Below are 72,089 nucleotides of genomic sequence, written 5' to 3'. Positions count from 1 at the left end.
CCTGGAGGTTTCTAATGGAATGACTCAGTGATCTCTCCTTGGTCCTGTGTTATTTAACAGTTTTATCAATAACTTGGAAAAAAGGCATAGAAAGCATGCTTATAAAATCTGCAGATGGTACAAGTTTGAGAGAGATAGCCAATGTACTGGATGACAGGGATACAGCATTATAGAATTGAAGTATCAAATTGATTCCAATCCAATCCAAAAACCATTTATTAAACACCTAGTATGTGCCAAGCACTGTACTAAGTCCTAGGGATACAATTATTAGAAAGACAGTCCCTGCCCTCAAGGAGCTTACAATCTAGAGGGAGAGACAACACACAAAAGGAGGAAGGGAGTGGGATGGAGAATGGGACACCAGGGTTAACTGCCAAGGGGGTATCTTCTTCCATAGAGTTGAAACCAGGCAGGGCAGCAGATGCAGAGTGGAGTGAACCCCTCTGAAGAGATTTCAATGACCATATAGTTCAAATCCTATATGGAAGGTATTCCCACTATTGACCTATTCAAATGGTTTAGCTGGTGGGGAAGTAGATACAGTGCTGGGTCTGGCATTAGGAAGATCTGACTCTGGGGCTCTGAAATAATTGTCAGAGATGGTTACTGAATCATCAGCAACTTGGAGAAGGAAAGAGTTGGTACAAGGCTGAAAAGAGATAGATATTGACCCAGGTTAAAAACCAAAAAATAAAGTGGGTAGAACCTTAAAAAAAGTGTTTAGCATAAAACTTGGCATAGAGTAGGTGCTATTCTCCTTCCCCCCCCCTTCTTTTTGCAATTTCCACCAAATAGCTCCTAGTTCTGCCTTTTAGGGGCAAACATAACAAGTCTAATTTCCCCTCCACACAATAGTCTTTCAAATATTTGAATACAGCTATTATTTGGCCTCTGAGTTTTTTCTTATTTGGGTTAAATATACACAATTCCTTCAAAAGATCCTCATTTGACACCATCTCAGAACCTTTCACCATCATCATTGCCTTTCCCCAGACTCTTTTCAAACTATCAATATCTTTCTTTTTAAAAAATTAAATTAATTTATTATTAACATTTTTCAAAAATTTGAGTTCCAAATTTTCACTTTTCCCTCCCCTCCCCTTTTCCCTGACATGGTAGGCAATCTGATATAGATTTTACATGTGTAATCATATAAAACATATTAATATTTTTCTGAAATTGTAATGTCAAGAACTGAATATGATATATCATATGAAGTCAGATGAGGGTAAAGTATGATGGCAGTTATCTCCATTGTCTTGGAAGCTATGCCTCTCTTTCCTTTAAAATAAAAAAAAACAAACTCTTACATTTTGAATCAGTACTGTGTGTGGGTTCCAAGGCAGAGGGACAGTAAGGGCTAGGTAACTGGAGTTAAATGACTTGTTCAGGGTCACGTAGCTAGGAAGTGTCTGAGACCATATTTGAAAGCAGGACCTCTTATCTCTAGGCCTGGCTCTCAGTCCACTGAGCCACCCAGCTGCCCCCAGCCATGCCTCTCAATATTGACTCAGTGCAGCCCAAGATCACATTATTTCTTTTGGCTGCCACATCTTACTAAAACCACAGATTGAAAATTTATCTCAGATCACTTCAACTACCCTCCCCATTCAGATCTTTTTGAGAATGACTGTGGTTTAGCCATGCTTTTCCTATCTTGTGCTTATCTGGATTGTTATAATAGAGTGAAAGCACGAGGTTCAAAGAGAAGAAGAAAGTGATTTATCTTGGTCACATATCTAGGAACTTCCAAAAGCAAGATTTTAATCCAAGTATCTCAATTCCAGGTCCGGCTACCTTTGTACTACACTATGATGTCTAATTAATTTCTATTGAGGAGTTTTATGTTTTTGAATTCACTTGAATTTTTTCTATAGAAAGCAACTTGGTGAGAAATCACTTTAATCAACAAATATTGAGCAAGTTAATAAACCGTGCAAGAGACAACATACTTATTGGACATGGTATCAGGAAAACATGAGTTCAAATCCCAAATTAGATAAGTAAATCATTTAATGTCTCTTAGTTTCAGCATTGTCTTTTGCAAAACCAACCAACAAACAAAAAATAACCCAAATCAAAAAACAACAATCCCTGTAGCTCTTACCTCACAGGATTATTTAAATGAGACAATTCAAGTATTATTGAAGATTATCTCCAATTCATATTGTGTATATCTAGTTTGTACATAGTGGTTGGCATTTTGCCTTTCTCATTGGCCTGGGAGCTCCCTGAGGGCAGGGACCATCTTTTGCTTTTCTTTGTATCCACAGTGTGTGGATACACACTGTGTGTACGCACAGAGTGTGGCACCCAGCAGATGCTTATCAATCATGCTTGTTGACAATTTGACTTGAAAAACATTGACATTAAATCTTGCAAGTAGCTGCCAACTCTTATTAATATTACTCTTCTAAAATCATTTTGTAATGCCTCAATGTGGCATGGAGGTGACCATGGATTTTTGAAGTTCTAATAGTGTGTGAATTGAATATCTAGGGGATCTCCTATCCAGATTAATCCTGGGAAAGACTCCCCAGTGGATGGACAGAGGAGTCACAGAGTCATATATCTGACTTGACAGCCCTGGGGCACCACGGAAGCCAGATGGCAAAGCATTGGTCAACGGAAGGGTCTTGGGGGAGAAGCTTAGGTTTGAAAAGCTAGTGCCAAAAGAGGAGTCAGCGTCTTTGCATCCATACTGGTCTCTGGTCTGGCTCTCTCTGGGCTTGCTCCTAGTGGCTTTTTATCTTGGCTCTTGATCTCTGACAAGTGGCAGTGCAGAGGGAAACACTGTAATAGGGGACTGGATTTTTATCTTAAATTAGAAAGACTGGAAACCTCGTTTCTCTTCTTTCTCTTTACTAATAAATACTCATAGATCTAATAAGAAGTCTCCAATATTATTTAATAATGCCAGTAGATTGCAAATTCCATCTTTGAATATGACTGCAGTCATAGTTCCTATATGCCATCCTAATGATAAAGAAGGTTGTAATCTTCATAACTCAAATGTATATGATACTTTAATGTTTACAAAATCCAATACTCATGACAACCCTTTGGGATAGTTATTTCAGGAATTATAGTCCCCATTTCGCAGTTGATAAAACTGAGTCCAGCAAGATCAAGTCATGGAATGAGTAGCTATCAGAGGCAAAGATTTGATTCCAGGTTCTCTGACTCCAGATTTGGAGCTCTGTTTCCTATGTTAGAGTGTCTCCTTCGATGACCAGATTTACCTTTTTACACTATTGCAATTCAGGATGTGTGTGCTAACACATAGGGGACATTGTGGGTTGTGACTTCTTGGTGGAGGGAGTATTTGCATTAATGAAATCATAGTTTTATTGAAGAAATGACTGTATTCCTATTTATCCAACTATCTCCTGCTACTCTGAAGAATTGATGGATATTCCACAAGTGTCGAGCAAGACCAGGAGGTATACTGGACACTGGAAAACTGGACTGATCTTTTATCCTTCTTGCAGCTGACTTAAAAAAACAACCTTGTCTTCTGTCTTAGAGTCAGTACTATGCATTGGTTCCAAGGCAGAAGAGCTGTAAAGGGCTAGGCAATGGGGGTTAAGTCACACCGCTAGGAAGTATTCACCTAGCTGTCCCTTTACAGCTGACTTTAAAGTCTCTGTCCACAGAAGGTGGGGCAGTACTGTATCTCTGACATTGGGATGCCTAATCAGAAACAGGGAAGTGCTCAGAAGGTGTGGTCAAGGCTATAGCCAACACATACCTTTCAACACTAGAATTACTGTTGCTCAAACTTTACTGTCCTGTGACTAATAAAGCAAACAGCTCTCTGCTTAGTCTAGTAAACAAGGGCTTTTTCCCCCTGGGGATGCCCATGGAAATGGGGCTGACAGACACACAGGAAAGTCTGTCTAGAAAATCAGATTCCCTTGGGTTTACAAAAAAAACAAAAAACAAACCACCACTACCACGAAAGCCTCAAGTGGCTTCTCTTTCTTACTCTTCCTTTTTCCAAAAGTTAGGAACTGCTGAATGTATGACAGATTCAGGATATCAAATAATCTAAACAGTAGAATGCTGGGACAAAACTAGTATGATAGAATTTACCAGGGAGAAATGCAAAGTCTTCTGCTTGAATTAGAAAAAAGTCAAATTCTCACATCAACATGTGAGGGGTAAGGTAGAATTAAATGGAAGTTGTGAAAAAGACCTGGGGGTTTTAATCTATTGGAAGTTTAAGGGGTCATCTAGGTGACTAGGTGGATTGACAGTCAAGCCTAGAGATGGAGTTGGGAGGTCCTGGGTTCAAATTAGGCTGCAGATACTTCCTAGCTGTATGACCCTGGGCAAGTCACTTAACCCCCCTTGCCTAGCCCTTACTGCTCTTCTGCCTTAGAACAAATACCCAGAATTAATTCTAAGACAGAAGGTAAGGGTTTAAAAAACAAAGGGAGTTTAATATACGTCCATCATGTGGCATGTCAGTAAAAAACAAAACAAAACTATATCAAGAGTGTTATACTGGACTACTACTGAGGTGTCAGCTCTGCTGTCCTGTTCTGGTCAGGCCACTTGAAGGGTTTTGGGTTGAGAGAGAGAGAGAGAGAGAGAGAGAGAGAGAGAGAGAGAGAGAGAGAGAGAGAGAGAGAGAGAGAGAGAGAGAGAGAGAGAGAGAGAGACAGAGAGAGAGAGAGAGAGAGAGAGAGAGAGAGAGAGAGAGAGAGAAAGAGACAGTAGACTGAAAGAGATGAAGAGACTCCTAGAGAGAGAATGGAAAGTATCTAGAGGGGTTTAACAAGGATTGGGAAGGGTCTCCAGATGGGCTGAAGGGTCTGGAGTTATTTAACATGGAGGAGAGAAGACATTTGAAAGGCTATCAATTGGAAGGTGAATTAGACTTTTTCTGCTTTGGAACCCAGATGGCAGAAACTGGAAACAATGGGTATTAGTTAGAAAGAGGAAGATTTCGGCTTGATGTGAGGAAAACCTTCCCAATAAGAGCTCTCTGAATAGGTAATGGGCTTCCTCAGGAAGTGGGGAGTTTCCCCTATCCTATTTAGAAATCTACACATAGACACTGTGGGCATGATTGAAGGATTTTATTTCTTCTACTGCTTGGATGGTGACATTACCTGCTTAATACTCTAGGTTTAAAGAGGAGATGCCAGAGCTTCAAAGGGCAGATCAAACAGATGGGAGAGGGAAGCAGGGGGTTGCCGTCAAGACAGAAGCGGGGTATGGAGTGGTATGGCTCTAACATAAGGCTTCCAGATGGCCCCTCAGTCCTTTGCCAAGGTGAGAGGCTTCAGCTGTTCTCCAGTCTTCCCCTAAGATTTCAACAGTCCCCCAGCCTGCCGTGAAAGGCTTTTGAAAACATCCCAAGGAAGAGACAAAATTGCATCATAAGCATTTACTGCTGGGGTCATGAGTTAGGAAGTGATTGTGTCCCTCTCATTATGCTGAGGAGTCAAGGAGGATGGAATTAGATTATAATTGTTTGGAGGTGGCAGAGATTGTAACCATGCAGAGAATGTTTTCACTACTTGATTCTTTTTCCTTTTTATACTGTTTCATATATTAAGTACATATAGTTTGCTTTCTTTATATTTCTCTTGTATGGGGTGGCAAATAAGGATTGAATGAATGGAACTTGAGCTATGAATCACATGATTGATGACCCAAAACAGCCACAACAAACCTGGGGGTAACAAAGAAGTGGTGGGCAAAGACTTCTCACCGCTCATTGGTGATGTTACTGATTGAATAACTGTTCTTGTACAGGTGAGATTAGATGTTCTCTCATCCCTGGTTTTGACTTGAGATTCTGTGATTCTAGGCAGCTAGGTGGGTCAGTGAATAGAATTTTGGGCCTGGAGTCAAGGAGCTCAGATATGACCTCAGATATTCCATAGCTATGTGACCCTGGGCAAGTCACTTGACCTTTCAGCCTCAGGTTCTCCATCTGTAAAATGAGGATGATAATAGCTCCTAACCTCCCCAGTTTGTTGTGAAGATGAGTTAATATTAAGTGCTTGCAAAACTTAAAGCAACATATAAATGCTATTGCTATTATTAAATCCCCATTTTACAGAGAAAACTGAGGCACAAAAAGATTAAAGTGACTTGTCCAAAGCCACACAGTTTATAATTTTTCTGATGTACAGACACAGATATTTCAAATTGAGTTCTGTTCTTCTGATTCTAAGACCAATGCTTTTTCTTCCATGCCACACTGTCTCCGAATTCATTTGTTGGGATAGGCAGCATGGACTTTGGGGGGGGGAAACTTAGGGTCCGATCTCATTAAGGGTTAAATAAATATGAACTAATATCATTATTAACCACCTAATAGCTTATTTATGATCTAGTAGAAAGAACATCTGCTTTGCAGTTAATAATACAGGCATATGTTATTTCTCCTCTTTAAAATGAGGGCTCTTTGGAAGAAGGGAATATTTGGCTTTTCTCTTTTTATCCCTGTCACTTGGCATAGTACATATGACTATCCTCATCTTGGTTTGATATATTGCAGTTCAGCATAAGGACTTAAACAAGAATTTTTGGGGAGTTTTGTGGAAGCTGAAGATGACACTCAAGGACCAAAAAGTCTAGAAACTCATGAAATGCATTCTTACTCTGAAATTTACAATAAAGTACTCTAAATCCCCCTGTAAAAGAAAAGGAAAAAAAATTAGATTTCTCTGGTACAAAGAGAGGGTAAAAAATTTGCTTAGATTTTCTAGATCATAAGGCCCATGCTCTTAACCCCAACAATGTGCATACAGTAAAAAGAAATTCTTTTTAAAAATTCATTCAGTCATCCATCCAACTGGGGTCAGAGGTGGTTGTTGTATGGTCATTCAGTCACCTCATAGACCAGTACTGTCCATGAGGTTTTCTTGGCAAAGAAACTAGAGTAGTTTGCTATTTCCTACTCCAGAAGACTATGGCAAATGGAAGTTAAGTAACTGCCTAGGATCACACAGATATTAAGTGTCTGAGGCTGGATCTGAACTCAGGTCTTCCTGACTCCAGGTCCAACACTCAATCCACTGAGCCATCAACCTGGGCTCAAATCCTGATCTTGTTACTTGCTACCTGATGGTCCTTTACTATCTTAACTTGAATTTCATGCTCTGTAAAATGAGGGAGTTGAACTAAATACTTACTTAAGGTCTCTTCTTAGCTCTAAATCTATGTTTCTAAAGGAACATGAGTTTTGAGTTCCAGACAACTGAAAAGATAGAGAAATTTCAGAACTTAGGTTCAAAGGAATAGGCAAGGGGATAATGAGTGATTCCCTAAACAAGTTACATAAAAACATGCTTTACTGGACCAGCTGAGTGGACCCGGTGGATAGAGAGCCAGGCTTGGAGATGGGAGGTTCAAATATGACCTCAGACACTTCCTACTGTGTGACCTTGGACAAGTCATTTAACCCCAACTGCTTAGCTCTTACTGCTCTTCTACCTTATAACATACTTAGTATTGATTCTAAAACAGAAGGAAAAGATTTAAAAGTTTTTACTTATTGACTACAATGAATGTTTTTTTTCATGGAGCACTGCTAATAATCTCTGCTTCTTGATTCTGGTTATATTTTTAGTCATATGCCCTATTTTGGCCAGTATGATAATGATAAAGTATAATGAAATTCCTTGGAAGGTTGATTCCTTAATTAGTTGTCCCTCTGCAAAATTTTTAGTATTTAGGGCCCACTAGCAATTTGATCCACAAGAATTTAATTGAAAGACTTGGCCTTAGACTGAAATTTTAAGCCAGTTTCTTTATTTTTCCCCCTCAATTACATGTAAACAAAAATTAACATTTATTAAAAAATTTTTTTAAACCCTTACCTTCCCTCTTGGAGTCAATACTGTGTATTGGTTCCAAGGCAGAAGAGTGGTAAGGGCTAAGCAATGGGGGTTAAGTGACTTGCCCAGGGTCACACAGCTGGGAAGTGTTTAAGTCCAGATTTGAACCTAGGACCTCCCATCTCTAGGCCTGGCTCTCAATCCACTGAGCTACCCAGCTACCCCCGTATTAAAAAATTTTTGAGTTCTGTAATAATTAAAATAGTTGGAGTAGTAAGCTGTAGTGAATAAAATAGTGGAAGACAATTTGTGGCCGCTAAAAGAGTGGATGAGTAAGTTGTGACCACAGGAAATATGTTTTCACTACAGTGTTTTGTTTTTAAATCAAATATAAGGTGGTTGCCAGGGAAATAGTCCCAATTATTCAAATATACCCAAGTCAGCTGGGTTTTATAGAGATTTTAATGAATACAAATGAGGAATTAAAGAAAAGGAGAGAAAGAGAGAAAAAGGGGAATAATGAGAAAAGGATAGGCCAGCCCAGGGCAGCCCTGGACAACCCAGGCCTAAGCCCTTAAGAGAAAGATCAGTCAGTTCTTAATCACTCACCACAAGATCTGTCCAAGCAAGGATTCTAGTGACACCAGGCCAGCATCATCTCAGCTGCCTCAACCAGCTCAATCCTCAATCTGAAAATACATCTGAATGAATCTGAGCTCCTATTTAAGGGGCATTTTCTCCTATGTCACCTCCCCTAAGTCCTTATATCTACCAATCATAGTAGACGTTTTTCAAAGGACAGACCATTCTTAGTTCATACCTGAGTAGACTAATCTTTTTGAGTAATTCACACCAGGAAAGCTCTGAGTAAGTTTATCACCTCTTTGTTCCTTGTAAATTCACAAGTTGCTTGACCTTTATAGGTACTTAGCACCCTTGTATTAGTCTTAAAATAGGCATGGCTTAAGAACTTTTTGTCCCACCATAAGTATGGGTTTAAGTACTTTTCATTGTTCAGAAAGGAGTTTATGACTTTATCTTCCCCTAAGGCATACTTAAGTATGGTGAAGTAGAGTTCTCACATGCCTGATCTAAGTTACTTTCACTGCCCAAATGGAGAATGGTCCCAATGGGGAATTTTTAAGTTTTGCAATCCTAACCCTATGAAGTAGGGTTTGAGAATTTTTAAGGTTCACAGTTCCAAATTCTTTCTCTCTCCCTTATTTGAGAAAGCAAGCAATTTGAAATTGATTATACATGAACAATCATGCAAAACATTTTCAAGTTAGCCAAGCTGTGAAAGAAAATGTAGACAAAAAACTCAACAAGAATAAAGATTTAAAAGTATGCTTCAATCTGCATCCAAACATCAACAGTTCTTCCTTTGGAGGTAGAGAGCATTTGGGGGGAATTATTTTATATTTATTATATATGTAACATAACATTATGGGTTATATATTTTCTATTTTGGATAAATATATTATTATATTTCAAGTTAATTTCTAACAAAGAAATACCATGTTTCCTTAATTATTTTTCTCAAGAGATTTGTAACATCTTTGCAAATTGAATCATACTTGGAAGTATCAATAGAATTAAACTCTTTGAACCTGCATGAAAAAAGTACTAGATTGGGAGTCAAAACACGAGTTCAAATCCTGTCTTAGCTAATTACTCTTGTGACATATATTCATCAGTTTGTTCACTAAAAAAGGTTACATTTGGTGACTTTTAAGTTTCTGTCCAACCTCCTTCCCCAAGGTTTAAATTTAAATGAAATAGTCCTAGAAATAGGAAACACTTGTTGAAAGTCATACAGGTAGAGAGGAGCCAGTCTAGAATTAAAACTCAGTTACTCACAGTCCAAATTCATTGTTTTTTTCTGCCCTGCCTACTAGTTAGTCAGTCAATAAACATTTGTTGAATACTATGTGCTAAGTCCTGTGCTAAGTACTAAGACTACAAATAAAAACAAAAAGCAAAACAATCCCTGCCCAGAAGGAGCTCACATTCTAAAGGGGGATGACAACATATTACATAAAAAAGGAAGCTGAGAAGTGTATATGGTTGGGGAAAAGTGAAGATGGGGGGAAGGAGATGGTAGGTTTTGGAGGAAGTCCAGATTTCAGCGTGTAGAGGAAGGAAATATGACTGGTCTAGGAATACCACATGATTCAGTTATAAGTCCTGTGAATAATCACTCTATAATTAGTTTTCTAGGTTTAGAGTCAAATGATTCATTCATTCACCTCAAAAACTATATCAGAAGTCTAGTTCTTTTCCCACTAAACTTTAAGATCATGGCATTCCCTTCCAGTTTGAGCATTATGAGATTCAGAGGCAAGAAATTATCCTAATATTTGGGGTTCATCGTCCTATAGGGAAAGACTGCTGAAACTGGATTCATAGGACTTGGGTTAAAATCCTAGGTTTTTCACACACTGCTGTCAGCCTCAGTTTTTTCATGACAGTAAAATAAAGGCAGCTAGATGGTGCTGGGTCTGGAATCAGGAAAACTCATCTTCCCAAGTTCACATCTGGCCTCAGACACTTAGTAGCTAGATGACCTTGGGCAATTCACTTTACCCTGTTTGTCCCAGTTTCCTCATACGTAAAAGTTGCTGAAGAAGGAAATGGCAAGCCACTCCAGTATCTTTGCCAAGAAAACCCCAAAGAAGGTCAAGGACAGTCAAACATCACTGAAAATGACTGAAGAACAACAATAAAATAAGCATTGGACTAGATGACCTGATAGCTCCAGTTGTAGATCTTTGATTGGTGGATGTGGGGAAAAAGTTCTTGGTAAAATGGCTGGTGTGAGCTTTGCATTGTCCCTTGGTGAAAAGCTGGGCTTCTGAGGACAAAATTTCAGAGACTTTTAATAATTATAATAATAATTATAAGGATATATGGTGCTTTGAGGTTTGCAAAGCATTTTAAATGTCATCTCATTTGGTCCTTACAACACTCTTATAAGGTGTTATTCAGTTATTTCTGATGTGTCTGTCTGTGAGTCCATTTAGGGTTTTCTTGGCAAAGATACTGAACTGATTTGCCATGCCCTTCTCCGGCTCATTTTACAAATGAGAAACTGAGGCAAAGAGGGTTAAGTGATTTGCCCAGGGTTACCCAGCTAGTAAGAGTCTGAGACCAGGAAGATGAGCATTCCTGATTCCAACTTTGAGTATATGCTAATATTTCTGCCTGAAGACCATAGGATGATAGCCTAAAAAAATTATTTAGTATTTTGTTTTGCCAAGAATTTTACATATATTGCCTCATTATATATAGTCCATGCTCTATCCATTATTATCCTCTTTGCAGATGTGGAACCTGAAGGAGATAAAGGTTGTGACATTTCCAAAGTCACTCAGATTGTAAGTGTCTGAGGCAAGATTTGAACTCGTGTCCGCCCGAGTACAGCTCCAACACTTTACCTCTCATGGCCTTAATGCCTAACTCGTGTATTATTCCACGGTACTTTTCTTTTGAGTCTTCATCTTCTTCTTCTTTTTTTTTTTTTAAGTAAAATTCTCATCGTCTGTGTTTGGATCAGATACATTTAAAAGCCAGAGGTTTCCAATCAGAAGCCTAACCCTACCAAGTATCCTCCTCCAACAAGCCTTCCCTGCTCCACAGCAGAAAGTGTTATCTCCCTCCTCAGATTCTCTAAGAGGAGTCTGTCATAGTTCTCCTATGCTCCCATTAAATGCTTCCCTTGTATCAACCTTCCCTCTCCCCCCCAACTTCTTTTTGGTACCTGTCTCATCTTCACTTTTTTATCTCCTTAAGAGAAGAGACCGCACTGTTTCGCCTCACTTCTCCTCGCCTCGCCTCCTCTCCCCCCATCTTTAGCGCGGTTCAGAAATGCTTGTCAAATTGAATCGCGAGGAGATCCCTTTGCTTAATGAGGGCAAATTGCCACCCCTATACGGTAGAGACCTCATCTCAGGTTGATCCGCCGGGAACTCCTTCACTTTTTCATTTACTTCCTGGCCGCCCAAACCTCCCGTTCAATTTGAAATGGACCAATCTCAGGCTTGTTCTTACTCGGGGTTCGGGGAGCGCTGCACCTTTCCCGGATCGTTAGGATCCTCGGAGGTCCGCGCGGGCCGCACCCTCTCGCCAGCCCCGCCCTGGCAGCTGCAGGAAATCTCCATTCAGACCCGGGCTCCCTCCGAGGCAGAGTTTTCCTCCAAGGGGCGCCCCAAAGGCTCGTGGCCGCCGTGGGGCTCCTCCCAACCAGTGATCAGGAACTTGATGGGCGGGGATCCCCTGGCAGGCAACTCTCTCAGCTGCCGCCTCTCCCCGCTCCCGTGCCTAGGAGGTGACTTCTTGGCCGCGCGCAGTTCAGCCTGGCCCGGACCCCGCCCCGGTCCTCAGCGCCAACAGCAGCCACCTTTGCTATTGCTGTCCGAGGCCCACTTGGGCTGGAGAAGGGAGCTACTGCCTCCTACGCGGGAAGTGGCGGTGGCGATCGAAGCTTTTCCCTTTGTCCAGTTCTCTCTCTAATCTTGGGGTGCCATGCTTCGCTGGGCACGGGGCTTCGTGCTGCCCGTGGCGGCCTGCCAGGAGAACGATAGCTGCAGACTCTATGCAAAGCTTTTCCAGGATTTGGACCGCAACGGGGATGGAAAAGTGGACATCAAAGAGCTGCAGGAGGGCCTCCAGAAAATGGGCATCCCTCTAGGCCGAGACGCGGAAGAGGTGGGTTGCCGGGCCTTGGGTCGGAGAGATAGCGAGGTGGAACCTTGTGCTAACTGACCTGGGGCTGGGAAAGGGCTTAAAGGTAGAGGCGGAGGGGACTCTGAAAAATTGAAACTGTCCTAACAGGCCTTGAGATGGGAAAGGAGAACGAGATTATAAACTTGGGAGTAGGATGTCTGGCAGGGATAACCACAAAGTGAAAGGACCTTTCTTTCTGATAAAAGTTAACGCTTTGGCGAAACTTTACTAGGGATGCTTTCCTAGTGGAGCTGAGATCTGGAACTTACACATAGACATTCTGAACATCCTGGAGTTCTTCCTCTCGTTTCTCAATTTCCTTTGTTTCTCTGTAGACACTTAACAATGGATTTGTAAACCACGAAACAGTATCCCTCCAAGACCTTTTGGATATATTTTAGAGTGGGCTGCCTTGCCTAGAGTAGAAATTGATTCTTTGCGGCTTAGTTGTAGCAGCTCCTAGGAGGCGGGGTTTCCTTAAGGAGGAGTCCTACTCTTCTCCCTATTTCCTGTTGTGCAACATACAATAAATTCCTTTGCCCCAAATGCTGGAAGTTAATATCTTTAGTAAATACATTGATAGCAGGGCTTGGTCTTCTCTAGGACATGATTTCCGAACGTTCATCTTCTGAGTCATATTAATTATGTCCAGAAATTCAGCTCCCTTTTATCGAGAGAAGATTCTTGGAAATTCCCCATTCTTACACAGCCTAGACTAGGCTTATTCTTCATATAGCCACCCAGAGAGAAAATCATAATCTTGATGAGTGTGAGGGTACTTTGTATGAGCACTCAAATGCCTTGCTTTTTAACTTGGTGACTTTATTTTAATTTACCCACACGTCTGTTTTTTAACTTCATAGTCTTTTCTTTAGGGTCTTGAAAACTTTGCTTAGACTGTGGATGAACTCTACTTATTCTTACTAATTAGTTAATAGAAACAGCATGAATATACCAAAGGAGAAAAAGAAACAAATACAAAAACAAATAAAATAAGCAAATACAAAACACTTCCTCTCTTCCCCAAACTGTTAAGAAATAGTGGATGAAGACATTTACAAATTAGCCTAGGATCACAGGCTCAGAAATGTAGAGGCTGAAGGGACAGTACAGGTCATCTGGTTCAGATCCTTGGTTTTATGGATGAGGAGACAGAGGGCCAGAGAAGGGAACTGAATTTCCCCAAGGTTAAACAGGGAGTAAATAGAAGAGTCAAGATTCAATCTCAGATCCTCAGGCTCCAAATGTTCTTCCATTGTACCACATTATCTGTAATAATTATGATCTGATGACTTACAGTAAACATCTATATTAAGAATAACCCAAGGGTCAGTTAGGTGGAACAAGGGATAGACTTCCAGGCCTGGAGGTGAGACTTTCAAATCTGGCCTTAGACAAATGACTGTGGGTAAGTCACTTAACCTTGTTTACTTAGCCCTTGCCTTTCTGTCTTAGAGTTGTTGCTAAAATAGAAAGTAAGGATTAAAAAAATAATCTAGTGGACATTTTAAAATTTGTATTCTAATAATACATATAATTAAAGAGATGGTCTTGAAGTCAAGAAACCATGTATAATTCCTGTTTCTGATACATGTGACCTTTGGCATGCCACTTAAATTATAGAGGAATTATAATGATATGCCAATCTGATAAATGGAGAGAATTTCTACCCTGGAGGTTCCCCAGACAGAAGAAAGGATGGGTCAGAGCAAAAACAAAACTAGAAAATTATCTGATAATTGATTTTCTGTGTGTGTATGATGGGGGAGGGAGGACTAGTGCTTTGGGTTTATTGAAGATTCCTGAACATGTTTCTTTGTAATTGGAAGCAGCCAGTGGAGTTCTTTTCAAAGTGCTAAGAGAAATCAGACTTCAGTCAACAAGCATTAAGCAACTAGTATGAGCTAGGCACAGTGCTGGGAGCCAGAAAGACAAAAATGAAAAATAAAAATCTCTTCCTCCAAAGCTTACATTATATTAAGAGACTGTGTGTGTAACACACACAACACATAGTACGGGGAATGAACGGAAGACATAAATTAGCAATGGGAGATTTGGGAGGGTTTGAACTTTAAAGAAAACTAGAGGTTCCAAGAGATGGAAGTGAGGAAAAGTGCATTGTGGCCACAAGGGGGACTTTAGCCACTTCCTACTTCATGACTCCATTTGGGGCTTTCTTGGCAAAAGTACTGAATGGTTTGCCATTTCCTTCTCTAGTTCGTTTTACAGATGAGGAATCTAAGGAAATTGGGATTAATGACTTGCTCAAGGTCACCCAGCTAGGAAGTGTCTGAAGCCAGATTTGAACTCAGGAAGATGATTCTTCCTGACTCTAGGTCTGGCATTAATAAAAATCTTTGGCACCCAGTGCAAACGAACAACAGAGTCAGGGGATAGAGTGCCTGTGTGAGGAATAGAAAGGAGGGCAGCTTTACTGGAGCTTGCAGGATATGAAAGGAATAATGATTAAGTCAGGAAAGTTCCACTGGAGCCAGGTAATAAAGGGCTTTCAATGCCAAAAAAGAGGATTGGTACCTATTTAATAATAGATGTAATAGGGAGCAGCTGGAGTTGATTAAGCAAGGGAGATATGGGACTAGACTTGTGTTTAAGGAAAATCATTTCCTATATGGATGATGGATCAGAGAGGGGAGCAATGAGTAGACACCTCAATTTGGAGGTCATTGTAGACATCCTGGTGAGAAGTGATGAGAACTACGGAGAGAAAGGGATAGATATGAGTTTGGTGGTGGGGGGTAGATTTGGCAATTGAATAGATATGTTCTCTATGGGAGAGTGAGGAGTCAAGAATGATTGATTTATTTTTGGAATTGGACGGTATCTTAGAGATTATCCAGTCTAGTCTTAAAAAGTGTAGTGCTAAAGTGATAGAGGAGGAAGCTGGGTGGCTCAGTGGATGGAGAGTCAGGCCCAGAGACAGGAGGTCCTGGGTTCAAATCTGGCCTCAGATACTTCCTAGCTGTGTGACCCTGGGCAAGTCATTTGACCCCCATTGCCTAGCCCTTACCACTCTTCTGCCTATATACCTATAGTACTCACCTCAGGGCTTCTTTGTGAAATTCAGATGAATTTCCTCTTTGCAAATCTTCAAGTTTTTGCAACTTAACTGTAACCCATTAGAGCTCAAAGACACTTGCTAAGATGACAAGTTATAGATGATTTTTTTGTCCTGCATTGGTGAAAGGAGTTTCCACACTTCCTGGCATCAGTGAAATTGCAGGTCAGGACAGAAATATGAAGTACTTTGGAAACTTTAAACTGACCATTATTATTACCCCATAGTACTCAGTGGTAGGAAGCACCTAGGTGACTCTGGATAGAGTGTTGGAGTTAGGAAGAACTAAGTTCAAATCCAGCCTCAGACACTTATTAGTTATGTGACCCTGGGCAAGTCATTTAACCTCCATTTGCCTTAGTACTCTGGAGAAGAAATGGAGAATCCTGTATCTTTGGTAAGAATACCCCATAACGGGGTCAGGAAGAGTTGGACATGACTGAACAGCTTCTCCAAAGAGCTTGCTACTATTTTTGGCAATTGCTCGGTTGTATGTATATGTGTCTAGAGGTATGTACTTTTGAATGGAAACACTGAATATCCTTGGGACATTTAAAAACATGTATTTGGGGACTATCTAATCAAGTTATTGCTTATCTTCCTCTGACATTATTCAGTAATTTAAAACACCATCCATTATGTATTTATTATGTCCAGTGTCTTTTGCCAGTTGCTGGCACCAATTTAGGGTTAGTGAGCAATAGTCATTACCATCAAGGAGTTGAAACTTAATCTTCCCCCTCCCCCTCTCCCTCCCTCTGCCTACTCCTTCCCCCTCTCTTCCCCCTTCTCTCCCTCTGTCTCTCCCTCTTCCTCTGTCTCCCTCTCCCTCTCCCTCTGTCTCTGTCTCTCTGTAATAGAAGTGAGAATATGGTCATTATAGAGGATGAGGTCAAAAAGAGTGTCAGGACATATGAGAAGAAACAGAGCACTTAGAGTTCAAGAACTTAGGGGAAGTTTCAAGGAGGATGTGTCACAGGGGATAATGGGCTTTAAGAGAAGAGAAAGATTTCAGCAGGTGGAGATGAGGGTGAGAAGGAGGGGGACAATTCCAGGCATGAGTACTGGTTTGTGCAAAGTCATGGAGTTGGAAAAAGGCACAATTTAATTGGGGAACAGCAGTCCCTTTCCTCCTCTGCCCTTTTCCATTATTTCCTCTGAATCGCTCTTTTCCCATCTTCAAATTGTTAACAAACTTTCCTTCATCCTTAATATCTGAGCTTTTGCAATTACTGTCTTCCTTGCCTAAAATGCTCTTTTATTTCCACCTCTTAGAATTTCTAGCTACCTTCAAGATTCAACTCGAGCACCACCTTCTGTGGGAGACCATTTCCTCTCCTAGTCGCTAAAGCCCTCTTCTCCAGGGTCACTTTGTATCTACTCTGTATGTATCTATCTTCCATGTATTTACTTATTATGCACATAGGTTTTTTTATTTGTTTGTGCGTAAGGAAACCTGTTCCCCTCTGGAAGACTCCTATCTCGCATCATTTCCCCTAGTTCTGTTTGCTTCTTCTCTCATGTCCCCCAGCACAAGGGAGGGAAGAGGAGGAGGAGGAGGAATAGGAAGGTCCTTGTGTGGCCTTGTGTCCAGTGTAGACTGTGCCTGCCTGATCTTTTGTTGCTACCATCACTCAGTAAATTTGCCTCCTTTGAGGCTCCCTGCATAACAGGTCCTTGTTGTTGTGATCTCTAGTACATTTTCAGCCCTTTTTCAAGGAGTTTAGTCTCTGGAGCACCCAACCATCCTCATATTTGGGCACTTCAGACATTTGTGTTTCTTCAAACACTCTGGACAGTTCCTCTTTATCTCAAACGTTTATAACTATAAATGTCATCCAGTACCTTCATACCTTATAATCACTATCCCAAATTGTGCCACAGTAAGAACTCTGAACTCCTGAAATTCCCTTTTCTGAATATAATTCCCTGTCATCTCCATCACTACTTCTAAAAACCATTCTTGTCCTCACTCCAACCCCTCCATCTTTCCCTATTTTTATCTTCTACATAACTGAGATTATAGGGCCCATCTATAATGAACCACCTTTTCCCCCACCTCTATAGCTAAAATTCTTTCAACATTTCTCATCTCTTTATTAAGTCCAAGACAAGAGGTGACTTTTTTCTTTCTCAAAATTCTCTACCTGTTTGTCACCCCCTCCATTTCTTCTTAGAGCTTATTCCATGAAACATTCCCAATTTCTTTCTCTTCTTCACTATATCCTTACCTCTTTCCCTACTGCCCCTTTCTACTGATTCATTCATTCAATCATACTGATTCTACTGATTCATTCTACTGAATCTTTTTTTTATTGAATGTTTATTCTGATGTTTCATCTCAAATATAAAAAGTCAAAATTCTTACAGCAATCTTCAAAAGAAAAACATGCAAAGCAGTTAAAAATGTTTACAGCCTTTTGTTTCCTTAGTTTGCTTCTTTAATCTACTGAATCTTTTTTTAAAAAAACCTTTTTTTGACAATGCCATTCCCTTGAGCTATTATTTGTTTTTCCTCTTAGTGCCAAATTCCTAGAAAAAATTCTTTGTATTTATTGCCTCCACTTCCTTCTGATTTCTGACTCCAGCACTTGACTGAAACTATTTTTTTCTCAAAAGTTATCAATGATCTCTTAACTGCCAAATACTTTGGTTAGTCTTTACTCCTCTTCCCCATCTCCTTCATTTATTGTTATTACTGATCATCCCATCCTCCTTCTTTATAGATGCCCCTCCTTTGACTTTATTACATGACCCTCCAGGTTTTCCTCCTATATGCTTCATACTTCATTATTTCCTTTGCTGGGTTATCATTTGTCTCCCACCCCTTAACATTGGTATCCCCTAGGGACATGATAGTGAACCTATGGCACACAAAAGGGCATGTTCCCTCTTCACTGTGCCTCCCTGCCCCTCTGCCCAGTAGCCCAATGGAAGCATTTACTCCCTCCCCTGAGCAGAGTGCCTGGCCACTTTCCTCTCTTTCTCCCTCCTCTGTGTGGGGTAAGGGGTGGGGCAGAAACTTCATTGGGTGGGCATGGCATGCAATGTCTAGAAGGTTCTAAAAGGTTTGCCATCATTGCCCTAGGGTTTTGTTTTGGGCCCCCTTCTTTTTAAAAATCCTTACTTTCAATCTTAGAATTAATACCAAGTATCTGTTCCAAGGTAGAAGAGAAGAAAGGGCTAGGCAATTGGCTTGTGTCTTTCTTTTGACTCTTTGAAGGATTCATGATTTTATAAACATTGATGCTTTCTTTAAGCAATAGTGAACCCTCCCATCCCTACAAGGTCTTCATAAGTTTCTTTGGCCAAGAACATCTGTTGTCTAGTGCCTAGTTCTCTGATATTGGGTTTCTCTGGATTTAGCTGGATTTAGCAGAAACATGATCAGTCACCAAGTCTGTACTTGAAGCCTCCCCATGTTCAAGGCACATTGGACAGTTGACAGCTGTCATCACCTTTAAAACAAAACAAAAATGTGCTGATGATAATTTCCAATACTGTCTCAGTCTTTGTTCCTAGCTTCTTCCTCTGTTTCAGGGGTTCCTAACCTGGAATCCCCGAACTACTTAAACTTTTAAAAAATAAATGTACTGCAATGTGATTGGTTACTTTTGTAAATCTTATGTAATTTTGTTGCATTTTAGAATGGAGTATTCTGAAACAGGATCCATTAGGTTTCACCAGATTTCAGGAGTAGGGGATGTGGTCTGTGATGGAAAAAACCTCTTAGGAACCCTTCTTTATTTTCTGACTCTGATCCTTGATTACTGATCATCTATTTTACCTGCTTTGATCTTGGTGAATGGTGAACACACCTTAGCTTACCTTCTCTCCTGATGAATCAGAAAGGACAAAGTTTGTGGTTATAGTGTCAGTCCACTTTTGATGAACTTAAAAAACAAACAACGCTTACCTTCCCTCTTAGAATCAACACTGTGTATTGTTTCCAAGGTGGAAGAGCAGTAAGGGCTATCTAGGGAGTGTCTGAGGTCAAATTTGAACCTGGGACTTTCCATCTCTAGGTCTGTGAACTGTCAATGACACATAAAATAGTTACAAAGTGATTTAGGCTTTTTGGTCTTATTTCAGCTTCATTATTCTACTTTTAGCTATAGTCTGGACAGCAACCATCCTTGGCTACAACCATTATCTGACCATCCCTCTCATTTGAACTCACTTGCATTATTGCTAGCCTGGGGTAGATGGAAAAGGGTTGATATTAGAGATAGGGAGGCTGGAATGATATGTCTCCATTCTATTTTTGTCATACCTTAGACTTCAGCATCATCCAGAACTAAATCATATCCCAAATCTTGGACTATGAGATTTAACTCAGTAATTATTGTCTACTGTCCTGGGCCTTTGGACTCTTTAAATCTTCTTATCTTCCCAGTCTTCCTTCCTCACTGCCCCCTTTTTGTCCTCACTTGCCTCCCTATACAGCCTGGAACAAATGGTCAACTATTGAAAAAGGTTCTTTAAAGGCTATCCAAAATCCCACAGTCCCTTTCCTGCATTGGTTCCTAACCTGGGGTCATCTTTGCCCTGTCCCTTCCATTTGCACTCATTTTCTAAACTTCAGACCTTCATTGTTATCTCACTCTTTGTCTCCTCCTTCCCTCCTGTCTCAGAGGAAGAAACACTCTTTCCACTTGCCCTTTGCCCACTTTGAAAAGCTTGTTCTATTAGTCATCTTCTCTCTCTCTCTCATGCATCTTCATTTAAAAAAAAAATGACTGACTTTCCCTTTGCCTAAGGTCTTTTAACATCACTATCCCTTTAGTCTATATTTATAAATCTCTTTTTTATTTCTGGACTCCTTAAAAAAAGTCTTTATTCTCTGGGGTTTGACTTTCCCCATCCCTCTTCTTCCCCAAACATTCATACGATTTATTGAAACATTTTATTGATGCCTCTTTTATTTACACCATACTTATTTCCTTCTTTACAACTCCCCCGCATCCCCCACGATCCTTTCTTCTAGCTAAGAAAAGCAATGAGGTAGAACCAACTGATAGCAATTAATTCTGATAGCATAAACTACAAGCTCCACCTGTTCTCTGTCCTCAAGTGGCTTCAGGACCAAGATGAGTCATTACAATTAACCAGAATTCCCTTTAACCTGATTTTCATTTATCTTTTTGTACTCCCCATGTATAGTGTCTTTTTTCTTCCGCTTACTTTATAAGACACAGATCTTGAGCTTAAAGGGACCTCAGTGGTTGATTCTAACTACCTCATTTTATAAATGTGGAAAATAATAATGTTCAGAGAGGTTGTGATTTGCCCAGGGTCTCACGGATAGTAAATATCAGAGTTGGGATTAAAAATGAGGTCTTTTTGTGTGGAATTAAAAAAAGACCACCCACTCAAATTACAGACCTGAGGTCAAAGTGAGAGTAGAAGAGACAGCCAGTTTATTTCTTCTATCTCATAAGAAAAGGGCAAATGCAATGCATGGGTGTAGATACATTATCTAGGTTCCTGATGCCCTCATTTGGGGAGGGACAGGATTTACAATCTAGGCACTAGACTACCTCAATCAGAAAACAGTAAGATGGGGGAAGCTGGGTGGCTCAGTGGATTGAGAGCCAGGACTAGAGACGGGAGGTCCTAGGTTCAAATTTGACTTCAGACACTTCCTAGTTGTATGACCCTGGGTAAGTCACTTAACCCCCATTGCCTAGTTTTTACCACTCTTCTGCCTTGGAATTAATACACAGTATTGATTGGAAAGTAAGGGTTTAAAAAGGAAGAAAACAGTAAGATACATAGCATGAGCTCATCCTGAGCTCCTACTTGGGAAGGGTAAGGTTATGGGGAGGTAGCCATGTGCTCGAAAGTCACTCCCTGAGCTTCTAAAGGTATGAAGAGTGATATATTGCCCTCCTTGTTTCTTGAGCTGTCAGGATGTCCTTAGATAAGAAGCATAAGGGGCCTCTCATCTCCCTACCTGGCCAGACTTGCCTCCTATATCTACTAAACAAATAAGTAGTTCTTGAAACTAAAACAGACCTGTTTACACATTCCATTCTTAGTTGGGGGTGTAAGATGGATGCTCCTCCAGAGAATGACACACTTAATTTTATTCATTCATTGATGCTGAGCCAATGCTACCGCCCTCAATGGCTCAATCAGTTCATAGAAGTGTTCTAGCTTATTTCTGAATTCTTCCAATTTGTTATTTCTTATGGCATTCTAGCACCCCACCGCATTCATATAAAATCATTTATTTAGTAATTCTCTACTTTGGACACATACTTTATTTCTTCTGTTTTTTTTTAGCTACCACAAAAAAGTGTTTCTAACTTTGTTATCTAGGGGATCTTTGTGCCTTTGCCCTCTTTAGTATATATGGCTAGCCTGGGGCAGATGGAAGAATTGAAATTAGAGAATTCTGCTAGACCAAAGGGGATGCACATGTTAGGAAAATTTCTCCTGTAATTATTTCCTGGAATGATTGGATCAATTCCCAGATCCACCAGCATTATGTGGTGTGCTTTGCTTTGCATAGTCTGACTGATATTGATCATTTCCATTTTTTATCATCTTTGCCTCTGTGAGGTACATGAGATAAAATCGTAGAGTTGTTTTTAGTTTGCATTAATTTTTGACTCATACTATTCTTCTTCTATACATTTTAATAGCTACATTCTCATATCATTATTTTAATCTGTATGTTTATTTTGTTTAATTCATTTAAAAATTCATTATTCTGAGAATAATAATATTGGTTATAGAATTTAGAGCTAGAAAGCAATTGAGTGATCATCTAGTCTAGGGGTTCTTAATCTTTTTTTGGACCCTTTGGGCAGTTTGATAAAGTTTGTGCTTCTCTTCTCAGAATAATTAATTTTTCAATGAATTAAAAAATAAATTGGATTATAAATTAAAATAATATATTGAAATATAGTTAAAATATATGTTAAAAAGCTTACAACTTCTAGATAAATACTCGAAGGATTGAGTGTATCAATTGCCTCAAAATTTTTTCTTTTAGAATCTTGAAACTGAAAAAGTTTGTTTTCCTAATGTTTTCTATAATCAGCATTCTTTACATTCTAAAGATGTTTTAAAGAATAATAACAACATTTTACCTATGAAGACCAGATTTGTCAAATAAGGCATATGCCTAAGATTTATAATGAAGTATGCATATTTTATTTCATTTGATCCTCAAAACTTGGCTCTTCCTCACTTCAAATCACTTTTATTGTTTTTCAGTCATTTCAGACTCTTTGTGAGCCTTTTGGGATTTTCTTGGTAAAGATCCTGGAGTGGTTTGCTATTGTCTCTCCAGCTCATTTTACAGATGAGTAAACTGAAACAAATAGTGTTAAGCAACTTGCCCAGGGTCATAGAGCTAGAATGTGTCAGAGTCAAGATTTGAACTCAGGTCTTCCTGGATCCCTGCCTGATCCCACCTACTTGCCCTTCAATCCTTTGTCCTGATTAGCTATTCTTGGCTTAGACTTCCTAACTATGTGACCTTGGGAAAGTAATTTGCTCTCTCGGTGCCCCAATTTCCTTACTGGTAAAATAAAAGGGTTAGAGAAGATTAGGGATTCATAAAGCACTATATATACTATTTAATTCTTGTTATTGAATGCAAATGTTCTCTGATTCCAAATCCAGTTTTTTTTTTCCATTATAAAATCAGAATTCTGGTGAATGAGTGTATGCAAAGTGAGTTCAAACTGAAATGGACTGCACAGGTAAATGAGTTCCCCTAGCTTGGAGGGAGGTCTTCAAGCTGACTTTTAGGCATGTTATTAATGGGGAATTTTTTGGGGCAGGGGTTATTTGGATCAGATGGCCACTAACATCCCCTTTCAGCTCTCAAAATCCTGTGGGTCCTAGTTCCCAGAAGAGCATTGACCTAATATCGTTCTGGGCCTCTGAATGCTCCAACCTCAGGACAACAGATTCACACGGGAGAGTTGTGGGAGAGCTTGATGTTAACTGTTTGGGAAGACATCCACTTGAAGAATTACCAGCCTCTTTAAAAATAGAGGAATTTATTAGATGAATAGCCGGGAGGCAGGTGCAGGTGAAGTCTGCCTCCATTGAGGAGATGGGATCCAGGATTTTTATACATTAAAGCAGGGGTCCCCAAACCACATGTGACTCCCTGAGGCCATTTATCCAGCCTCCACTGCACTTCCGGAAGGGGCACCTCTTTCATTGGTGGTCAGTGAGAGGCATCCTGTGCTCCTGGAGTACTGTGTGTGGTGGCGCCACAAAGCATGGTACAGTACTACTTCTGGTGACATAATCCTTTGTATGATGCCTTGTTCTGAGAACGAGGTGTCGCGCAAAGGATTATTTGGCTGCACAATGGAAGACATCAGCATGGTGAGCGGCTATCTGGGGGAGGGGATTGTGCGCTGTATCTACTGCTGCCCGGTATAGTGGTGGCAGTGATGGACCTGTGCAAGGTGTGACAGACCCATCAGAGCTAGCGCTGCAGCCTCCACTATCCCAGACAGCAGTATATAGTGTCACAAACCCAGCACTGCCTCCAGTACTGTATATAGGCATCGGATAGTGGTGATCTGGCCTGTGACATCAGCGCTGGACCTCTACTGTGAGAAGCCTATGATAGGGACCATTATGTTGTGCATCTGGGGGAGGATGGTTGCCATTGTACTATGTGGGGGAAGTGAGGCATGTGTTTTTCGTATTAGGGTCTATAATTACAGATCCATAAATATGGACCGCAAGAGGACACACACTAGTGTCATGCCTTCTTTTTTTTTTTCCCTGCCGTGGAATCTGATCACATGATTCTTATCCATGCGATCAAATTCCTGTGTGAGTTCACAGATTGCAATGCGGTTCACACAGGGTAGTGTGAACTGGAAAGGTGGTGGAGGAACTGGCTTTGTAATTGTGCAGGTTCCCTTACCACACCAGTGTGAGCCTGAGGTCAAAGTAGTAGAGTTCCACCAATATGGTCACTGGTGAGGCTGAAATGATGTGGACTGGGAAGGCTGCATTGATGGGCAGTGCAGTCTGTATGCCTCTGTGTGGGCAAAATTATTGTTGGTCTATTGTTTTTGTAGGGCTGTATATCTATATCTATATATATCTGTTGGTATTTTACTAATAGCAATTTGGAATCCCTCGGAAACTGACATCAAGAAAAAGAAAAATTGACTTGGACTGTAGGATATTCAAAGAACAGTGGACTTAAGATTACTTTTTCCATGTAGTACAAGGAAAGAGCTGTGTATTTGATATGCCAGAATATAGTGTCTGTGTTCAAAGAATACAATTTGCATCAACACTATCAAACTCAACATAAATATAAATATGATTGTTTGGTCAGAGATGTGAGAAAAGATAAAATATTAAAACTGAAAAACACATCGACAACTCAGCAAAATACTTTTGTGAAACAAGCAGCTAAATATCTCATCACTGTAAGTTTTCAAGTTGCCAAGCTAATAGCGTGTACTCGCAGACCATTTGTGGAGGAGAATTTGTTAAAGAGTGCTTTCTTTCTGTTGCCAAAGAGATGTGTCCAGAAAAGACAGACTTATTAAGTAGTTAGTCTTTCAGGATCTACAATTACACAAAGGATTGAAGAAATGGGAGACAATTTGCATCAGCATTTGCAAAACTCCACAAGAAAACTTTCCTATTTTTCTTTGGCAGTCGACGAGAGCAATGATGTTTGTGATTCTGTACAACTTCTAATTTTTATTTATGGGATGAATGACAATTTTGAAGTCACAGAAGAGTTTGCTGCACTGCAAAACATCAAAGGAACAACCACAGGAGAGGATATCTATGAAAAGGTTTCCCAAACTGTGAAGGATTTGGAGCTGGACTGGGCTAAACTAGCCAGTGTGACAACTGATGTTGCTCTTAGCATGGTGGGGTCTAAGAAAGGAGTAATTGCTGGCATTATCCAAGAGATGGACAAATAACCATTCTCATCCAATAGCCATACACTGCCTCATCCACCAACAAGTGCTGCTATGTAGTAAATCACTGAAAATTGTGGTATCTTGTGTTAACTTCATTAGAGCTAATGCACTAAACCACAGACAGTTTCAGGAATTTCTGTCTGAGCTAAATGCTGCCTATGAAGATGATCTGTACCACACAGAAGTCTATTGGCTGAATTGAGGGAGAGTTTTGAGACATTTCTATGACTTACTTCCACAGATTACAGCTTTTATGCTTTCAAAAAACAAAGACGTACCAGAGCTCAATGATGCAGAATGGAAATGGCACCTCGCCTTTTTGACAGAGCTATTCAACAGTTTTAATGTGCAACTTCAAGGAAAAGGGAAGCTCATCTGTGATATGCAATCACATGTGAAAGCATTTGAAGTAAAATTAGGCCTCCTTATCAATCAAGTGAAGGCGGAAAATTTCTGCCATCTCCCCTTAACTCAAAATCTGTTAGCGGAAAAACCCTTGATTGCATTCTCAAAAGAAGGATGTGTGGATTCACTGGAAAAGTTGTAAAAGGAGTTCCAATTCAGATTTAAAGAGCTTTATCTCCATGAACAGGACATACAGCTTTTCCATAACCCGTTTTCTATTGACATTGAAAATGTGGATATAATTTACCAAAGGGAACTGGCTGAACTGCATAATTGTGACTCTCTGAGAGACGCATTCAAGTCAAGCAGCTTACCTCATTTCTATGCATCTCCCCTCTTTGAGACATATCCTAATCTCAGGAACCATGCAGTCAAAATGGCAACCATCTTTGGCAGCATTTATGTCTGTGAACAGACTTTTTCCAGAATGAAACATCTGAAATCTCCAACCAGATCTAGACTAACTGATGCATACTTGCATCACTTATTACAGCTAGCAGTGACAAATATGGAACTGAACATTGACCATTTCATTAGACAAAAGGAGGTCCATAGTTCCCATTGAAATACTGATCAGTTTGTTGATTTAAATTCACTTGTTCTTTATTTTAAATATTGTATTTGTTCCCATTTTGTTTTTTTATTTTAAAATAAGATATGTGCACTGTGCATAGGGATTTGGCATAGTTTTTTTTAATAGTCCAGCCCTCCAACAGTCTGAGGGACAGTGAACTGGCCCCCTGTGTAAAATATTTTGGGACCCCTGCCTTAAAGGAACAGAGAGAGACTATGTGACCTGGAAAGGAAGGTGGGGACGGGGACAAAGAGTAGGTGACATTCCAGTGTGAGATGCCTTAGTGTGTAGGGTAGAACCACAGGTATATGTTGTTTATGACATGTTAAGCTTTGTTCATAAAGTTGGGTGAGTTGCTTATCTCAGAGACTCTAGGGATGTTTGAGATGCAAACAGAAGATGCTAAAGCCCTCATCATAAAACTAGAGGAAATGCATCTAAAATAGAAGGAAATGTTTATCTCTTAGGGATTCCTTTGTTTATTCAGTTGTTTCTTTGGTTACACCAGGGCCAATTTTCTTCTCCCACCTTCATTCCTGGGGTCCATGATTGAGGAATTCCTCTAGAGACTTGGAGGTGTCCAGGGGACCCTGCATCCCCATTCCAAGAAGAAGACTGAGTACCAATACTAAACAGCTGCATAGATAGAATCAGGCTAGCCTAGGATAGGAGCAATACTGCCCTGGGTTTAAGACTTGGTTATTTAACACTAGAAATAACCCAGGGCGTTTGGAGGGGGTCTTCTAGAGTCAGGGAATGGATTTGTGATGGCACCAATGCAGGGAACTCCCAGATGAGGAAACTCCTCCTTCCTATGTAGGGTAGTGCCTTCTCTGAAACTTCCTATAGAGAATAGCAGCATCCTCCCAGTCCTCAGGTTCACTCATCTTCACGCACATCCTCAACCCTATACTCACCATATTCAGCCTGTTGCCAACACCTGTTTGTTTGTCTTTCATCCAATATCCCATTCTCTCTTTGGACACTGTCCCATCTCTAAGGCAGGCCATCATCACTTCATGCCTGGACTATTGCAATAGCCTTCTGGTGAGTCCCACCTGCCTCAAGTCTCTCCTCACTCCAATCCATCCTTTGATCAACGGCCAAAGAGATTTACTTAAGGTCCTGTCATGTCACCCTTCCCTGTGTAAACTCGATGGCTCTCTCTCCCCTCTACGATCAAATACAAAACCCTCTGTTTGACATTCAAAGCTCTTCGTAATCTAGCTGCAGACCGCCATATTTCCAGTTAAGTTATTGTTATATCTTACTCTTTGTCATGGACTCTTTGGTCCAGTGACACTGATTGACCCCCTTGCTGAACTATGAACAAGGCATTTCATCCCTTGGTTCTGGGAATTTTCTCTGACTGTCCCCCACGCCTGGAATGCTTTCCCTCCTCATCTCTTCCTTGTTTCTCTCAAGCCCTAACATCTCACGTTCTTCAGGATGTCTTTCCTGATAGCTTCTCTCTGTTAATTTTTGTCTATTTATTCTCTATATAGCTTGTTGGTACATATTCCTTTGCATGCTGTCTCCCTCATTAGTTTGTGAGTTCCTTAAGGCCAGAGACTGTCTTTTGGCTTCCTTTGTAACCCCAGTGCTTAGCATATAGTAGGCACTTAATAAATGCTTATTGATTGACTGAAACAGTATGGAGAGTTGCCTAGAGAATGGAGAAGTTCAGTGATTTTCTTGGGGAGGGGTAAGCATACAGCCATTAGTAGAGGCAGAACTTGAACTCAGGATTTCCTGGCTCCAAGGCCGATTCTCTATCCATTACACTACACTGCCACTGAATTACTCCAGTCATAACCGGGGAAACGTTCAATAAAGATGTACCCTTTGATATGGGTCCCTCATGCAAGCTGGACCCCAGGAATTGCACCCATTTTGTAAGTAACTTCAAAGCAGTTAATGTAAGCATCCCTGAGCTCTGATATGAGGCCATATTATACTTATCCCCAAATAACTTTGACTGGAGGGTAGAGAGAAGTAGGGGAGGGGAATGACCAATGCATTTTCTTTCAAGCTCACATTAAAGTGCCTAGCACATAGTAGGAATAATAATTATAATATAATATTAATAATATAACATATTATCTATAATATAGATTATTATATATTACACATAATAAAGCAGATTAATTATCATTAATTTAATTGCTTTATTTTAATTTATTATTTAAATATTAATCAAGATATTGATGATTAATTATTATTAATTAATAATTATATTCATAACTGTGAATCTTGAAATTTCTCAGACTTGTGAATGTTAAAAGATTCTCAGACTCTACCTTAGAACATTTGGTTAAGACCATTCCCCATTTTAAACAATGAAGCTACTTAGATCTAAAAAGTGAGAACTCTACTTAGATCAGAAATGGGAAGACCTCTACTCCACCCATACTTAAGACTGCTTTAGGGAAGAAAACTCCTTGCAGAACAATGAAAAGTACTTAAACCCATACTTAAGCCATGCCTATTTTTAGAATTATTACAAAGGGGTGCTAAGTACCTATAAAGGTCAGGCAACTTGTGAACTTAAAAGGAGCAAAGTGGGAAAAACTTACACAGAGATTCTAATCTACTCAGGTGTGGATTACTAAAAGGATTAGTCTACTCAGCTGTGAATTCAGAATGGGCTGTCCTTTGGAAAACGTCTACTGTGATTGGTAGATGGAAGAACTTAGGGGAGGTGACATAGGAGAAAACCTGCTATATAAGAAAAAGGACAGACTGTTGGGAAAAATCTCTTGAGATGGAGAACAGGCTCTTGAGAACAGGCTCTTGAAGGAGAGTCTCTGGCTGGAACTCCCTTTGAGGAGACTCTGTCTCTCTCAAGACTCATTCTGAAACATTCAGATGGAGGATTGAGATGGTGAAAGCAGCTGAGATGATGCTGGCCTGGTGTCACTAGAATCCTTGCTTGGACAGATCTTGTGGTGAGTGATTAAGATATAAGGACTGACTGATCTTTCTTTTAGGGCTTAGGCCTGGGTTGGCCAGGGCTGCCTGGGCCGGCCTATTCTTTTCTCATTATTCCCTCTTTTTCTCTCTTTCTCTCTTTCTTTGATTCCTCATTGTATTATTAATTAAATTCTCTATAAAACCCAATTGACTTGGGTATATTCATAATTGGGAATATTTCCCTGGTGACCACCTTATATTTGATTTAAAACAAGACACTGTAGTGAAAACATATTTCCTGCGGTCACAATTTACTCACCCACTCTAATATCTACTACAATTTAAGTCTTCAACCATTTAAACTCTTACAGTTTATGTCTCCGACTCTTTTAAATGTTACATAACACATATTTATTGAATTAAGTAACTTGTTGTCCATTATTCCCTTAGGACTTCTTTATGTTTATATTTTATAAAGTTAAGTCAGTAGAATAGTTAAATGATTTCTATTAAACCTTGCAAAAGAAACAAATATATACTTAGCAAGAGTGGTAATTACTTTTATCAATTTAAAAAATTTACTAGTGGATTATTCTATTCTCCCTATTTTGTTTCTAGTAAATCAATTTATTATACTCTTACTCAAAATTCCATTATTTTTTTTGATGAACTTGGCCCAAATCAGGCCCTTGTTGGTGACTGTTAGCAGAGGAGGAGATGTGAGCTTCATCTGTCCAGGGGCTACGATAAGGATTGGGAGCATAGGGTCAATGTTCAAAGCTAAGAATACAAAACCCAATAATCAAGATTTCAGCATCACTTAGCAGAGTTACTCTTTCCTGTGCTATCTCTTATTACCATGTGACCTCAAAGAAGACCCTTAAGCTCCTCAAGCCTCAGTTTCCTTCTCTTGAAAAAGAGTTTGAATCTGATAATCCTTTAAGGTCCATTCCAGCTCTAAAAACTTCTGTCCACCCATAAATGCAACCGCCTTGTGATAGGAACTGTTTTTCTTTCTGTTTTTATTTTCCCAGGATCTAGTACATGCTTAATAATAATAGTTAGCTCTTTTTAAAAAAAAAATTAAACTCTTCTGCTTTAGAGTTGATATTAAGTCTTAATTCCAAGGCAAAAGAATGGTAAGGGCTGGGTAGTTCAGGTTAAATGACTTACCCAGTACCCTAGTACCTGAGGCAGCTTCCAGACCTGACTATCCACTGAGCCACTTACCTGCCCCCAATAGTTAGCTCTTTAAGGTTTGCAAAGCATTTAAAAATATTATTTCCTTTGACTCAATGACTCCAGGGAGATATATGCTCTAATTATTCCATTTTAGAGATGAAGGAAACTGAGTCAGAAGTTATATGACTTACCCAGGTCACAAAGCTAGTAAATATTTGAAGTTGGTTTTGAACTTGGGTATTCTTGGCTTCAGAAGTTGGAAAGAGCTGAACCTGGGTTTGTAAACCATTTTATTTTTCTGATTAATAAAATTTAACTTTTTTAAAAAACAAGTACTAAAAAGAATATATATATATATATATATATATATACACACACACACACACATCTCAGTAATCCCGGATTTGCCAGTCTAAGCTCTTTCTGCCAGGGTTTGTTTCAGATCCTGCTTGTGATGATTACTTTAAAAATGCCTTTGTAGGGGCAGCTAGGTGCCTCAGTGTGTTGATTCTTTGACTCTTCCTCCTTCTACGTCTTACAGTAGTCTCTTTGAAACTCAGTAGGAGTTTAATAAATTCTTGGTAAATGAAAGACTTTTAAATTGCCCTGTAATCCAAACTTTCTAAGAATCTAGTCCAGGCTTCCTTACAAAGGAATTCCAGTTAACGAGGGTTCGCTGGAGTTTTCTTTCAAATGAAAGTAGCTCAGTCTGTGGCTTCCAAGTCATGCCATGTGAAAACAAGTCATATCAGAGTCTTTAAACCAGGAGGCTGAGCATAAGTGGATATAAGTGGACTCTTATCACACCTGACCACCCAGATGTAGCGCTTTACAAAGGGTCACTGGAGCTCCACAGATTATCTGCCACCAGAGTGCCTCACTCAATGAGCCAGATGATCTCTCCTGTATCGAGCGGCACCTTTGTGGGGAATGATTGGTCTCCTTCTCTTTTTGAAGTGACAAATATAATGATTCCCTTTGGTTTTAGTTTCTCTTTGTTAATCGATCAAGAAAGCAAAGTGTATTTTGGAAGGCTTCTGTGTGTCTGCATTTCTTTGAGGAGGCAGGATATATGTTGGAGATGGTTTTTGCCCTCACAGAGGCCATTTGTCTATAGTCTTGATGGAAATTAGAGTAATAGTATGTGAAACAAATTCCAAACTATTTGATTCTGACCCTAAAAGCTTCCATTCTTCCTGTAAATTCTGCTTACATTTGTATTATGGTTATATGTGTAGGTTATTTTTAATAATAAGTAACTCACACTTATATAGCACTTTGAGGTTTGCAAAGCACTTTATGAATGTTATCTCATTTGAGGTGAATGTTATTATTTTAATCCCATTTTACAGATCAGAAAATTGAGACCTAGAGAGGTTTAAGGGACATTTGTGTAGGATTACACAGCTGAGAAGTATCTTGGAGTGGGTTTCGATCTTGGCTTTTCTGGCAAAGCCCAGCCCCCCATTTACCATTATCACACTGTCTTGCTGTTTTCTTACTCAACAGATTTCTTTTAATATATTCCCTCTGATCACAGGAATATCCCCAATACTCACTTAGGCTTTAGAACTTGCCAACCTATTCCTTTCTACTTTTTCCAGCATCTTGATTGAACAGTGATTTTTAATCTGTCATGCATTTTTAATCTCATCCTTGCCACTGGATCTTTGAAATAACAATCCACAGATATTTATTAAATACCTACTATGTGCCAGATACATTTCCCTACAAAGAGCCACACATCCTTAAAAAAAATAGTCCTCCCTTTATCCATTGATCTTAGCCAAACACTATCCCTTTTAATAGTAATAATAGCAACAATAATAATGATAATTAGCATTTATATTGTTCTTACTATGTGCCAGGCACTGTGCTAAGCCCTTTACAAATATTATTTCAGGGGGCAGCTGGGTGGCTCAGTGGATTGAGAGTCAGGCCTAGAGATGGGAGGTCCTGGGTTCAAATGTGACCTCAGACACTTTCCAGCTGTGTGACCCTGGGCAAGTCACTTAACCCCCATTGCCTAGCCCTTACCACTCTTCTGCCTTGGAGCCAATACACAGTATTGACTCCAAGAGGGAAGGTAAGGGTTTAAAAAAATAGATAACTTTGTCAAATTTATAAGAGGTATTCCCCAATTGATAAATGGTCAGAAGATATGAGGATATGGTTTTTGGATAAAGAAATTAAAGCCATATATGGGTGGCTTGTATGGGTTAAATGGTAGGAGTTTGACAAAAGTGAGGAGAGCAGTTTGATAAAACTCTTAGTTTAATTTGAGAAGAAGTATAGATAGAAAATAAAAAGGGGGAAAGAGAGATTATTATTTTAATACCCTATGACTATACCTAAATTTCTAATACTAACTAAAATTTCTAAAACCTACTGTCTTCTGCGGACAGGTGCTTCTCACCTGGCCAGACCAGGCCTATCTAACCTACACTACTTAAATTGATTCACTAACTAACTATCTTTCTAAATAAACAGACATTCACCACTCATAAACACCCTCATTCAATTTCTATACCCAACTCTCAGTGTTTAACTCCCAGAGACAGACCTACTGCTCTCAAGAGATCTAGAGGCAAAAGAACTCCACTGCCAACTGATTCCTTCCTTATTTATCTCCCCTAGTCTCCCTGGTAAGGGATTCTTCAGCTCTGGCACACAGACTCCTGTCAGCTCTGCTCCACCTAGAAATCCCCCTCTCCTGCCTCTTACAGAGACAGGGAGAGATTAAGAAAATCTCTTTAACAGTATGAAAAAATGTTCTGAATCATTACAGATTAGAGGAGTGCAAGTGAAAAAATTCTGAGTTATCTCACCTATCAGATTGGCTAAAATGATAAAAGAGCAAAATGACAGATGTTGGAGGGACGGTGGAAAAATGGATCACTAAAAGACTTTTGGAGGAACTGACCTGATCCAACCATTTTGGAGAGCAAGTTGGAATTATTCCTAGAGAGTTAGACACAGATGTCCTTAGACTCATAAATACCACTGTTGGGTCTGTTTCCCAAAGAGATCAGAGAAAAATGAAAAAAAAATTATATATTCCAAAATATTTATACCTGCTCTCTTTGTGGTATCAAAGAACTGGAAATCAAGGGGATGTCCATCAACTGGGGAATGGTTGAACAAGTTGTATGTGAGTGTGTCAGAATATTACTACACTCTAAGAAATGTTGAGCAGGTTTTTTTTTTTTAATTAGAAAGACCTGTATGAGATTATGAAGAGCAAAATGAGTAGAACTAAAGAGAACATTATATACAGCTACAAAATTAATATTTGAAGAATGACTTGTGAATGTCCACCTCCAGAGAAAGAACTGATAAACAGAAACACTAAAGATATAGTTTATATACACATGTTTTTATTGGGTAATGCCCTTTGTGGTGAGGGGAAGGGAATGGAGGGGATGAGATAGCTGGGAATTTTAATGTAACTAACCAATAAATAAATTAATAAAAAAAGGGTGGAGAAAGACTGGTATGTGGAGGTGATCTTGTGAGTCCAAAATCTAGAAAACTAAGATTTTAGAAACAAACAAAATATAAAACTATGTTGACATTTCTTAGCTCTGATTTTCACTTATAAGAGAATGGGGAAAAATAACTGCAATAAAATTTTATGATAGAGCAGATACAGATTCAAATTTCCATCTAGTAATCTCTCAGGCTACATTTCCAAGCTACAAACTATGGGTTGGGTTTTTATAGTATCTAAATGTGAAGCATTTATAGTTCATTATCTGTTAGAGCCAAAGCACACAATGCCAAATTAGAACATGACGTGAACGTTAGGAACTCTCCAGTTTGGTAACCATGCATTATGCCTTGGCACATGGCCCAGTGTTCTGGATATTTATTGTCCAATTAGACGTGACACAATTCGTTTGTAGCAATAAGTGGAGTGTACGTTTTTTATATTTGACTTGTTCTTCTGACATCATTCTTTGTGGATACTTTCATTTTTGTTGTTATAAAATAATCTGAAGATTACAGCAATTCTAAATCTTAGAAGTCACTCATATTTTCTTATGTCTTCTGTTAAGTCCATGAACAAGAAATCAGATTATTTCTATAAAAGAATTTTAATGCTCATTGAATTTTAGAATTAAAAAAAAATTATTTTACTAGTTAGAAAAATTTCCTTGAACTGGGTATGGTGGCCTATACTATAATTCCTCATGTTGAGGTTTGTTGAAGCTGGTGGATCCTTTAATTTTAGGAGTTCAAAAATGGAGTGGGTTAAAGCCAGTGGAGGTCCATACTAAGTCTGGCACTACTGTGATGAACCCCCGTGAACTTAGCTGCCTAAAGAGGGATATACTGGATTAAGCTAGAAAAAGAGCAAGTTGAAGATTGTCTGTCAATCAGTGTCCACTGTACTTCTAGCCTGCATGAAATAAGAAAACATAGTCTCAAAAAAATTTCCATCCAAAGATTCATCAAAAAAAAAAAATTCAGAATCATAGCATTTCAGAGTTGGAAGGGAATTTAGAGACCAGTTAGTTAACTATGTACCTGAACAAGTTTTTTCTTCTGATATACCTGATAAATGTTCATCTGGTCTTTACTTGAAGATTTCCAAAGATAAGGAACCTATCTCTCCAGAGGTAATTTACTTTTTTTTTTTTTGGTTGTCTGACTCTTCTTGAATCCTTTTGAAGTTTTCTTGGCAAGGATACTGAAGTGATTTGTCACTTCCTTCTCCAGCTCACTGAAACAAACAGATTTAAGTGACTTGGGCAGGCTCCCTCAGCTAGTAAATGTCTGAAATCCAATTTAAACTCATAAAGATGAGACTTCTTGATTCCAGGCTGGGTACTATATCCACATTGCCACTTAGCTGTCAAAAAGTTTAGGGGACTTGTTCAAGGATTCAATGATTTCTGTCATGTCCAACTTTTCATGACACCATTTAGGGTTTTCTTGGCAAAGTTGTTGCTATTTCTTCATTTTTACAGCTTATCTTACAGATGAAGAAACCAAGGCAAATAGGATTAAGTGATTTCCCCAGAGTCACTCAATACGTGTCTGAGACCAGATCTGAACTCTATCTACTTGTCCATTTTGTTTTAGTTAACTTTGATTGTTAGAATGCTTTCTTTCAGTCAGCCTAAATTTGCCTCTTTTGTGGCTTCCACCCATTGCTCCTGTTTTTGCCTTTTGGGACCAAACAGAACAAGTCTAATCCCTCTTACATGAAAAGCCTTCAAATCCTTGGAGACATCTATCATGCCACTTTCCTAAAGTTTCTCCTCTATAGGCTAAACAATCCTCAGTTTGTTCAGTCAAACTCGTTTCTTTCTCTGAACACACTCTAGTTTGTTACTTTGGTGTCCTTCCTGAAGGGTGGCACCTAGACTGAACATAATCCTCCATGGCCAGAGTGTACACAGCAGGATGCCCAACTCCTTAGTCCTTTGACTCTATCAATTCGGCCAAAGTTCATATTGCATTTTTAGCTGCCATATCATACTGCTGACTGGAGTTGAGCTTGCAATCTTTAAACCCCCATGTCTTTTTAATTTTTTTTTCAAACTCTTAACTTAGAATTTCTTAGAATCAGAGGCAATGTCTAGGAAGTATCTGAGACTGGGTTTGAACCTAGGACCTCCTGACTCTTGGCTTAATTCTCAATCCACTGAACCATCTTAGCTGCCCCTGTTCTTTTTTTCAGATGGACAAACCTTCACCAGTTTAGGCTTGAAAAGTAGAAAGGGCTTACATTCATTCCAATTAATTTAATCTTATTAGATTTGACCCAATTGTTCCAGCCAGTCAAGATCTACTGGGATCCTGCCTCTGAAATCTACCCTGGCACTACCAGTAAATGTGAAAAGCTTTCCTTCTATGCTTATCAATTTTGCATTAATTACAAGGCATGATTCTAAGACCTGGACGTGTATAAAGTACAGAAAGATAAATAAGATATTATGTCCAATCTCAGGGAATTTCCAGCCTCATAAACTATGTGCATAAATAAACATATGACAGAGTACAGTGTGATAAATGTGCAAATGACAAGAGTGTTGAAGGTGAGTCTTTCAGGGTTGGTGGTGGTGAATACATCAATTAAGGAATTATCCAAATCCACATTTATCAGTTTCTTTCATCTCAAGACTCCACACGAAATAGCTGATAGTTGATATCTTCATTGTATCTCCTTTGTCTAGTAGCTGGGAGTATCTCTGTAACAAAATCCATGCATTGTTCTGCCTTTTACCCCTCCTCACTCCCATTTAGGGACTTCTCCTTCCCCTGATTTTCATAAATATGTAGTGTGTTATACAATTAAGTAAAGTTTCATGAAATTGAGGTTTCATGAAAAATTCCTGCCCCCTTGTGCCACTCTCTGTCTTTCTCTGTCTCTGTCTCTCTGTTTCTTTCTCTCTCGGTCTCTCTTTGTGTCTTTGTGTGTGTGTGTGTGTGTGTGTGTCTGTCTGTCTCTGTCTCCCTCTCCCCCTCCCCCATATATTTTTAAAGAGTGGTAAGGACCAGACAATGGAGGGTAAGTGACTTGCCAGGCTCACATAGCTAGGAAGTGTCTGAGGCCATATTTGAGCCCAGGATCTTTTGTCTCTCTAGTCCTGGCTCTCAATCCACCTAGCTACCCCAGGCTAATATATTTGTAACTTTCTTCCAGTGGTTCTAGGGGTCTAGAGGAATGGAGGACTCATTGTTAACTTCTGTAGTTGGAGATCTGGATGTATTGGTGGTGGGCTATTTGCTGCTGTAATAAAAGATGTAAACTGAACAGGAAACTACTACTGATTGAAATAAGAGATAAACTGAAGGGAACCTATTACTTGTTGAAATAGAGAATGGTAAACTGAGGGGAAACTGTTTCTTCTTACAACAACTGTTGTTCTTTGGCTGGCTGTGACTTGAGAGGGCTGCCTATAGGGACCTGAGGCTGCTTATTGGTAATGGAAGTAGGAATGAGAAATGCTGAGGGATGCCACCACACAGGAATGCTGGTACACAGGGGACTACTTATAAGGGAATGCCCTCGGGTCTGCTCTGGGGTTTCTGCCTATTGATCCCTACTGATTGCTGACGGATCAATCTGTTTCCTAACTCCCTTCCTCCCTCCCTCCCTCCCTTAACCAACCTCTCCCTTTTGCCTCCCTCACCTTCCAAATGTTCTTGAAACCTTTGCTTCTTCCCTCCCTCCTGAGTGAACTATAAAGATACTCCAGTTGCTTTCTCAGTCAAGGGGTTTATTGGGATAACAGGATGGAAAACTGAGATAAGAGGGATGAGGATTTCCCTAGACTACGGGGATAATTTTAGAAAGGTTTGAGGAAGTATTCTAGTCACAAACTGTGACTCTGAGACAGGGAGATGGAAGACAACAGCAGTTCAAATTATTCTTTCTTCTTCACAAATCAGTCAGATCTCTCAGCTTAACCCCAGAAAAAAAAAAAACAAAGTTCAAAGTCTCTAAGTTTTCTCCTGGCCAGCTCAACTCTCAAATAGACCACCAACTCAAAAGCTTCTCCCCTGGTCAGCTCTCTCACAATTCTTTCACAAATGCTGTGAATGCTAAAGAAATTGAACCTCCACAGCTAATAATAAAAACAACCTCAATAATGGGAGACGACTTAGAATAAGAGCCCTTCTGGTAGAGGACTAGACTTGAGTCAGGAGACCAAGCTTGAATTCCTTGCCTCTAGATCTACAAGTCAAGTAGGCAAAAAAAACCATTAACTTTTCTCAGTCTCAGGCAATGAAGGCTTTATTTGCTGCACACTAGTGAGTGACCCCTTCCCTAATGAGATCACAGTTCCTGAGCCTTTCATCTCTCCAAGCAATGGTGATAGTAGATCTTGTTTGCCTTTGCAGCCTTACAAAGCACTTTCCTAGTATCTGCCCTATGAGATAATTTTGACCCAGAAGGCATCCATAGATAAGTATCATGTTTCTCTACGTCGAGACTTTTTTTGAGGCATTTTTGGAGAATGTTTTTCTTTCTTTTGGACACTCTCAAAGACCATTGGCATTCCTCTACACTTGGTGTTAACTGATCTGTAAGAACTACTACTTGACTGCTTTAGTTTTCGGCAGTGGCATGGGACTGTTTGGATCTCAAGATTTGATAATTACTATTCTAGTGTTGTATCAAGAGCAGAAATTGTATGTGGGATGCCTGGCCAGCAAAGCTGTAGCCTGAAAAATTAAGGGTCAACTTTACCATGAGCTTAAGGTTACTAATGAAACGTGAGACATCACTTTAGCACTAGAAACAAGCATTCCCAGATGCTAAAATTCTCTGTCATTTCTTTTTTCCCATTGCAGAAAATTTTCAGAGCTGGCGATACCAATCGTGATGATCAGCTGGACTTTGAAGAATTTACGAAGTACCTTAGAGATCATGAGAAAAAGATGAAGTTGGCATTTAAGAGCCTGGATAAGAATAATGATGGTGGGCCTCATTTTTCCATTCACTGCTTGGTCTATGAATGAAAGATTTGTTAGACAATGCCTATTACAAATGTCTTTAGCTTTCTCTTGCCCTCAGAGATTAGGTGACAGTGTGGAATAGTGGCAAGAGTGCATGGGTTTGGGGAGTAAAAGAATCTGGGTTCTAATTCTAATTCCAATGTCAATGTTGCTAGGTCATTCAATTTAATGTCTCTGGACCTCAGTTTCCCTATCTATAAGATAAAAGGATTAGACTAGGTGACCTCTGATGTCCCTAACAATTGAAGATATACTATCCACTTTTTTTTGGCTCTTTTTATCAGGCTAAAATATATATAGTAGTCTCTGATTCTAAGGAGCCAGTTTGTTTGATTCTGTTATTTGTATTACTGTAGCTATTCCTTTATTAGCAGAGAGTTAATTCTTAGAAGTAGAATTTTGATTTGGCAATTGTACTAAAAAACCCCAACAAATCAAGGTTTCTGGAATAATAAGTTTCTTATCTGTTTAAGTATGCTTCATAATGCACTGAGTAGAAAACAATTTAAATTCTTGGCTGAAAATTTTAAATATTTGGGAACATCTTTGCCTTAAGCTCAAGAAAAATTAATTTGTGCTTTGAAATGATTACTTAGTAGTTATTGAGAATTAGTATGGCATTATGGGTGGAAAATTGAGAGCCAGGGAGACCTGAGTTCATCTCCTATCTCTTGACACACACTAGCTGCATGACTCTCACCACAAGTGACCTAAACTTTTCCTATTCTTGATTGACAATGTGAAGCAAAGGGGATTTCTTCTCTTCTGGGAGTTTCCTATACCAGTCAATCATAACATTATGGATTTAGAACTAGAAGGGAACTTGGACCTCAGCTAGTTCAACCTTCCTTCTACCTTGATAATTTTATAGAAGTGGGAACCGAGGCATGGAGAGTTTGTGACTTGCCCAGGGTCCCATATCTGCCCACACAAATAGCCAAAGGAGAATTAGAAGTCAGGTTTTCCTAACTTCAGATCCAGCATTTGACCTCACTATGCTCCATTGTCCAGTCCCTGTCCCACTAAATTTGTTGTTTATCGCCAATATTCAACAATTTATGACCCTGTGGACCATACTGCTTATGAGGTTTTCTTGGCAAATATACTGGAGTGGTTTGCCATTTCCTTCTCCAGTGGATTAAAACAAATGGAGGTTAAGTTACCCACTAGTTCAGTTTGAGTCTGAATTTGAACTCAGGTCTTTCTGACTCTCACTAAATTAGTACAGGTCAAAATCTAATTCTGTTGAGTCATTTGGTTATAATAGCATGGATATGAGCCAGCACGGCAGAATAAATTGAGCAATAGATTTTATATCCCTAGTGGCTCATTGTGGGGCTTTGCACATAGTAAGCATTTCATAAATGATTATAGAATTGAAATGAGTTGAAGTATACCCTGTTTTATGATTTTACATCAATTTTGAAAATGGAAAAAATTTGAAATGTTGTAAAGGAGCTATTTATAGGAATTTTTAGTAAGTGTTCAAATAAAGAATGTTCAGAAGAGATGATCTTAAGTAGATGTAGCATCTAGCACTCAGGTGTGATGGCTTCTCCCCTTGTACTCTGCCCTAGGAAGACCCCTTTTGGAGAATTTTTTTTCCTATTCAAAGTATCACATTGACGAGCTGGAATGCATCTAGGGGACAGTGACCAATATGGTGAGAAGACTGCAGATGATACTATTGAGATTACAGAGAAGCACTGAATTTCTGAGTTGGAAAGTACCTCAGCAGCCATCCAGTTCAAATTCTACCCAGAAAATAAAATCTTTATTCCAACATGGCCCGAGAATGGCCTTGGCTTCTGCTTGAAGACTATTCCCTCTCCAATTCTCTCTCCTCAGTGGAGAACAATTTGCTGTTCTCTAAGGCAGTCCATTCTCCTTTTGGATAGCTGTAATTTGCAAAAAGTTCAGTCGAATAGAGCTAAGAGTTGAATCAATTGTTTTCAAGTATCTGAAGGACTTTCAAGGGGAAAAGGGATCAGACTTTTCTTTTCAAGAAGATAGAATTAGAAGCAATGGCTGGGGGTTGCAGAAGGGCAAATTTCTGCTTGTTTTAAGATTTAAAGCTATCCCAAAGGCTCGTCTTCCTGAGTTCAAATCTGCCCTTGGATATTACTAGCTGTGTGACCCTAGGCAAATCACTTAACTCTGCTATAGTTTCCTCATCTGTAAATTGAACTGGAGGAGGAAATGCTTAATCTCCAGTATCATAGCCAAGAAAATCACAAAGAGTCCGACAGAACTGAACATTGTGGAATGGGAAGTCTTGGGAGAGAGTGGGTTCCCCTTCTTTGGAGGTCTTCAGACTGAGCCTAGGTTTGCGGTAGATGTATATATTGGGGGAGAGTCTTACTCAGGTTTGAATTGGAAGAGATTGGTCCCTGTAGTCCTTTTCAACTGTTACCCTTTGAGCCCCTGAGTTGAGTAACTACTTAATTGGTGTTTTCTGTGTTCAAGTTTTACTTTGATCATAAGCTCTTTAAAAACAAGATGTATTTATACTATTTTGGGATGTTATGTATTTAAATGAAAATTTGTAATACTTTTTGGAGAAAGTTTCTGTACTGAGGTCTCCCAACTTGAGCCCTTGCTCCTCCCTCTGAAGTCCTATAATTCTAATGGATGTCATTCCTGTTTTGTAGTTTACTTATGTAGGCAGTAGCCATTTTCCCTGCTAGATTACTAGATCCAGGAAGTCAGGGACTGCGCTCTTTTAATATGTATTTTCATTATTTTCTTTGCCCAAAATGGGTTTTGCACATAGGTGGAATTAGTAGACATTTATTAAGTACTTACTATTTGCAAGGCACCATCTTAGGTCAGAGGAGAGATGCAAAGATGAAGGCAACTATTGCCCATATTGGTTTTAATTCTGATAAGTGGAGATATGATATGTACACAAATAAGTATCTTCAAAATAGGATTTGAAATGTGTACTTGAGTCCTGGATTTGGAATCGGGGTAACTAGAGTTTGAATCCTGTCTGAGACACTGCTAGCTACATAACTCTGGGCAAATTACTTAATGTGTCTCACACATAAAATGGGAATAACAATAGCAACCATCTTAATGGGTTATGCTGAGGATTAAATGAGAATATATATGTAAAATGCTCTACAAACCTTAAACCAACTGTATCCTTGCTATTAAATTAGAATCTAAAGACGTAAGAGCAATTCAAAGTACTTCAAAATTAGATAAAGGATTAAAATGACCACCACCTAGGAGAATCAGGAATTCATGGAGGAAGTGGCATTTGAATATGGGCTTGAATAATGGATAGCATATACACAGGTGGTGATGGGAATATGGCATTCTAGGTGTAGGTCATGTGAATGAAGGTATGGAGATGGGAAGACTGGGGATTTATATGAAGAATGAAAAGTAACCCAAATGGGTTGGAATATAGAGGGAATAGTGTAAGAAACATATGATGGAGTCATATAATGGAATGCTTGGAATTCCAGTCTAGTAAATATTTGTTAAATAAGAGAGTTTTATTGTGACCCCCTCCCCCCATACTGTGGCTACCACAGTGCTATCTAGGTATGTGTGCTTTAAATACTAGTAGCGTATTGGTAATAAATACTGGTTTAGTAGAATTGAACAGCAGTTGATTTGTTGGAGGATATGGCTATGAATAGAGGCACAGCTATTTGTCTCTCTCTCTCTCTTTTTTTTTTAATAAAAGTGTGTAGGTAAAGGCTGTACTTCTCTTGGTTTCAAATCTGAACTTGATTCTCTGGTCTTTGTTTACAGGAGTAGCAGTGAAAGACCTATCATTGAACCAGGAGTTATCTAAAATATTATAAACGTTTGACATATGCTTTTTTTCCTTTAGTGTGTTTCAATTGGTGAATACTTCTTTTTTTAAAGGACAAATTGAAGCTTCAGAAGTTGTCCAGGCTCTGAACACCCTAGGCATAGATATTTCTGAACGACAGGCAAAGAAGATTCTTCAAAGGTCAGCATTTTTATTTTTATTTTATTTTATGAGGAAAATTTTATTTAGTTAATTTAGAGTATTTTCCCACAGTTTCAAGAATTATGTTCTTTCCCTCCCCTCCCTACCACCCTCCTGTAGCCAACGCGCACTGGGTTTTACAAGTGTTGTTGATCAAGACCTATTTCCATATTGTTGATATTTGCACTAGGGTGATCTTTAGAGTCTGTATCCTCAATCATATTCCCCTCAACCCATGTGATTGAGCAGCTGTTTTTCTTCTGTGTTTCTACTCCCACAGTTCTTCCTCTGAAAGTGGATAGTGTTCTTTCTCATAAGTCCCTCCAAATTGTTCTGGATCATTGCATTGCTATTAGTAGAGAAGTCCATTGCATTTGATTGTACCCCATACTGTACACAGTCTCTGTATACAATGTTCTCCTGGTTCTGCTCCTCTCACCCTGCATCAATTCCTGGAGGTCATTCCAGTTCACATGGAATTCCTCTAGTTCATTATTCTTTTTAGCACAATAGTATTCCATCACCAACATATATCACAATTTGTTCTGCCATTTCCCAATCAGAGGGCATCCCCTCATTTTCCAATTTTTTTTTTTGCCACCACAAAGAGCATGGCTATGAATATTCTTATATAAGTCTTTTTCCCTATTATCTTTTTTGGGTATAAACCCAACAGTGCTATGGCTGGATCAAAGAGCAGATAGTCTTTTAGTACCCTTTGGGCATAGTTCCAAATTGCCTTCCAGAATGGTTGGATCAATTCACAACTCCACCAACAATGAATTAATGTCCCAGTTTTGCCACATCCCCTCCAACATGTATTGCTTTCCTTTGCTGTTATGTTAACCAATCTGTTAGGTGTGAACTGAGATGATACCTCAGAGTTGTTTTGATTTGCATTTCTCTGATTATAAGAGATTTAGAACACATATTCATGTGTTTTTATTTCTTTACCTGAAAATTGCCTATTCATGTCACTTGCCTATTTGTCAGTTGGGGAATGGCTTGATTTTTTTTTTTTTTGGTATAATTGATTTAACTCCATATACATTTGAGTAATTAGACCTTTGTTAGAGGTTTTTGTTATAAATATTTTTTTCCCAATTTGTTGCTTCTCTTTGAATTTCAGTTGCATTGGTTTTGTTTGTACAAACCCTTTTTAACTTAATGTAATCAAAATTATTTATTTTATGTTTTGTGACTCTTTCTAACTCTTGCTTGGTTTTAAAGTCTTTCCTTTCCCAAAGATCTGACAAGTATACTATTCTGTGTTCACCTAATTTACGTACAGTTTCCTTCTTTATATTCAAGTCATTCATGGATTCTGAGTTTATCTTGGTGTAGGGTGTGAGATGTTGATCTAAACCTAATCTCTCCCATACTGTTTTCCAATTTTCTCAGAAGCTTTTGTCAAATAGTGGATTTTTGTCCCAAAAGCTGGGTTTATCTTGCTTAGGTCACTTACCCCAAGTCTATTCCGCTGATCCTCCCTCCTGTCTCTTAGCCAGGACTATATTGCTTTGATGACCACTGCTTTATAGTACAGTTTAAGATCTGGGTACTGCTAGGCCACCTTCCTTCATATTTTTTTCATTATTTACTTTGATATTCTTGATCTTTTGTTCTTCCAAATGAAGTTTTATGTTTTTTTCTAATTCAGTAAAAAAAAAATTCTTGGTAGTTTGATGGGTATGGCACTAAATAAGTGAATTCGTTTGGGTAGGATTGTCATTTTTATTATGTTAGCTCATCCTACTTATGAGCAGTTAATGTTTTTCCAATTATTTAGATCTCATTTTAATTGTGTGGAGAGTGTTTTGTAGTGATGTTAACATAGTTTCCATGTTGGTCTTGGCAGATAGATTCTGAAGTATTTTATATTGTTTAAGGGTGATTTAAATGGAATTTCTCTTTATAACTCTTGCTGCTGAGATGTGTTGGTAATTTATAGAAATACTGATGACTTATGTGGGTTTATTTTGTATCCTGCAACTTTGATAAAGTTGTTTATTATTTCCACTAATTTTTGAGTTGATTCTATAGGATTCTTTAAGTAGGCTATCATATCTTCTGCAAAGAGTGATAGCTTGGTCTCCTCATTTCCAATTTTAATACCTTCAATTTATTTTTCTTCTCTAATTGCTACTGCTAGTGTTTCTAGTAAAATGTTAAATAATAGAGGTGATAATGGGCAGCCCTGTTTCATGCCTGATCTTATTACAAAAGCTTCTAATTTATCCCCATTGCAGATAATGCTTTCTGATGGCTTTAGATATATTCTGTTTATTATTTTTAGGAAAGGCCCTTCTATTCCTATATTTTCTAGTGTTTTTAATAGGAATGGATGTTATATTTTATCAAAGGCTTTTCCTGCATCTATTGAGATAATCATGTGATTTTTGTTAGTCTGCTTGTTGATATGGTCAATTATGTGGATGGTTTTCCTAATATTGAACCATTCTTGCATTCCTGGTATGAATCCTACCTGGTCATAGTGAATAACCCTCATGATAACTTGCTGGAGTCTTTTTGCTAGTATTCTATTTAAGATTTTTGCATCTATGTTCATTAGGGAGATTGGTTTGTAGTTTTCTTTCTCTGTTTTTGATCTACCTAGCTTTGGAATCAACAGCATATTTTTTTCATAAAAGGAATTTGGTAGAGTTCCTTCTTTGCTCATTCTGTGAAATAGTTTGTATAATATTGGGATTAGTTATTCTTTGAATGTTTGATAGAATTCATTTGTGAATCCATCTGGTTATGGGGATTTTTTCTTAGGGTGTTCTTTGACTTATTCAATTTCTTTTTCTGATATGGGGTTATTTAGGTATTCTATTTCTTCTGTTAATCTAGGCAATTTATATTTTTGTAAATATTCATCCATATCACCTAGATTGCCATATAATTGTGCAAAATAGTTTTTAATGATTGCCTTAATTTCCTCTTCATTCCTTGATACTGTTAATTTGGTTTTCTTCTTTACTTTTTTAATTAGATTGACCAGTACTTTGTCCATTTTATTTTTTTCAAAGTACCAGCTTCTAGTCTTATTGTTAATTCAATAATTCTTTTGCTTTCAATTTTATTAATTTCTCCTTTAATTTTTTGGATCTCTAATTTAGTTTTCATCTGAGGATTTTTAATTTATTCACTTTCTAGTTTTTTTAATTTGCACGCCCAATTCATTGACTTCTGCCCTCCCTAATTTGTTGATATATGCACTCAAGGATATTAATTTCCCCCTGAGTACTGCTTTGGCTGCATCCCATAGATTTTTGAAAGGATGTGTCATCATTGTCATTTTCTTCAATGAAATTGTTGTTTCTATGATTTGTTCTTTAACCTATTTTGGAGAATCATATTATTTAATTTCCAATTAATTTTTGATTTACCTCTCCATGTACCCTTAACTAATTATTATTTTTATTGCATCGTGATCTGAAAAGGTTGCATTTATTATTTCTGCTCTTTTGCACTTGTTTGCAATGTTATGTCCTAGTACCTGGTCAGTTTGTGAATGTACCGCTGCTCAAAAGAAGTTGTATTCCTTTTTGTCCCTATTTATGTTCCTCCACATATGTACTAACTAATTTTTCTAAGACTTCATTTGCTTCTCTTCCCTCCTTCTTATTTTTGGTTTGATTTATCTAGATTTGATAGAGGAAGGTTCAGGTCTCCCACTAATACAGTTTTACTATCTATTTCATCCTTGACCTCCACTAGTTTCTCCTTTAGAAATTTGGATGCTATACCATTTGGTTCATACATGTTGAGTACTGATATTTCCTCATTGTCTATACTGCCTTTTATCAGGATGTAATTACCTTCCCTATTTCTTTTAACTAGGTCTTTTTTTTTTACTTTGGCTTTGCTAGATATCATGATTGCAACTCCTCCCTTCTTTTTCTCAGTTGATGCCCAATAGATTTTTCTCCATATACTTACCTTTACCCTGTTTGTGTTTACCTTTCTCATGTGTGTTTCTTGTAGACAACATATAGTAGGATTTTGGTTTCTAATCTACTCTATTTGCTTGTGTTTTATGGGTGAACTCATTCCATTCAAATTCAGAGTTATGATTACTAGCTGTGTATTTCTCAACATTTTGATTTCTACTCCTAGTCCTGTCTTTTCTTCTTTCACTATTTCCTTCTATACCAGTGTTTTGTTTTTAATCAGTCCCCCTAATTCTCACCCTTATTTTGCTTCAATTCCCCCCTTCTTATTTCCCTCTTATTTTTCTTTAGGGTCTTTTTAGACTACCTCCCCCCCCCCCCACTCTCCCTCCATTGTATTGCTTCTCTCTCCATCAGTCCATTCGTTACACTTCTACTTTTCTATAGGGTGAGAATCAATTCTCTGCCCCAGTGGATCTGATTGTTCTTCCCTCTTTGACTCAATTTCAATGCATGTAAGAATTAAGTATTTCCTGTCTCCAACGTCTTTACCCTTCCAGTGTATTGATGTTCTCCACCATTCCTGCCAGGTGCTTCTTTATGCAATATAAATTTACCCCATTTTGTCTCTTTTCCCATTTCTCTTAGTATTAACCTCTCTTTTACCTCTAGTTATAGATATCTTGACATTTTGTCCTATACAGTTTGTCACTGTCCCCTCTAAGTATAATTTTTCTAGCTACCCAGATGATAATAACAATCTTTAAGAGTTACCAATATCATCTTTTCTTACAGGAATACAAATCATTTTAACTTATTGGGCCCCTTAAAGTTTTTTTTTTTAATTTCCCCTTTTCTTAATTACCTTTTGGTGATTCTCTTGAGTTCTGTGTTTGAGCATCAAATTTTCTGTTTAAGTCCGGTTTTTTCTTTATGAATGCTTGGAAGACTTCCATTTTAGTAAATGACCATACTTTCCCCTGCAAGAATATAATCAGTTTTGCTGGGTAGTTGATTCTTGGTTGTAGACCTAGTTCCTTTGCTTTCCAGAATATCATATTCCATGCCTTTTGGTCCTTCAGTGTAGGTGCATCCAGATCCTTTATTATCCTAATTGTGGTTCTATGGTCTCTGAAAGACTACTTCTTAGCAGCTTGGAATATTTTTGCCTTGGCCTGGTAGTTCTTGAATTTGACTATAACATTTCTGGGTGTTGTCAGTTGAGGATTAAGTATAAGAGGTGATCTGGGGATTCTTTCAATCTCCACTTTTCCCTCTTAGTCTGGAATGTTGGGGCAATCTTCTTGGATAATTTCCTGTAGAATGATGTCCAGGCTTTTTCTTTTGTCATGATCTTCCAGTAGTCCAGTAATCTTAAGTTATCTCCCCTGGATCTGTTTTCCAGGTCTGACCTTTTGTGAATGAGGTGTTTCACATTTTCCTCAATGATTTTGTTTTATAGAGTCTTGCTGCCTTGTAAAGTCATTTGCTTCTAGTTGTTGGATTCTAGTTTTTAAAGACTGAATTTCATCCCTGGATTTTTGGTCATCCTTCTCCTTTTGGTCTGATTTTCTTTGTAAGTCATCTTTCAGCTTCTTTGCCTCATTTTCAAGCTGGTTAATTTTGACTTTCAAGATACTATTTTCTTGTTTTAGTTCATGAACCTTTGTTTCCAGATGACTTATTTTGCTTTTAAAGTTCTTTTCCCAGTTGTCTTCAGCCTCTCTTAATTGTTTTTTGAATTGTATTTTGAGCTCTTTCAAAGCCTGTGTCCAATTCTCTGGAGTTTCTGTGTTTTTGCTTGGTGTTACTTGGTCTTCCTCTGTTTCATTTGCTCTTTGTTCACTTCCTGGATAGAAGCTGTTGATTGTAACTGCTTTCTTCTTTTTCTATTGTTTACTCATATTTTTTCCTACTTTCCCTCCTGTAATTGCCTGTAATCTTGCTCCTCTGATTTTGTGCTGGATCTTTTGGTTTGGGCTATTCTATCTTGAAGGGGCTTCTTCTCTGCTCTGTTAATTGACCAGGTTAGTCTGATATTGATGAGCCTTGATGTCAGATCTTCTCTAGCTGGCAGCAGAAGCTGAAAAGGAGCTGGGCTTCCCACCCTGTTATCCAGGTTGTAGCCTGTAGTGGTTGCAGCCTTCAACCTTGGAGTTTAGTCAGCAAGGTTCTCAGAGTGGTCTATGGGGGAGGGGTGTTGGAGCTTGAGCTTCTCTGTCCTCTGAAGGTTTTTTTTTATCTGCCCTATTGATAAACTCTGCCCTGGTTGAATTTTATCTACAGAGCTGGATGTGCCCTGAGGCCAAAATCTTGAGAAGGGGTGGGGCAAGATGGAGTGTCTTGGCTGTGACTAAGCTGCCTTCTTTGCACTTCTCCTCTAGCTGCCTCCCTGCCACCTGTGTCCAAAGCCCTGAGCCTGGCACAGCTGTGCCAGCAAGGTACTCCCTCAGGACTTGTGCCCTTGCCCACCCAGAGATTCCAGTCACTGCTGGAAGCTCAGCACTGTAGGTGGGGGCAGGGTCCTTGGACCTTTCTTCTTCCTTCCCCTTAAAACTGAGTGTTCAAGAATTCAGGATTTTTTTGGGGGTGTACCTTTAAAGTTGAGTCCTGTAGGAGGGCACCCTAGCCCTGTCCTGTTGTTAGATTTGGTTTTCTGTCCCCTCAAAGCATTGTGTTTTTGATTGGTGTGGAAGGGTTTTCAGAGGTCTGGACTTTTGCTGTGTCAAAACTGCCATCTTGACTCTATCTCCCAAAGGTCAGCATTTTAAAAAGACATTTATCTTAGTTATGATGTCATCTTAGTTTTCATTTTCTATTGCATTCCAGAGGCCAAAAGTTGCAAATGTGGACTTTAAAAAAATTAATTCTTGCATCAGCTATTCTTTTGTATCTTTATTCTCTTTTTTTCTTCTTCCTCTAGCTTATGTATTTTTTTTTTTTTTACCAGGGGATCATAAGTCTTAGGGGCCTCCAAGGCCATCTTGCCCTTTCCTATCATTTTAGAAATGAGAAAACTTGATATTTGGAGAAATGATTTACTTGAGGTCACTGATATAGGAAGAGTCAGAGGCAGGATTTGAGTCTAGGTCTTCTGAGTGCAGTGAGTCTCTCTCTGCCATACTACATTGCCATGCCTTTTGCTCCCAGGTATTGTGATTTGTGTCTCTCTTCCTGTCTCTTGGGTAGCCAGTATCTTAAAGGTGAGTATCATGACTTCTGATCCTTTTTGTAACTTCATCTCATTAGCAATCCCAGTTCATTACACATAGTAGGCAGCTGAGAAATGTTGCTGCTGATAGTGGTGAAAATAATGAGACCCCAGTTTACAGATAATGCTCAATGATTGCTGTTGATCAATTGACTCATGGTTCATATGAAGAAGATTTTAAAATGCTGGTTGAGGGCTAAATGATTGAAAATAAATTATCCTTCACTTTCAATCTCCTCTGGAAGAATAGGGCCAAAACTCAAGGGGGAGAGGATGAGGCTATTTAACTTAGAACCACCTCTCACCTCTCTTCTTTAGAAGAGAAATATGACTTCTTGCAAAGCAATTTTATGGTGAACAATGCTTTGATCCTCTTGAATGTCTATGATTTCTTTGGACAATTCTACTAATACCAATTGTAGCTTATGCACGTGTTTTTTCTTTCTTTTTTTGAACCTTTATCTTCCATTTTAAAATCAATACTGTGTTGCTTTCGAGGCAGAAGAGTGGTAAGGGCTCGCTCTGTATTTGTTACACTGTGCTGCCTCAATTAAAGTTAGTAGAACTCCATTATTTAAATAATAATTGCTACCTCTGTTTTCCAAGAATAAAGAGAAAAACTGAAAATCTCATTTGAAGGCATGAAAATTAAGGCCTCTCAACATCACTATAAAAACAAACCAAAAGATCCCCAGAAAAAAATCTGCCTCAAGACACAGGCTCCTTTTTTATTTTTTTTTTGGTGTGTCATGTACCATTTTGGGAATCTAGGGAAGCCTATGTCCCCCTTCTCAGAATAATATTTGTAAGCACATAAAATAATAAAGTACCTGAGATCACAAAGGAAACCAAATATGCTAGAATACAGTTATCAAAATAAAAAAAAAAGTTCATCTCTTGTTAGGAGCCCTTTGTCTAGCCAGCTTCTGGTGATGAGCCTTTCCACACTTCGGTTGATTCTTGGCCACACAGTCACCAGATCTATATATGAGAACTTTCTAGCTTGGTAGGTCCTGCTATACTTTATGCTCCAATGGCATGGCCACGGTGAATTCCATGTCCTGATCAAACATTGGAATACTATCTTAGTGGAATTCAGTCAACAAGCTTTGGCTTAAATAATAGACTTAAAGCAGAGACTTGAGTATTCTCTAGGCTCATGGTTGATTTTTTTTCTTCAAGCATGGCAAGGAATACTCTAGAAACCACTATTGGTAAAATTAGACAGTTCTACCAGGTCCAGAATATGGTTTTCTCAACATTTTTCCAGTCTCAGTAGAAGAATCTATAGTAGAGTCCCAGTTAAGTAGATTGCCATGACCACCAATGAAGGAAATTTGTAATAATGATTTCTTTGGCAATAATTTGACATCACTAATTTAAGTCTCTTGTTCAAAGGTACTATATTTTGTCTGGTTACCCATCATTTGCCATTTTATCTAGGAACTGGACAGATGATCTGATTGTAGATGGGTTTATAATTGTGGGACCTAAGTTCAGATCTTAACCCTGCTCCTTTATCTTTGTGACTATTGAAATTATCTAACATCTATGCATCAATTATTATTACATGATCTGTAAAACAAGGGGATTGTATAAACTTGATCGGGCATTCTTAACCTGGAATTCATGAATTTGCTTAAAATATTTTGATAACTTTTTTGGATATGATTTAATTCCTTGGTAATCCTAATTATTTTATTTTATTCATTGAAAAAACATTATTCTGAGAGGGATGTACAGCCTTCATACTATACCCCCCAAAAGGTCCCTGGCACAGAAAGAATTAAAAACCTTTCTGATTTCAAAGGACTCTTCTAGTTCTAGGAGTGTCTGGTAATGTTTTAACGGCTGACTCTCTGGGGAAAAAATATGCTCACAAGACGCTTAAAAACTCCTCTTATCTTCTGTCTTAAAATTGATACTAGGTATCAATCAATTCCATGGCAGAAGAGTGGTAAGGGCTGGATGATGGGAGTTAAAGTGACTTGCCCAGGGTCACATAGCTAGGAATTATCCAAGGCCAGATTTTAATCCAGGACCTCCTGAATCCAGACTTGGCTGTCTATACCCTGAGCTACTTACTTAGCTCCCTCTCACCACCTACTTTTACATTTACTATGTAACTTTAACACTTTTACCATCAATTTCTTAAATCTAAGCAATCAATAAAACAGTAAATTAAGCCTTGCTTTGGAGAATTTACTGATTTATCAGATGTAAATGTTCATATTGAAAATTTAACTATTGGCTCTCAAGCTGGTTCAGGCTGGCTCCAGCACCCCCCAGCTTCTAGCTTTACATGTCATTCTTTGTGATTCTCTTTTAAGTGAATGCTGGATCCTTTTCATATCAAAACGACTTTTTTATGTCCATGATGAGAAAAGGTGAAGAGTATACACAATCGTTCCAGATTTAGAGAGATCACCCATAGTAGGAAAATGAAAGTCTTCAGGGTAAAGGCCAGTAGAAGTGGACTCTTGGTTTATTTTGGTCTGCATTTTTTTCTTGTTTTCAGCATTGATGTTGATGGGACAATGACAGTTGACTGGAATGAATGGCGGCAACACTTTTTTTTTAATCCTGCTGAAAACATTGAGCAAATTGTTTACTTCTGGAAACATTCGGTGAGTAAGGCTGGCCTTTGGGTATCTTGATTTTTAATGACTTGGTCCTAAGTACAAATGCGAGGCAGCAGCCTGAGGTTGGATTGCTATTTGTCAGGAATATCATAGAGGGAATTCATGTATAATCTAAAGGACTTCACTAGATAAATTTCAAAGATTCTGTGAACTTCTACAGCCCTTTTTAACTTTATGATTCTGTAATATGTTCATCATGTTCTCAGAAATCTCTAAGGTTGAATAATCAGTGCAAGTACAATATCTGCTTTGGATAAACCCTCCGAAGTTGCAAGAGGTGCCCATTGCTGAAGGTTAGTTGTTGCTGCAGTCTGTAGGTAGAAATTGCGGCTTGCTGAATTGTAGGAGGGATGGCAAGATCCTTGCCCTCCAGCCAGTTCATGAGATTAGGCAAGATAAGTAAAGCTGGTGTCCCACAGCTGGAGATTCTATAATCTTTGTCCTTGGATTTTGCTCTCTTTATATCCTATCGTCTTTGATCAGCTAGCTATTCAGCATATGGAAATAGATTTCATCTACATCCTTCTCCAGTTTTTTGGAGGTCTCCAAAATGGACTCTGTTGTATCTGATGGACAAGTCTTCCCCACTCATCTCAAAACTTAATCTTTTTTTTTTTTTTTAGCTTGTGGTTCTGAGCACTCAACGAATCATTTTCTTTTTCCATTTCCTTCTTCTGGTGTTGACAATAGACCTTACTCCTTACTCAACACCTAGAGCAGACAGACCACAGTCATCATGATGAACTTCTTGTTTCTTAGCTGAACAGGTTGACACCAAACCCTAAGATATATAGAAAAAGCATTTGTTAGATCATCTAGCACTATAGCAATGAGTCATGGTTATGAATTGCTATGAATATTTCTCCAGTAAAATCCTTCTGTACTGCATTGTGGCATAGGTGATGCTGGGCTTTGCTAGTGAAAATATACACTGATGGATTCAATAAAGACTTCAAGTGTGGATGTGATGATGAACTCTCTACTTGTCATCCATGGACTAGTCTGGCTACATTCAGAGAGATTCATCACTAGGTTGGTCAAAAGGTTGATGGATTTTTTTTTCAGCCCCAACCACTCAGGAAGACCATCTACTAAGATATTAGAAGGATTATGATCTTCACCCAATGGAGAAGTACACATAATGAAAGCCTCCATCTATTAATATATTAAAGAATTATTCAAGTCACCAGAAGGCTGAGTTTCTAGTATGATCTTTTCATTTAGGAATATATTTGTGAACCATCCTATTACTTAGCTCAGTGAGAAACACAGATTTATTAGAAGGATCTGTGATTTCAACTATGTAGGCTGCTCCCAGTGCAGGAATTCCCTTCACCAATAAAGTTTGTAGTTTATCTCTGATTTGGTTAAATTGAAAGAAGGTGCTTGGGGTTAAGTTATTTGCTTAGTAAGTCATTGCCAGTGGCAGGATTTGAAACTAGATCTTTCTGGTTTCAAGTTTACTATATAATAGCAGGAGATATATGGGAATGATAAATATGGTGACCACTGCCCTCATTTTATAGATGGTGAAATTAAAGGTTAACTTTGAACTCTATTGGATCACTTGGGCATTGAGTTCCTCCTTATTTGTGGTCTTCCAGTGGAAGATGTTTTATATAATTCTTGCATTACCAAAATTATTTCAATTAAAGATATAGCTTTCAATTTAAAGATAAAGGTTGACATAGTATAATATTTTTGGCCCACAGTTATGCTCAAAATGGCCATAGAGAACAATTGCCATTTAAAATAATAACATCCACATGCTTTTAAACTTCCAAAGTCTTTTGCTGAATGGTATTTATAATTGCTACTTATTTCAATTTAAAGGGAACTGACATTGTATGGTAAATAGGTTCTTTAAAGCAGTTTATACTCCATTATCTATAAAAAAAAAGATTGATCTTAATTGTAGGGATGAAATAAGACGTCTCTTAAAAATAATAACCCAGATCAAATTGAGACGTCTCTTAAAAAATAGCTAAAGCAAACTTCTTTTCAAATGATCTATTTTTGATTTTAGTATATTGGAATTTTCTATCCATTTTAAACAGGGCATTGATATAGGAGATAGCATTACAATTCCAGATGAATTCACAGAGGAAGAAAAGAAATCTGGTCAGTGGTGGAGACAGCTCTTGGCAGGAGGGATCGCTGGGGCTGTCTCAAGAACTAGCACGGCACCTTTAGATCGAATGAAGGTCATGATGCAGGTGAGTATGTGGGCCATGAGGATAGGCAGACTCGTCTCATTCTAAATTATTCACTGAATTGTTTTTTTTGAGAGGACATTTTCAAAAATCTTAGCAACTTGATGCCCATATTCATTTTACTTATTTGTGACAATGCACATATTCTTAAATTCATTTAGGAGATTCAAGAGTGAATGATACTGGGGTATCTAGTTGGTATAATGGGTAGAGAGCCAGACCTTTAGATGGGAGGTCCTGGGTTCAAATATGACCTCAAACACTTCTTAACTGTGTGACCCTGGGTCAAGTCACTTAACCCCAGTTGCCTAATCATACCACTCTATTGCCTTTATTGAATCTAAAACAGAAAAAAAATCATTCCTAATTGCATGTAATTTTCAACACATTTTTCTGAAATTATTAGATCCAATTTGTCTCCTTCCCTCCCTTACTCCATGTTGGAGATAGTAACCAATTTGATCTGGGTTATATATGCATTATTATGCAAGACATATTTCCAAATTGGTTATTGTTGTAAGAGCACACTCATACAAAGTCACACCCCCCAAATAAAATCCTAAATAAGCTAATGTGAAAAATAGTATGCCAAATTTGATCTGCATTGACTCCAAGTTCTTTCTATGGAGGTGCTTAGCATTCTTTGTCTTAAGTCCTTCAGAAGTGTCCTGGATCATTGTATTGCTGAGAGTAGCTAAGTCTTTCACGGTAGATCAATGTACAATATTGCTGTTACTGTGTACAATGTTCTCTTGGTTTTGCTTATTTCACTCTGCATCAGTTCATGTAGTTCTTTCTAGCTTTTTCTGAAATCATCCAGCTCATTGTTTCTTATACAATAGTATTCCATCACTATTATATATACCAAAATCAATGACACCATTCTTGCCCCTAACAGGCTTACAATCTAGAAGCAATGAAAACTTTGTCAATTTTTATTTTTTCATAGAAAGTAACTTAGTCTTTTACCCTGTGTGTTACACATTTCTTTGCTTTATTTCAGAGGTACAGAGTAAGAAGCCAAGAATGCTTATCTTAGAGTTGAAAAGACAGGGTTTAGGAGAAATAGGATTAGCTGCCTTCAAATATTTTAAGAGCTATCATTTGGGTGGAAGTTATGGAGAAGTAGATTTTGGCTCATTATAAGTGCAAATGTCAAGTAATATCACACTTCTTTTATTTTCCTAAATTTATGGCTCAAAATTTGAAAGTTGTTCCTTTGCCCTGATATTTCAGGCTTTAGTGAACAAGCCTGTTCTTTAAATTATTTTACAGATTTAAATTATGTAATTTCTTAGCCTTTGCCTTTTTTATCTTTCCTAAATTCTTTTGATCAGTAGAGTTCCCCATCTCTGAAACTCCCATATTGCCTTGAGATTATAAGCCATAGTGAAAAGAAGGCTGTATATATAAGTGCTTCAAAAAATTAACCATCATGAAAAGTTTAAATCCTTTTCCTTTCATTTTTAGGTTCATGGTTCAAAGTCAAACAAAATGAGCATAGTTGGTGGATTTAAGCAGATGGTGAAAGAAGGAGGCATCCAGTCCCTTTGGAGAGGAAATGGTGTGAATGTTATGAAAATTGCTCCTGAATCAGCTATTAAGTTCTGGGCATATGAAAAGGTGAAATATTATTTCCTATGTAAATTCACAAATAATTCTTGAACTTAATTCCCTGGTCTTAAAGATTATGGCCAGAGAACAGGGAATGCATGTTATTAAATATGATGAACATTAGCTTCATTTTTCTTGACAGGTTAAAAAATGAAACAAACCTTTATTATTGCTCTATTTGATTATATAGAAAGGATGTGGGGGCAGTTGGGTGGCTTAGGGAATTTAGAACCAGGCCCAGAGATAGGAGGTTCTGGGTTCAAACAGTTTTGATGTATCTCAGACACTTTTCAGCTGTGCGACCTCGGCTAAGTCACTTAATCCCCATTGCCTAGCCCTTACTACTCTTCTGCCTTGAAACCAAAACACAGTATTGATTCTAAGGTGGAAAGCAGGGGTTTAAAAAAAAGAAAAGACTTGTACTCTGTGGGAAAGCAGACTAGCAGATATCTGAGGTCCCTTATAACATTTAATTCTAAATTTTAATGATGTGTGTTTAGTTATTTTAGTCCTTTCTAACTCTTGATGACCCTATTTGGGATTTTCTTGGCCAAGATACTGGATTGGTTTGTCATTTCCTTCTCCAGTTCATTTTACATATGAGGAAAATGGTGAAAACTGGGTTAAATGACTTACCTAAGGTTACACAACTAAATGTCTGAGGTTATATTTGAACTTAGGGAACCAGGCTTGAAGTCAGGAAGATTCATCCTCCTATCTACTGTGCTGTCTTGGTGAGATGGTCCGCTGAAAACAATTTGCTCTGTTGGCCATGAAGATGGCCAAAGTAGTTGCTGGCGGGTGCTTAGAGTGTGAACAGACATTCCAGATGCCAAGGTCATCCACTGCATCCCAAGCCATCACCGGTCATCTTGACTTTTGTCCTGCCACTGGACTTGGATGACTTTGGAAGAAGCTGAAGACTTTGTGCAATTCTGTTCCATTTAAAATCAATTCACCCACAAGTCAAGGTGTCACCCCATAATGTGATTGGTCCTCTTTGAAAATGAAGGATGAACAACAGAAATCAATAGGGGAGATAAAGCATATAGTCAAGTAAATAGATTACAACATGGAATATAGCAAGTGTATAAGAGAAGCCTGCATGTAGCCCTCTGAGAAGTCACAGGAAGAACAAAAGTGGGATCGTTCAGTTAAAGAGAGCAGAGAAATGTGAAGGGGAGAGTATTGAGAAATAAGGTGATAAGCCTAGAACAACAGGATCCAAAATTGTGGAAGGCCTTGGTGAATTCTGGGTTGAGAACTTTGGACTTTATTCAGTAGACATGGGGAGTCTTTGAAGGTTTTCTGAAGAGTGGAGTGGAAGATATTTATTTGAAATGTGACCAGAATCAATACAAGAGATTAATCTGGCAGTGGTGAGAAGGAATCAGGTAGGAACAGTTGTAGAATACTTTGAGTCATAGGAAGATTCTGATTAGAAAGACTTACATTGAATTGGAATTTAACTACATTTCAGCAGACCTGTGATTTCATTGTGCTTGTGCCCTCCAGGAATGCATCTCAACCTCTCTGTGCATGCCTGCCTGTCCATGCCATGTGTCTGTGTGCACAAAGCTAATACAATAATAATTTTATTAATTATGAATGAAAAAAAATTCATGAAGCATTTAGGATGTGCAAAATACTAGGGTTATCAGTAGAAATAAGATAATTTCTCCTCTCAATGATCAAGTCCCTGGGGCTAAAGCTGGATGTCTATTTATTGGTTATATTAGTCATTCCTTCCTTCCCCCCATTCCTTCCTTCCCCCCATTCCTTCCTTCCCCCCATTCCTTCCTTCCCCCTCTCCCTTCTGCCTTAGTATCAGTTCCAAGATAGAAGAGTGGTCAGGGTTAAGTGAGTTGCTCAAAACTGCACAGCTAGGAAACTAAGACCAGATTTGAGCCCAGATCCTCCCAACTCCAATACTGGCCCTCTATCCACTTGATTCCTAGCTCATCCTCACTTTAATTTTCAAGGTTCAGTTTATTTCTGAACCAGCTTTACTATGTTATGTAAAGATTTTATTCCATTGACAAAAGGTAGAGAATTAAACCTGTGGACATGGATAAAATACATTTTTGGTGTCATTCCATTTGAGAAAATAAAAAGATGAGAAGGAAATTGTGCTTCAAGTAATGGATAGCCTAGGATAAAGAGTGAAGATAGGAAAAAAAACAAAATGAAGAAAGAACAAAGGCCTGAATTTGTTGTGACACAGTTGTTCCTGTAGCTATCCAGGAAGACCAAGGCTGAAAAATCTTTCCTGCATCTCTTCTCAACATCAAGTCAGTCAAATTGAAACCTTACAGGTGATCTAAGTCAGATGAATCCAAAGAAATTGTAAAACTTGTGACACCAAAAATAAAATCGTGCTCTTTTTATCTAGGTTCACAGCTTAACTTTGTACCCGTTGTCAATAGGGACAGGAGATCCCAGGTTCAAAAGTAACCACAGACACTTCCTAGGTGTGTGACCGAGCAAGTCACTTAACCCCACTTGCTTAGCCCTTACTTCTCTTTGTCTTAGAACCAATTCTAAGACAGAGGTAAAGGCTAAAAGAGAAAAAAAACCAGAGATTGCAGAAATGGTACCAATCTGGATTGAGAAAGGGAGTCCCTTATATTCATAAAAAACTATAGGGCAAATTCCTAATGTCATATAAACTAATTACAGAGGGCCAAAAGTGCCTGGGGCTGTTAGGTGGCACAGTGGATTGAATGCCAGACCTGGAGTTGGGAAGTCTCTCCTTCCTGAGTTCAAATCTGGCCTCAGACACTTATTAGCTGTGTGACCCTGGGCAAACCACTTTATTATGTTTGCCTCAGTTTCCTCATCTGTAAAATGAGCTGGAGAAGGAAGTGGCAAACCATTTCAATATTTTTTCCACCAAACCCTAAATGGAGTCATGAAACATTAGACACAATGGAACAATGACAAAACAACAGGAATCTTAACCACTGGGAAGTGGACTGGGAGAGGATTAAGACAGAGTCATGCAGATGTAGAAGATGCTATTTCAGCTGAGCCTTTCGGGAATCTAGGGAGTCTTTGAGGCAGAAATGAGGGGAGAAGGGATTCTAGATATTGAAAATAAGTCTGTGTCAAGGCATGGAGAGAGAACCCTGTAGAGGGAAGTTAGTTGCCTAGGTTGGCTGGTACATGCATTGTGTGAAGGGGAACCTGGAAGTATATGCTGGAACCAGAAGGACTTCAAGTTATCAAATAAATGATTTTGTTTTTTATATTGGAGGCATGTGTGAGCCACTTGAAGTTCTTGAGCAGGGGAATGACATGGTCAGAATATTAAGAATATCAATTTGACATCTATGTGGAGGATAGATTGTATTGAGAGATTGGAGACCAGGAGAACAATTAGGAGAATATGACAATAGTTCATGTAGGAAGTGAGAGATTGAATGAGAGTGGTGACTGCCTGAGTATGGAAGGTAGATATGAGAGATGTTGTAAAGGTACAGTGCAAAAGACCTGGGAGCTGATTAGAAAGGGGGGTTGAATGAGGAAATGCTCTGGGTGATTGGAAATATGGTGGCCCCCTCAAAAGAAATCAGGAAGTTAGGAAGAAGGTAGAAGGAGAGGAGGAAGAGGTTGCTTTGGGTGATAAGAAATATGGTAGCCTCCTCTACAGAAGTCAGGAAGAAAGTAGAGGAAAGAGAGAAGGGAGAGGATGTTTTGGGTGATAAGAAATATGGTAGCCTCCTCTATAGAAAAAAGGAAGTTAGGAAGAAGGTAGGGGAAGAAGAGAAAGAAGATGTGGGTGACAGGAAATATGGTAGCCCCCTTCACAGAAGTCAGGAAGAAAGTAGGGGAAGGAGAGAGAAGAAAAATAATAAATTGTGTTCTGGACTTAAGTTTGTCATCTTAAGGGGAATATCTGCTTGGCTGCTGATAGATGCCCTGCAGGCAGGGATTTCAGGAGTGAGACAAGGACTGGCATTATTTAATAGACACAAGAGTTGCATGTTGAGGTACCTGAACCCTTTCACACTTCCAGTCAATGCTTTAAATGTTCATCTTTTCTCATCTAGTATTCATGGGTATTTAACACTTCTATTCACACAGTATAAGAAGCTGCTGACTGATGAAGGTGCCAAAATTGGACTAGTCGAGAGATTTGTTTCTGGTTCTTTGGCAGGAGCAACAGCACAGACCTTCATTTACCCTATGGAGGTAAGCATGGCTATGAAAAATCTGGCATTGTTTCTCCTGTATTTTTCATGAGCCCTATCTCAGATTTTAGTGGCAGAAACAATATCAGCAGTATATTTCATAATAATAGCTAGCATTTATATAGTTCTAACTATGCACCAGACATTGAATTAAGCACTTTACAAATGCATCTCATTTGATCCTCACAACAACCCTAGGAGGTAGATGTTATTGTTAATAGACACTTTACAGATGAGAAAACTGAGGCAAACAGAGGTTGTGACTTAAGGGTCACACAGCTTGTAAGTATCTGAGGCCAGACTTGAATTTAGGTCTTCCTGACACCGGTCCCAGCCTCTATCTACAGTACCACACAGCTACTTCTATTATCAAGTGGTAATTGGTCCCCAGAGAGCCTTCCTTTGGGGGAAATAAAAAAGGTTTGTAGTTATTCCCCAATCATTTCACGTGAACTGCCATTTTTATTGCTAGAACAAGCACTGTCCCACTGAATGCAGTGGATCTAAGAGGGATAGGCCAAAAACACCAATCAAAATAAAAAACTGGGGACGTTAGTAGTTTTTTTTTTTGGATGGATCGCAGTAGCTTGGGGGCTTAATTCACTAAGCATGGAGAGAATTCCTTTTGAACTCAATGGAAATCCAGCAGGCAGAGAAAAGGCAGATATCAGTAGAATGAAATACTTTAGACATGGTGGTGGTAGAATGATTTGGGCTTCTGCAGGTCTGCTGGGATCTCTGCTTTGGACCCTTGTTGTCAAAAAGCCTTATATTTCAGCACGTTTAACAGTATAAAATACATTCCCCTTACACTGAATTTGGACATGAGTAGAATAGAGAGGTGTAAAGTTGGGAGGGAATCTAGAGGTCTTGTAGGCTCCAAGACTTAGAACCAGAAGGCTGCTTTGAGGTCATTGGCCAACCCTTTCAACCTCAGAAAAGATATGGCTTTCCTGATATCATACAGATATTAAATAGCAGAGCTAGAATTCAAACTCGGGCCATATGGGCTCTACTGCTTCTTAGTTCTTTATAGACTTAAAGAAAATCAATTTTTTATAAACATTTAATATCTATTCTGTGCATGGAACTTTGCTGGGTACTTTAGGGATGCCAAGGCAAGTTATGAATTTCTTTAAAAGAGCTTAAAAATGAAAATTAAAAAAAGGGCATTTTATGCTCAGCAGAAGAGTCAGTCCCATGTTTGTTTACCCATCCTTGCTATTTACTCTCTTAGCATAGGCTCCTTCTCCTTTGCTGAATTCCAGTACCAGTCTATTTCTTGCTACCTTGATCCCAGTCATCCTCTCACCTCTTGACTTTCTCTTTCTGACAGGTATATCTATGGCCTCTTTATGATCTCACCTGCTTGTGATTCCTAGAACTTAATAGCAATGACATTTTTTTGAATGTGAGTGCCTTCAACTATAAGGTTGGGGGCAGGTAGGTAGCTCAGTGGATAGAAAGCCATGCCTAGAAATGGGAGGTTCTGGATTCAAAATCGGTCTCAGATACTTCCTAGCTGTGTGACCCTAGGTAAGTCACTTAGCCCCAGTTGTCTAGCTCTTACCACTCTTCTGCCTTGGAACCAAAACTTACTATTGATTCTAAGACATAAGATAAATAAAAAAAAAACAACTCCTTAAAGTTTGACTAAGATCTGTGGCATCATCCAATTTTTGGGAACACTGAGTAGGTTAGGAAACTTCTGATGAATGAAATACATCTCTATCTTTTCACCTTCAGGTTCTAAAGACCAGGTTGGCTGTGGGCAAAACTGGTCAATACTCAGGGATGTTTGACTGTGCCAAGAAGATCTTGAAGCATGAAGGCATGGGAGCTTTTTACAAAGGCTACGTCCCTAACTTCCTTGGTATCCTCCCCTATGCAGGAATAGACCTTGCTGTTTATGAGGTAAGCTTGTCCCCCTGGGTAAATATGATCCATTTATTGACTCTATACATAGCCATTTCTACTCGTTAAGTTCTAATGTTATGTTACTCTTTAAGGAGGAGAGATATTGGAGGCTTGAACCTTTCGAAACTTGAAGGTGGGGAACAGAAGGGAGGGCAGTGGAATGATAAATAGTAGAGGATTATTTCCTATGACTAATTAGAAAATGGTATTGTTCAGACCAAGATTTCTGATTCATTTGGAATAGTTTTATATATTTGTCATATTCATTTAGAAGCGTTTTATATATTTGTCAGAGTTTGGAAGGAATCTCAGAGATCATCTAGACCAGGGATTGGTAAACTGTCCCACAAGTCAAATCCTGCCCATCACCTATTTTAGTATATCCCTGTGGAAAATTAAATTGAGGAGATATTGGAAAAATTGGAGACATTTTGAGAAATCATTTTCTTTTTAGCGCCCCCCCCCAAATAGTTTGATTTGAAAGCTCAAAAAAGTCTTCCCCAGATTATGAACCTGGGTTGGGTACTCTGTTTCTTTTGTCTAGATCTTTTACAGGCAGGGTGGAGACCTGCTCCCCATTTATCTATAAATAAAAACTTGTTTAGGTATGCTAGGCAGCTGCCATATTGGGAAGCTTGAGGTGTGCAGCCAATGTGATAATTCTCTTGGCATCCTTGGGGTGCTCCTGTTCCTGTGATGAAGAAATTCCAGTCTCTGAATCCATTTCCTGTGTGACTATTCTTCAATCAGAGATGTCTTAGGGAGGGACTGAATAATAATGTGAGAAGGGATATATCTTGGCTTGTGCTACAGGAATTTGGCTTTAATGTCTAGCTGCTCCTTCTTTTGCCCCAATATTCTGTCCCTCCTCACAGAGACTAGCTGCCTTCTTGCTTGCACTTTAACTTCTACTCTGGCTTAGCCTAGCTGCTTATTTTCTTTTGGATCCCTTCAAATTCTGCCTCCTGCTTGAGTTCTCTGGCATCTGTTTGGACTGTTGGCTAGTTAGAAATCTTGAGAGGCCAATGAACAAATTAATATTTTAAAACTAAAAATATAGCCTCCAGAGCATTTCATTTGTTACACCCCAAAGCTAAGAAGAGTTTTTATATTTTTCAAGTTGTAGTTTGCCCATCCGTGGTCTAGACCAACTCTCCTTTTACTGACAAGGAAACTGAGACTTGGAGATTAGGTGATTTCTAAAGTCACACAGGTAGTAAGTACTAGAACCAGAATTTGAGCCCAGATTCTATGATGCTAGAACCAGAACTCTCTTCTATCATACTCTGTGATTAGATGTGCTCCCAACCTTGAGAGGCAATTTAATTCAAGGGAGCATGCTAGTGGTCAGACGGTGAGATGGTAAAGGAGTGTGATTGGATTGGCACAACTTAATAGTCAATATATTCAAGTCATGCCAGTGCCATCTTTTCTGTAAATGGCAGCACATTTGGGTTGTGATTTTACAAAGTGCATTCAGATTTCTCTAGAATTGTGATTTTTTAAGTACCTATTTTTCTTGATTTCTTTTGGGCTGCTTTGGTCTCAGTAGTGCAAATGGGGCAAAAGCTGTTTCTTTTGAGTTGCTTCCATTCTTTTATCTCTGGAGTTCAAAGTATTTAGCCTCCAGACATCACTGACACAGACACTGGCAGCTGTCTTTGTTGTACCATGGCAATAAATGAACATTGAATAAAGACTGGCTTTTGAAACTTTAATTATTTATTATTTCAATTCTGTCAAGCCATACCTTTTACAGTGATTACTGCAGGACACAGCTGAAAAAGTGTAAGTCCTTTAACAAAATGTAGAACATTTAAAAAGCTAGTTCTGCCATCATAAAGTCTATTTTAGATATTAAAAATTTGTTTTTAAACCCAGTGTTTGACACCTCCTCTCCCCTAAGGGAAGAGAGCTATGAAAAGACAAGTTTCCTAAAAGTTAGGAAACTTATGTCTACTTTGGATGGAAAGGGCTCTTCAACCATAAAAGTCTTTGTGGTCTGGAGACAGAACCCTGGCTAATGTCAATTATGAGACTGAGGACGGAAGGGGTCCATAAGATAATTTGAACCAATGCTATTTGGTTCCTGAATTATACTTAGAGACAAATGAGCAGTCAATGCACAATGTAAGTGACTTGTATAGTGCTCTGAACCTCATACCAGAGTATCTGCACTGCCTGCATCTTTAAAGAATTGCCTCCTTCCCTTTGCAGTAGTCTCATGGGACAAGTAGAAGAGTATAGGTTTATGTTGATAAACCCCTAGGTTTACCTAGCATGCTAGAGTGGACTGCTCTCTTCCCCCTCTCCATACCTGCCTGAGAAAACTTCTCTCCAAACCTGCCCCTCTGTCCAGCAGCCCAATGGGAGCACTTCTTCCCTCCCCTGTCTTGGGGTAAGGCAGGAGGCTCACATTTAGCATGAGGGTTACAGTTTGGGCACTTAGTCTTTCAAAGGTTCACCATCACTGGTACAGGTGGTCATGCAGGGTTATATATAGGGAAGAAAAGGCAATGACTCTGCCTTTTACTCTGCCTTGATTTGTGTAGTGGTGACTGTTTTATTTCTGTGTTCTTTGGCAGCTGTTGAAGAATAACTGGCTAGAGCATTTTGCAGAAGACTCCGTAAACCCTGGGGTTTTGGTGCTGCTGGCATGTGGTACCATGTCAAGTACATGTGGTCAGTTGGCCAGCTATCCCCTTGCTCTTATCAGGACTCGCATGCAGGCTCAAGGTGAGGTCCCCCACCCCCCCAATCCTTATCTTTTATATTGATTTAAGACTGAAAAGGAGTCAGGGATAGGCATTTGGAGTTAAGTGACTTTACCAAGATCACACAGCTAGGAAATATCTGAAACTAGATTTGAATCTGGGTTCTCTGGACTCCAGGCTGGCAATCTATCCATTGTGCAACCTAGTTGCTCCTCAAAGTGAGTTTTTGCCAAAAGAATAATCATGATAAGAAATGATAATGTTTCATGATTTTAAAATCATCCTTTTTAGATTATCCTTTGGAGAACTGCCTGGAGGTCAAGCCTCTCCTCTAATAAGTGCTGGTTCTTTTGAGGGGTTTGAAATAAGGAGGTAGGATCCCCATAGGACAAGGACAAGATGATGCTTCTCTACTCACTGCTTTCCCCCCACCCCCATTTTGGTATAAATGCTTAATACTTTTGTGGCACAGGGAACTATAAGACTTATGTCCTTTATGCCTCTTGGTTTAAAAAATATTTTTTAAATTTTGTGACCTTCAGGATCTCATTTGGTTTATCAGAGGGTGGCATGAATCTCAGATGAACTATTTTTTCCCCTTTCCTTTCTAGCCATGGTGGAAGGAGCACCCCAGCTAAATATGATTGGCCTCTTTAAGAAAATAGTTACCAAAGAAGGAATCCTCGGACTTTACAGGGGCATCCTGCCTAACTTCATGAAAGTGCTGCCTGCAGTGAGCATCAGCTATGTGGTGTATGAGAAAATGAAGCAAAACTTGGGAATAGCCCCAAAATGAAGGGTGAACTCTTGGCACGAGCCTCATTGCATGAGAGCATGACAGAATCTGCGTGTCCCTCATCACTTAAAGTTGCCAAAAGTCTTTGGGAAGAGATGCTGCATCATGGCCCCAGCGAGTGTGACATATCAAATAGCATGTTAAGCATCTTAGCTTAATTTTACATATGTGAAAATGTAATGATGAAATTATAGTTTTGTTAAATTTTTTACATGTCAAAACTTTTGATATTCCCAGAGCTCTACTTGCCTTTCCAATTGGACTCCTTTTGCTCCTGACATCAGGTCTAAAAAAACAATCATTTAAATAGTTTGAAACACTATTGAAGAGAAATTTATTTTCAAGAGTAAAATTTTAAAAATTCACTTTTTGGTCAATTAGAGCAATTTATGTTATCTTTTGTATTTTAATTCCTTTGAGAAACTCACATGCTGAGTTTACACTTCTGGTCTATTGTGAAGGTTTTCTGCAACCATTATGAAAAAACCAGTGCATTTAAGCTAGATGATAATAACTAAGCAAGTAGAGTTCTTTTTCTTTAAGCAAAATGAAAGGATGAGGGAAGAGTTGTCATGGTATGAGAATACCTCCGTTTCTTATCATTATGATGTCTTGAAGAATGATAAAACTATGTCATTTCATTGGTTAGTTACTGTTTGGCTTTATTTGTAGATGTTATGTTCATAGCTCTTTTTGGTTCTGATTACTGAATTTGGAAAGGAAATCACCAGTATGAACAAATTTGCTTAATAATCAAGGAAAATTCAGTGGGAGCATCCTCTGAATCCTTCAATTCTACCTTTCAATTATATTCTGGAATAGAACCATTTCCCTTTAGTACAGTTTCTTTGCTCTTACTCCTCTCACCTTGTGTAGTTTGAGGGAGGAAACAATGCATTTTTTGATATTTCTTCAAAGTTTATGAATGCTTTAATCAAAGCTACCTTGTTAATGTTGGTAGCATGAGTTTCAGCATCCTGATTTTATAGAAGTAATTTGTCCAAAGGAACAGAGGGAGTAAATAGCAGACCTGGGACTTGATGCCAGGCTGCCTCATACCAGGCAGTCATTGACAGGAACTGTGCTAAGCTCTGGTTATTCAAAGGGGGCATACATTCTAATGGAAAGGTGATGTATCAACAATTAGATACACAAAAGGATATCCGGTGTAGATAGAAGACAAATAGAGACACCAGCAGATGCGATTGGAAAAAGAGTGTTCTTTCCACTCCATTCCCCAGAATGAGCCAAGGTAGTTTTCTGCATGCCAAGTAAAATTATCCATATGTCAAGAGCACCAGGTGTACTTGGCAGCTGATTCCAATTCTAGGTGTATTTCAGTGGAACGTGGACGATTAACTGTATGGAGAGATACCCTGGAGCTGCTGCAACAGCAGCCCACATCTGGGCTCTGGGACCTAGTGTAAAAATTCATGCATTTTGTCTCCACGCCATTCAATTGCCTGAAAGGAAGAAGTCTTATTTCCAGCATGGATTTTAGGATCTGAATTGTTTAATATGTGTGCAGCCAACAGCAAAGCATTAATTTACAAAATGATTGCTATTTGAAGAATGCTTTAAGGCATAAAATATCTGAATTATAACATCACTGACCCAAATTTGTGTCTATAAAGCATTTGGTTTTCTGGTCAGGTCATTTTTTTCCTTTCTGAAATGTTTGAATAAGATTTAGAAATACTTGTTAGATGCTCATAAATCAGCTCCCAAAATTCATAAATAATAAGTTGGAAGATTCCTGGTAGTGAGCCTTTTTTTTTTGGGTAATAAAGCACCCAGAGACATGAAAAATCAAGTGCTTATTTTAACTACTGTTTGCTTTTCCTTAGTCTACCTCCTGTGTTTTCTGAACCAAAGAGCAACAAGGCACTTGACTTGTACTGAATGCTTGGGAAATTTAATTTGAAAAGATTTTTGTGCAAAATTATTCCTGTCATATGTTTCCATGTTTATAATCTATACAAGGAGTATAGAATGCAGGTATTTTTGGTACTTTGGAATAAGTCCTAAATGGCTCAGCAAGATATACATTTCAGGCTTTATTCATTAAACAGGAGAACTCATCACTTTGCTAACTTGGAGGTTTCCAGCTGCTGAAAAAGGGAAACTGTTCAGCTGTCACAATTTGCCTCTATAGAGATTTGAAGCGTGTAAGGAATGAAAGCGATTTATATGTGCTTTGTCTGTCTCTTGAAAACATCTGTTTACTTTTATAAAGCTGGAATTTTTAAGATAGCTTCTTTCTGGCACAGAATCATGTATTTATATTAAAACAACGAGAAAAAACACTTTTGTTTTCAAACAAATGTTCCCTGTTGTATTTTTTTCTCATTTTAATTAGCACTGAATGGTAGTTATGGTTTGGCTTTGGGGCAGGAAAATACTAGATCTAGCTCACATTGGCTTGGGAAAACCAATTGTAAGTTCTTAAAAAATAAGTTTTTATTGATGTCTTCTATTTCTTACATCATCATAGTTTTCATTAGTATCCTTCCCCATCTCAGTAAGTCATTCCATGTACCCAAAGTCCCAAACTCCAGTGCAACTCAGTCATCAGGGCCTCTAGCTGGTGTGAGCCCAAGTCTGAAGTGAGGACCTGAATCCTAGGCCAAGGTATTCTGTAGTGCCCCTGGCCTCTGAAAGCCCAGAGGAAGGTCCAGAGTCCTCTACCTAAGCTCCAGGGCAAGGTAGTCCACAGTGTGGAGGTCCAAAGCCCCTGCCCAAGCCGGAGCCCAGACCCCGAGCCCTAGTGCAAGGTAGCTCACAGTGCTCTGAGCTCTGCTAGTCAGGATTAAATTGGCAGGGGGAGGTGGCTTTCTGAGCTTCTAGCCTATAGGTCATATATATGACCTTGGAAAAACTGAAACTTGCAGAAATTTAGAAATAGAGCTAAGGGTAGCATCAAGGAAAAACTGAAGTTTAAGAGTACCCTCTCTAAAACAGAGCCCACCTTTAAGATAAGATTCATGAAAAAAGGCTGGGAAAACAAGCAAACATAAAAAACCCCAATCTCCTAACCACAGAAAATATCTATGGAGACAAAGAAGAACAAGAACAAGGCACAGACTCAGAAGCGGACAATGAAGGCAAAGCAGCTACACCTAAAAATTCAAAGGAAAATATGAATTGATCTCGGGCTCTTGAAGAGCACAAAAGGCATTTAAAAAATCAATTGAGAGTCAAAGGAAAAATGGAGAAAAGAAATTAAATGAAAGCAATGCAAAGCAGATTTTACCAAAAAGAAAGAGGTACAAAAATTCAGTGAAGCAAAGAGTTTCTAAAAAAAGAATAGTGACTAAATGGAAAAAGAGGTTCTAAAGCTCATGGAAGAAAATATAAGAAAAGTAATTTCTTAAAAATTGGAATTGGATACCTAGAAGCTAATAATTTCTGAGACATCAAGAAACAAAAGTTAAAAAAAAAACAGCAGAAGAAAACATGAAATATCTCATTGAACAAACAATTGACCTGGAAAATAAATCCTGGAGAGACACTTTAAGAATTATTGGACTACCTGAAAGCCATGATAAAAAAAAGTTTAGACATCCTATTACAAGAAATTCACAAAGAAATTTGCCCCAATATTCTTGAATATGAGGGTAAAATAGAAGTGGAAAGAATTCACAGATCACTTCCTGAAATAAAATCCCAAATAACAACTCCCAAGAATGTTATAACTAAATTAAAGAGCTTCCAAGCCACAGAGAAAAAACAGCTAGAAAGAAACAATTCAGATACCATGGAGCTACATTTGGAATTACACAGGACTTGGTAGCCTCCACATTAAAGGATCAGAAGGCTTGGAATATGATATTCGAGATGCCCAAAGAACTAGCTTTACAAACCAGAATCACCTACCCAGAAAAACTGAGCCTATTATTTCAGGTGTTAAAAAGGTTATTTAATAAAATTTTAGATTTCCAAGCATTCCTGAGGGAAAGATTAGGCCTAAGCAGAAAATTTGATGTCTCAATACAAGTCTCAAGAGGAGCAGATGAATAAGAAAGAGAAAACAAGGGATTCAATAAAGTCAGACAGTTATTTCTACATCAAAAGATGATATTTATAATTAAAAATTTTTTAAGTTAGAAAGATACATAAACAGAGGGCATGGGAATAAGCTGATTAGGATGATGTGATATGCAAAAAAAAATCAAGGGATGAAAAAGAAGATTGCATTGAGAGAAAAGGGAAGGGAGATGTGGAATGTTTTTTTCACAATTATTTCATCTAAAGAGGCACAAAAAACTTAAAAGTGAATTGGAGGATGAGGTTGGTGATAGGCACTGCTTGATTGAACCTTACTGCCATTGTAATTGGTTCAGAGAGAATAATAACCATACTCATTCTGGTATAGAATCCTATCTTAACCTATGGAGAAGTAAGAGGAGAATAAGATAAGGGATGGCTATTAGAAGGGAGAAAAAGTGGAGGATGATAATTAAAAGCAAAACACTTGTGAGGAGGGACAGAGTGAAAGGAGAGATCAGGATTAAAAGGGGAAAATAAGATGGTGAGGAATACATAGTTGGTAATCATAACTGTGAATGTGAACAGGGTGAACTCATCCACAAAATGGGAGCAGATAGCAGAGTGGTTTAAAAACAAGAATCCTACTATATACTGTTTACAGAAACATGTCTGAGGCAGGGAGATACACAGTAAATGTAAGGGGTTGGAGCAGAATTTATTGTGTATCATCTGAAGTAAAAAAAGTAGGAGTAGCAATCATGATCTTCGACAGAGCTAAAGCAAAAAAAGATCTAATTAAAGGAGATAAGGAAGGAAATTACATCTTGCTAAAATCCACCACAGACAATGAAGTAATATCAATACTAAGCATATATGCACCAAATGCTATAGCCTTCAAATTTTTAAAGGAGAAATTAAATGAACTTCTGGAGTAAATAATAAAACTAAACTAGTGGGGGAACCTCAATTTCCCCCTTTCAGATTTAGATAAATCCAACCAACCAACTAACAAGGAGTGAAGATAGTAAATGAAATTTAGAAAAGTTAAAACTAATAGATATTTGGAGAAAATTGAATGGGAATAGAAAGGAAAATATCTTCTTTTCAACAGTTCATGGCATCAACACAAAAACTTACTGTGTATTAGGCATAAAAACTTTGACCAAACCCAGAAGAGCAATAATAATAAATGCATCTCTCTCAGATCATAATGCAATAAAATTAAAATCAATAATGATCCATGGAAAGACAAATAAAAAACTAATTAGAAACTAATCTAGTTCTAAAAAGGAGTGAGTCAAAGAACAAATTACAGAAACAATAATTTCAGTATGGAGAATGACAATGAGGAGGTAACATAAAAATTTGTAGAATACAGCCAAAGCAGTTCTTGGGAGGGGGAAATTTTTATCTTTAAATGTAAGAGAGCCATTAAATTGATAAGACAAGGAGTTGGTTTTATGAAAAAAAAAAACAAAGAAAATAGATTGAGCATTGGTTAATTTGATTTAAAAAAGGAAAGAAAAAAATCAGTGTCAAAAATGAATTCACCACCAATGAAGAGGAAATTAAAGCAATCGTTAGAAGCTATTTTACCCAATTATATGCCAATAAATCTATCATTCTAAGTGGAATGGATGAATATTTACAAAAAATAAATTGCCCTGATTAACAAAAAGGAAAGAGAATATTTAAATAACCCCATTTTAGAAAAGGAAATTGAACAAGTCATTAATGAGTTCTCTAAATAAAAATCTCCAGGGTCAGATGGATCTACTAATGAATTGTCTCAAACATTTAAAGTACAATTTATCTCAATACTATATAAACTATTAGG

The 72,089-nt window shown here is 38.5% G+C and overlaps 1 protein-coding gene across 1 annotated transcript; it reads left to right on the top strand.

The window, feature by feature from the left end:
* Positions 1 to 12,062: 12,062 nt before the first annotated feature.
* On the top strand, positions 12,063 to 68,586 carry SLC25A24 (solute carrier family 25 member 24). The gene is made up of 10 exons (XM_001381880.4): positions 12,063 to 12,512; positions 38,929 to 39,055; positions 42,979 to 43,066; positions 52,692 to 52,800; positions 54,873 to 55,031; positions 56,499 to 56,651; positions 60,729 to 60,836; positions 62,582 to 62,749; positions 65,338 to 65,488; positions 66,078 to 68,586. Exons 1-10 carry the CDS (start codon positions 12,330 to 12,332, stop codon positions 66,260 to 66,262), a joined length of 1,431 nt encoding a protein of 476 aa, XP_001381917.2. The 5' UTR covers positions 12,063 to 12,329; the 3' UTR covers positions 66,263 to 68,586.
* Positions 68,587 to 72,089: the final 3,503 nt, after the last annotated feature.

Source organism: Monodelphis domestica, chromosome 2 (genome assembly GCF_027887165.1).
Source record: "Monodelphis domestica isolate mMonDom1 chromosome 2, mMonDom1.pri, whole genome shotgun sequence".
NCBI lineage: Eukaryota > Metazoa > Chordata > Mammalia > Didelphimorphia > Didelphidae > Monodelphis > Monodelphis domestica.
This window is presented reverse-complemented; position numbering and strand designations above follow the sequence as displayed.

Bases quoted from the DNA above. Each gene is read 5' to 3' on its own strand.
- SLC25A24 (XM_001381880.4), top strand. From the start codon at position 12,330: ATGCTTCGCTGGGCACGGGGCTTCGTGCTGCCCGTGGCGGCCTGCCAG. The intron at 56,652-60,728 runs GTGAAATATTAT...CTATTCACACAG, and splicing joins AGTTCTGGGCATATGAAAAG to TATAAGAAGCTGCTGACTGA. The intron at 65,489-66,077 runs GTGAGGTCCCCC...TTTCCTTTCTAG, and splicing joins GACTCGCATGCAGGCTCAAG to CCATGGTGGAAGGAGCACCC.